General features: G+C 37.9%; 1 protein-coding gene and 1 long non-coding RNA gene across 2 annotated transcripts in view; both read right to left on the reverse strand.

The window, feature by feature from the left end:
- Positions 1-26,446: 26,446 nt before the first annotated feature.
- LOC307151022 lies at positions 26,447-42,151 on the reverse strand. The gene is made up of 3 exons (XR_013819805.1): positions 41,933-42,151; positions 28,201-28,325; positions 26,447-26,487 (listed from the first exon to the last, which is right to left on the reverse strand). It is a non-coding gene; the product is annotated as an uncharacterized lncRNA (long non-coding RNA).
- An 18,241-nt stretch (positions 42,152-60,392) lies between these two features.
- The window catches only part of iftap (intraflagellar transport associated protein), a 14,313-nt gene continuing 2,616 nt past the window's right edge, over positions 60,393-72,089 (reverse strand). The window contains exons 2-7 of the mRNA XM_079858446.1: positions 68,391-68,533; positions 68,133-68,299; positions 66,603-66,677; positions 64,984-65,038; positions 60,634-60,773; positions 60,393-60,505 (exon numbers count right to left, since the gene is read on the reverse strand). Coding sequence (XP_079714572.1) covers positions 60,404-60,505; positions 60,634-60,773; positions 64,984-65,038; positions 66,603-66,677; positions 68,133-68,299; positions 68,391-68,523 — 672 coding nt within the window. The 5' untranslated portion in view covers positions 68,524-68,533 and the 3' untranslated portion in view covers positions 60,393-60,403. The remainder of the gene's footprint in view (positions 60,506-60,633; positions 60,774-64,983; positions 65,039-66,602; positions 66,678-68,132; positions 68,300-68,390; positions 68,534-72,089) is intronic.

The following is a 72,089-nucleotide window of genomic DNA, read 5'->3' on the forward strand; positions in this document are numbered from 1 at the left end:
GCTACTCAAGACGCTCGATGACTATTGCACTGGAAGCAACACCAGGGAATGAAGAAAGCTATTTTGAAGTGTTTTTCAAAGGCAAGACGCATCACTAGAGTGTTATTTTTGTCAATGCAATCATAACACACTGTAGGGCTAAATGTTTGTGGACACTCAAACACCACAGCCATATGTGCTTGGTGAATATTTCATTTCAAAACTTTTGGTATTAACAGGGAGTGGGGTTCTGGATCCCCTTAATGATTCCAGTTCTTTAACAATCCCATTAATTATTCTCTTAGTACTTCTGAGGAAGAAATATTTGGAAAACATGAACCAAGTCCATTGCTTTCTTTAAAATGTTAAAAAAAAAAAAAAAAAAAACTCCGCCACTGTCCAATGCCATTACAAAGCTGGGAAGATCTAGGATATTATTTTAATATAACTCCAATTTTGTTAGGCTGAAAGAAGAAAGTCATATACACCTACTGTAGGCTTGAGGGTGAGTAAATGATGGGATAATTTTCCTTTTTGGGTGAACTATTCCTTTAAAGGGGTGGTTCAGGATTTTGGACATCGGACCTCATTTCCAAGTTAGCCTGGGTGTTATTTATCAGTGGAGACAGTTTTCAAAAAATTTCACCCAGTCCTCCCAGTTGCATAGTTCGCCGGTGCTAGGCTAGCGCGAGTCAACGGTAACTGCTAGCCTGCCATTAAAACAGTTTTACCCACTCCACAGTACACCAAAAGCAAATAAATTATAACGCCAGACTATCGATGTAAATGTCTGTTGAGAGAATAATGTTAGAAATCAAACTACTCTTGCATCTCAATGATCGCATTACATTTACAGGAACTAGTTTCTCAGCAGCGGCGGAATTTTACTTTGCTCCGGTTAGTAGTACTGCGCTGAAAAGTAAACACAGAACAGAAGCGCACTACAGTCGGGACGTCTAGCTAGCTAGTAGTAGTCTCGGTTGCCTAGGTAACTTAATATCACTCCGCCGCTGCTGTAGACTGTGCTAATAAACACAGGGAACAAAGTATAACTATTGCAATGCGATGAAAGGGATTTCTAACATTATTCTCTCAACAGACATTTACATCGATAGTCTGGCGTTATAATTTATTTGCTTTTGGTGTACTGTGGAGTGAGTAAAACTGTTTTAATGGCAGGCTAGCAGTTACCGTTGACTCGCGCTAGCCTAGCACCGGTGACCTATGCAACTGGAAGGACTGGGTGAAAAATTTTTGAAAACTGTCTCCACTGATAAATAACACCCAGGCTAACTTGGAAATGAGGTCCGATGTCCAAAATCCTGAACCACCCCTTTAAGTTCACCATAACACAGTAGGTTGTATACATTAATGTGTTTGATTCACTGACAAGAACCAGCTCATAATAGTCAGTTGTTCTGGAATCAGACTGCACTGGTCATGCAGCATGGTTATGAGTCATTAACAACTCATTCATAAGTTGTTCATTTGGGAATCACAAAATACCCGGATGACCTACGTACTACATTTGCCAAAATGCATGCACTACTTCTGACTTAACCTTCATTTTCCAATGTGATGAATGAACCAATGGTATTACATCTGCAACTTTTAACTTTCTAACTATTCCTTGACTCGTATTTTGATCACTGTCAAAAAAAATCATTAAAAACTGAATAAAAAAAAAAGTCAATTTGAGAAAGTGACAATGTAGTGTTCTAGAAATGTCAACTGCCACTAAGTAGTACACGGGATTCATTAGTGTAGTAGACTAGTATTCCAAACATACCCAGTGAAATGATACAGCCTAACAAATAAAGCCCACCAGCCTTGTTTCTGGGCATGCCGAGAGGAGAATTGATCTGTTGTACCATGTGTGCGGTGGCAGAGGCCTGCCATGATGGCGAGGGTTCAAACACTATCGATTCCTCAAGGGCCATGGGAATTGGCAGACCGAGCAAAAGCTGGATAAGTACTTCATGCCCCAGCAGCTAAGCTAACACTATAGTCTAGACTATCTACCTCCAAATATACCACTTGATTGTTTGGTTAAGCTGGTACCTGCGCTGAAACATTTAGAGTCTTCTGAGTTAATTCCTGAGGAATGGGCAAAGACAAACGGTAATGAAAGGGTTTATGCATCACTTTGTTTGACTGATTCGTAGAACATGTTGCATGTTAGAAAGATACACCACCGAGCAAAAGCGTAAATCTCTAATCTTCTGTAATCTTTTAACATGATAAATTTAGTGAATTAATTAAGGTAATGACTGAAATCAATAGCAGTTCATAATTACTTTCAGGGGAAAAGGCCTCAAGTGTATATGGCCTACTAATTAACTGAATTCCACAGTGGTTTGGGTGTTAAATTGCCTTTATTCTTGACTTTCTTTGAAGGAAAAAAAACTGAAATGTCAAGATCGAAGAGCTCTTGATAGATCCCATATGTGAAACAAAACAGAACGGAACCAATCTTGTTTAAGAAAAACACCATATTCATTTCAGAAATAAAAAGGGGTCTTGACAAACCAAATCTGTAGAGGTTCCTGTCCTTTCCTCTTTGAGCAGATGTTTTTATGTCCCACTGAAGTTTGAATTTAATTCTCTTTCATTGGTTAATCAAAAGGTCATTACCGGGTCATCTAACCCTTTCAGTCGTCCTTTCTTTATTGCTGTAATCTATTTGCGTCCTGCGCCCCAATCCTGCTGATCCACAAGAAACGGTCATTTCTTTTTGTGGCGTAACGTTAGTCATTTTTATAAACCTCTGAAAGGACGAGCCAGGTTTTGATCAGAGCAGAATGAGGATTGGCGTGTCGGAGGAACCATCAGTCACAATTTCATACATGTTTAAAACACGCAACATGGACGTGATGGATGTTCTTCCCCAGCAAACTCATCGGTGAACTTCCACAGCAGTCGGCAGATGAGAAAGATCCATTATCTCTTCTCGTTGAAGGTCGGCCAAACGGATGCGGCCCACATCTCGAGAAAACACCCCACGTGGTTGAGGCAGAGCAGAAAACATTTCCACTCACCTAACAGGTCTCTCCAGGAGAGCGAGATTTCTCATTTTTGCGGCTGACAGCTTCTCTGCGGTCGTAGGCGCCCCTCTTGCTCCGGGACTCTCGCGGTTAGGTGCTCCATTCCAACTCTGAAGACTTCTGCCGGTATTTTATCAAGTGCAAAAACCTGCCAAACACACAAACGGAGAAGATTCGAGGCTGCCGCAAGTTCAGCGTGCTTCGAAAGAATGATTGTGCCCTTGTCCAAAGTAAACTCAATTTCAGACTTGGACAGCCTGTGTAATGAAGCCCAGAAAGAGAGCGGTCAAGATAGAAAGCAAAGAGAAATGGAGAACACAATAAGACTCCACTGATGAGTCGAAAGTGAAGATAGAAAAGAGAAAGTGATCGAGCCTTCAAGTGAAGTACATCAGGTATTTTCTTTGACCCCGCTTGTACGGATACAACCGACACCTGGTTTAATGAAAGTAAAAGTGTCAAAGACTCTCCAATAGTTACCTATAGGCGGTCAGCGGCGACGTTGCATCCGTTTTCACAAGCTGCAGTGTACATGAACCGGTAATAAATATTTATCTCCTAATAGCATCAGTGCATTTTCAAAGGGAATGATGGATTCCCCTGTCTTTGGCCACCTTGAAAAGCCGCCTCATGAATATTTAACATGCTCCTCCAAACAATTTTCACATTTTGTCATTGTTAATAATGCATGCCATCAAACATTCCACAAGCTTTTTTTTAACCCATAGATGCATGTGTGAGATTATAAATTTAGGAAGGAACCCCCAACTATGCATTTCTTACATGCACTAAACTGAACAGAGGAACTACATTTTGCATCTAGATTACTGTACACGCATGTTTCCACCGGCAAGTCACGTAATATCACACTTTGTACATTGCACATCCATTTGCACAGCAGTTTTTAGTTTTTTGGGGGTGTTTTTGCCTCGGGACCAGGAGAGAGATGCTTTTTTGTACAAAAGCCATTTTGATGAAGCCAAGCCTCCCTCACCCAGAGCAGCTGTCCCCCAAATTACCTCTCTGGTGCGTTAGCAAGAGGTCTTTGGCAGATTCCATCATTGGCACTGACAGAAACACCATGGTAACCCAGCCAAAGGGGAAACCATGCAGAAAAATATGGAAATTGCCACTTAAAGCCGTCCATCGGCCCCCTTGTCAGCATTCGGGCCTCTGCACTCTCGTATTGTCTAGCGCTTGTATCTGTTTGTCCATCGTCCAGAAACAGCACTCAACTCCACTCCAGGCGCTTTTTGTGACATCGCAGTCAGGCACGAAGAGTGTGAAATAGCTCTGAAGTGTGTTTTGACAACCTTATTGCTGCGGTCAGAGAGATGGGGGTTCAAATGTGGGGCTGGCTAACAACTTATCTTAGCAGAGCAGACCCCCTGTTTTTCAGGAGAATAAGAAGCGGGTAACTGCTGGTAACAACGATACTTATATTTATGCCTGTGCCTATGCCTGTGATTTTAATTCGATTTTGAATTACAAGGTATTTTCTCTCTCAAAAGTTTTGCTTATTTTTGAAATCCTAAAACTCCACATTTATTTGTAAAGGGTTTCTAACAACACATATTTTCAAAACTGCTTTACAGAAAATGCATGTTTCAAATATTAATCCACTGTGAATCTTTTTTAGTGTACATGTGGGCTATACGTTAGCCCTTTTTCAGCGCTGAGAATCAATTCATATAGAACGTTCGGCCAATATTCCTGTTTCTTCAGACCTAAATGGCTGGTCACACATAAAGATACAACTGCAAAATGAAAAATATGCGGTTTGGGGTTCAATATGCAGTCGTGCTTTAAATTTCCCCAGTGTAAATTCAAAAAGACATCCACTTTCTTTAGAAATAAACAGCATAAATTCATAAATAAATGCTGCCTCATTTGGTTGAGCAAAAGCCAAAAAGCTATTCAAAATGACTTTTTTGCAACATAATGGGCAAGGGCAGACGGATGGCTGTATATGGAACAACTTCAGCTGTGTAAATGTATTTGTCAGGGGTCATATTTATGAGTATTATCAACAGTTCCATCCTAATTACCGGCATCATCACGGGCCATTGCTACCAGTGTGGTGCCCTCAAACACAATCCGTCTGTCCTGTGACACCAGGGATAATTTTGATATAGCACGTAATGAGTGAAACGGAAAAAAAAAAACGGGACCAAGAGAGGGAGGCCAGCTCGAACAGCGCAAACAGATAAACAGAGACCATAATGGCAGGAAGCCGGCTCCAAAAAAGGTCCCCTATGTTTGTATGTAATGCAATCTAATAATTAGGATCAAATTCCATTAACGGAGGCCTGTCTTCAGCAAAAATTCTGCTTCATTAGAAGGAACGAGCAGCCCGCACCCCTCCCAAACTCAAATGCGCACCCACGCGCATTTTGCCTGCATGCCCTCCGCATCATACGCAATGCACTGAAACTGTCAGGTATAAATTTCACCTTGTGCATCTCCCAGCAGCCTAATTACCATGCTAATGAACAACTAAAAGCTGCAAATTAGGATGGGAGTAGCATTGGGGCTGTACCACTCTCTGCCTCCCAGTACCACCAGGATGAAATAAGCACCGCAGCTGGAAAGTAACAGGTCATTCTATGGTAGAGGAACTGGATTTATGAGCCAAAGGATCTAAGGGCCCAACCGGTGATCAGGTTTCAGCCCAAACAAGCCACCGTTGAAAAACCTAACTCTAATTTGATTGGTCTAGTCCAGATTTATGGACTAAGACAAAGATTAATTACATCAAGGATCAAGGATCAAGGATCTAGCCAAGAATGTGTTTGTCGAAAACAGAGCATGTGGAGTCAAGACTGAAAGCATGTAAACAGAAATGTAAACAAGTTCTTATTTATCTCCAGTTTATTTACTGCTGATCTTACATCTCTCCACGGAGTTTGTGTCGAAAAATAATTAGCATTTCACGGTTTCTCACAGTCAGAGAACCAGGAAACATCAACAGAGAGGGAGGCTAATGTGTACTCTGCCAAAGACTTCCAATTTTATGTAATCAATATATCAAAACTACTTAAAATTAACCAATACTGTAGCAATTTGTGGTACAGACATGGTATCATTTGGTAAAACCATTATATGGCATCATATCATATACAATACCGTATAAAAGTTTGGGGTCGGTAAGATTTTTTTTAAATGTTTTTTAGAGAAGTCTCTAATGCTCACTAAGGCTGCATTTATATGATCAATACAGTAAAACAGTAATATTGTGAAATTGAATCATTTAAAATAACTGTTTTATCTTTTATTATTCCTGTGATGCAAAGCTGAATTTTCAGCATCATTACTTCAGTCTTCAGTGTCACATGATTCTTCAGAAATCATTCTAATATGATGATTTGTTGCTCAAGAAACATTTCTTACTATTATCAATGTTGAAAACAGTTGTGCTGTTGTTATACATTTTGAAAAACATTTATCTGAAATAGAAATCTTTTGTAACATTAAGAATGTCTTTTCTGTGACTTTTGATGCTATATATATATATATATATGTTCACAAATTTGGGGTCAGTAAGACCTATTTAAAAGAAATTACTTTTATTCAGCAAGCATCAAAAGTTACAGAAAAGACATTCATAATGTTACAAAAGATTTCTATTTCAGATAAATGTTTTTCAAAATGTATAACAACAGCACAACTGTTTTATATATATATATATATATATATATATATATATATATATATATATATATATATATATAATACTTCAATATATCAATATAACATAATACTTCAAAGAACACAATATTACCATAGTAAACCATTAAGTGTTTTTGTAGTGTTTTAATAAAAAGCATCTTTACCTGCAGTATAGTCATTCACAAGCTGCATGTACAGGTTTTGATCTTAAAGAGGTTAGTTCACCCAAAAATGAAAATGATGTCGTTAATTACTCACCCTCATGTCGTTCCAAACCTGTAACACCTTCGTTCATCTTCAGAACACAAATTAAGATATTTTTGATGAAATCCAAGAGCTTTCTGATCTTAAAGGGGTCATATAATGCCATTTTTGTACAAGCTAATATGATTCTTTAGGGTCTAAATTAAAAGTTTGTAATATACTTTAATTAAAAATTCTCATTAGTATTGTAAGAAAACACTCATTTTACCTGGTCAAAAACAGCTCTGTTTTCAGCACTCCGTTCAAGTGCATGTGTCTTTAAATGATAATGAGCTTTGCTCACCCGCCCCTCTGTTCTGTGCGTACACCGGTTGTAACACAATAACACAATAACCATAATGCGTTGTTCATTATAAACGTGGGATTATGAATTATATTGAGAACGTCGTACATAGAAAACATGCCGTAATGTACCTGAGTGTAAAAATAGCTGCATTCATCATGAAGCGTGCAAGCGATTTGCAAAGATTAATATAAAGCTTAATAAAACATTACACTCACTTCAGTTCTTCTGGAGGTGCAGCAGGAACACGAAGTTGGTAAGATCCTTTTTTTCAGGAACAGCTTTTAGCAAAACCATCTTTATACTGACCTCGTTTGTAAAGCAGTCTGGTGTGTGAAATGATTCGCGCAAACATGAAAGCATGGACGTTGATCGTGGGGAATATTCCCTTCAAAAACAAAACTCAACCACTGCGTATTCAGCGGTCCGGATTTAGGAACATCAGCATGACTGCTGTGTTCCTTATTACTGTACACCCAAGAACAGAACACCACAATCACTTAGACGCCATTCTGCTCAGTGCTCCAGCTATCAACAATGACGTGCCGGTCCGCGCGGACTATGATTGACAGCTCGCTCACGAGCGAGGGCGGGGCTGTGTTGAAACGCTACTGTCAATCAACAATCGTGGGAGGGGCGTCGATTTGGTGACGTCACAAAATCGAACAGCTTGATTTGAGTTGGGGGGAAACATAAAAGAAGATTTAAAAAAAAACACTGGATGGATTTTTAGCATTTTATGATGGTTGTGTACAGGCACTGCCAACACACATTTCAGTACAATCAACTTGTAAAAGTGCATGTACCATTATATGACCCCTTTAAAACAAAGACCTTCTTTATCAATGGAAAATGACAGGATGCATTTCCAGATTTTCTTTCAATTGATCCAAGGAAAATATCCACTTCATCCAGCGCTCCTTTTGTTCCCCTGAATTCTGAAAAATTGAGAAAACAAAAAAAAGGTATGCTAGATTCATGAAAATAGTTCTACTAGAATTTAATCTAATAAAACATATCTAATAGATCTCACAACAGCATACAATTTGTCATGGGGCACCAAAGTTTAAGACATTAATATTTAATCGGAACTTGAAATAACTCCTTTTGCTTTGGTAAAGCAATAGATTGGCAAACTTCATTGCATTAAACATTACAGAACAGATGTAATCTCACTCTAACACACACACATACACGTACATACAGCTAAGCTGCATGAATACAGCTTCCCTGGGATAAATGTCAAAACAGACATAAAATGTGAGCGGATGCAAATTCGCATCAGTCTCATTGGTCGGGTTGATCCGTTCACGATTTACAGGGTGATTCAAGCAGCGCAATGCTCACAGTGAATTACGGTGACAGAGATTCAAAGAAAACAACTGTAATCCTTGTGAAGTGTCGCACTGCATTTGTGGCGGAGCATGTGAAACAACACCGATGTTCTTTTGAAACCATTTTGTTCACAATTGAAGGTATTGCATTCTCTGTAATAAGAACAAGCCACCATGCTGTCTGCAGCAACCGAATGTTTTGTATCTTGTTTACAGCGAGGAAAAAAAGTACTTGTTTGAAATCAACAGCGGAGACATGGCCTCACTGTCACTCGAGTGCCAAGTCCCCCAGTAAATCAATTACAAGTGTATTTGCATATGTTGACGTTTCACAGGAGTGGGATGTGAGAGGGTTACAATCTACTCTCTCGGGGAACCCGTTTGTGGGGAAATAGAAAGAAGCTGTCAATGTACAGGCATGTAAGATTATGATTTGCATAGCCATGATTCGCATTAACCATGTTGCCTTAGCAGCAATTATACGCCACTATACCAGTTCAAAAACACTGACAACAAAACACATTGTCACATCTCAAAAGTGCTGTTTTCTTGCATTTTAATAGCTGTATGGGTTCATAGTAAAACAAGTTAGAGAACACACCTACATAAACTGAGAAAACTGTGAGCCTTGTGCTGCTTCTGGATCAATAAAATCCCTTTACGCCCATATCTCATTGTCATAGCAGCTCAGCCAACTGTGTAAGTCACCAAACTGTGTGATTTCATCTCAGAATTGGATTGAATCGGTTTTACACCGCCTAAATCCACGCTGGGGAGAGTATTTAAGTTTGGGCAGAACTCAGGGACTCAAATAAATGAGGTTCAGGAAGCCTTGATTTAAACTAAGAGTCCCATTGATGCTAATTACTCTCCTTAGTTATTTGCCACTGGTAAAGCCTGTGATGTGACTTAACATTCCCCATTGACAGTAAAATAAGCTGCTTCTTTCTTTTTTGTATGATTGTGACATATTCGGCCTTCCCACTCCATCAGGGCGGGAACCCAGTCACTGTTGTGCAATCGTTTGAACTTGAAGTGATAGTTCAACCAAAAATTACGATTTTGCCATAATTTACTCACTCTCATGTCGTTTCAAACCTGTATGACCTGATTACTCAAGAAAACACAAGACAATATTTAAAAAAATGTTTCAACTTTTCATCCATACAAAGAAAGTCAACAGGGTCCAACTTTTTTTTAAATATCTTCTTTCCTGTTTCACAGAATGAAGTCATACACTAAAAGGTTAAATGTGTAACAATGTGAAATGTGTAATAAAATAAATTAAAATAAAGTTTCACACTCATCTCATTTTCCATTGTTCAGACAAACAGCTCATCCCAACTTAAACTGCCAACTTCTGGGTTAGTTGAGCCGCTAAAATAGACAGAATTCTGCTTCATGCTGCTAGCGATGAAGAAATTACACACTTCACCTTTAAATAAACATCCCCTCTCTTGTTGTTGTTAGCAAGCACAAGTCTTTGTTTGGTTTATGAGATAAGTACCACCTTCTGAATAGCATGAAAAAACAGGTTTTGATCGCTGTCGGTCCACACAAAACTGTACATTTTGCCCCTTGATGCTGTTAGCAAACTAGTCTGCAAACTCTTCAAACAAGCCCCTAATGTAATTGTCCACTTTGTGGCTTAAAGCTGAATCTTGCAGTGTAAGGAAAATTGTTCAGTTTATTGCCGGTCAGGGGTCAGCGTCAGTCATATTCTGTTTGGCAGTTTGTGCTAACAGCTTTGTTGTGAAACGGCGAGAGGGCAAGCAAGAGATCAGGGCCCTCATCGCAAAATTGTTTACTCGTACCAAAAAAAAAAAAAAGATAGACTTCATGGGAAACCCTCAGGATTTCAGGGCACTCAAGCTAGAACATAGCTGTAATGTTCCAAACATTTTACTTAAAGTTAATAGGAATACCTGAGATTTCAGAAAAGCCATTTGCCAACAAAAAAAGAATTTATCAAATAATAAAGAGTACCTACATAATGTATTAAAGTGTTCTATTGTGGAAAAAAAAGCATGATTTCATAAGGGTTGTATGCCTAAAATTGAAAACCTTGAATCCACAGGAAGTACTTACTGAACGTTCAGGACAGCTATGCTAGTTTTCTTAGAATAACAGAATCAACCATGATAAATATGTTCATCAGTCTATAGTTTCCTTATAAAAAGCTCCTTTATGTTTGAGCATACCGACCCTTCAGTACGATTCTGCGAATCCAGCAACAAGAGCACAAAGACAGCTGGACTCATGATCTGGCAGATTGTGGGCCGACCGTAGCCACATGTGTTCTCAAAATTACTTCATCATCATTCATTTTCAGAGAATTGCCATATATTTCATCAGCTAATGGCTTGCTAATGTCAGCAAAATTAGAATTGAGGATGAGGGCATTTCAGGACTGCACTAATGTCTGGTTGGGGTTAATCAAAGGTTAGCATGAAGATGCTTTGGCGTTTGACACGGTAGCTATGCATTAGCTGGGCATAAAGCATGTGGCGAATCAAGCCGGGGATGACAAGAACAGCTTTGCAAGACAGATCAGCACAATTCCCTGCAAACAGGACAGGACGAGGGTTTGAACTAGCTTAGCCCAAACTACATCTGCTGGAGTAGGCTATAGTGGCTAGCAAAGGTGATAAAGCAGTTCCTCCAGGGATTGTTTAATCTATCCACCCTCTCAGCACCGTTCAATAACTGGAAGGCCCATCCGTTTGTTCGTTCATTACCAGCAGAGAGACAGGGAGGGACGGACTCCAAGATTTTTTGTTCCAAATATTGAAACAGGGCCGAAGCTACTCTCAGCTATTAAAGTCTCAATGCATAAGTGGAAGTTCAGCTCACGCTGAAAGCCAAGGCAAATGGAGTGGATACTAAGCCTGCTGAAATACAGTGAATTTGAGTTGGCTGCTAGAAGTGATTAATGGACGTGCCGTCTCGGAGAGGACGAAGGATTACTGCGCTGTCTAGTAACAAGTGATTACTTGCTACGGAGGTGAGTCTTCTTTATTTATCCTCATGTATCATCTAACACTTCTTTAATGAAGACTTGACAGGGTTGTTTCAGAGTCTGAAGGCAAAAGATGAAAGTGTTGAGGAGGAATATATCCCAGCCATGATTTTGTGCCAGCGGTCAAAGGTTAAATCGGCTAAGCAGCAGAAGTCAGACAGCGGGGCAGCTTTGTCGTTTAGGTCCAATGGCGTGAATTATGGCCAGTCACCATTGATTAAGTTTCTCTTTAAAAATACTGCACAAGGATCTGGAAGGCAGGGGCTCTCCTTCAGAAGGAAGGAGAGTGAATTCCCATTTCAGAACATGGATGTAAAATTCCCAAAATCAATCAGTAAACTTCTTGCACTTGGTTTCCAATACCCATACCTGAGAATTAGGTTTTGGGTTAGAGTTAGAGTTAAAGTCTTCAAGGTAGAACTGCATCTCTGAGTGCAAAAGAATACAATAATGGTTAGTAACAATATTAGAAGCTACATGGCTATACCTTAAAAGACAATGAGAAAAGTATCCAAATCCCGCTTGTTTTAGAGGAACAATTTGGCAAAAGCAGGCAATTCTAAAAAAGTGTGTTTGACCCTTTACTCTCAATAAATTTGGGAAGATGTGCTCTGAAACGATGTATAAACATAATCAGAGTCTGTTATTGTCTTTTGCAAACTCCACTCTGAAGAGCTTGCACATTAACACTGTTAGAAAGCATGTATTAAACAGGAATCCAAAAAAAAGCTAGCACACACTTCATCATGAGTGATACACTGTTATTCACAGTGCTGTGCTGCCCCCTACCAGGTCTGCTGGGTACTGCAACACTATAAGCTGAATGGAGAAGATAACAATGAACCATAATCCAGTGGTCCTGTTTCCCTCTGAATGCATTAAACAGCCACAATCAATTTGGGAGATACCGATGCACATCACCTAGATTGCAGCAAGCCCCCAGCTGGTGGAATAGCAAACATGTACCATTATTTATAGCATTCTGGTGAAATGCATTTGAGTTAGAGCCAGGTAAAGCACAAATGTGAATTGATCTGGGCAATCACATTGATGAATGAGGGAAGAAAAAAGCCTGGGATTTCAATGCCAAAAGCTCCTACTTCTGGTGCTGCCCTCTTTGCTATGGGTTTAAAAGACAATGCTTAGGGAGCCCCATCTGTAGGGCCACAATGCAGTTTAACTTAAGCAATTTACTGTACACAAAATCAGTCCCTATAGAAAAACCGGAGGTTAAGTGCCTTACTTCAAGGCCAAAATTGTATTAGGGTAGGATTGTGATCCCTGGAACTCCTGAGTTGCTTAGGTACATCTAACTGGGAGTGAACGTACAACCTTACTGATCTGTATCTACCAACCCTTCCTCCCGTTTCCACCACCTTCATAACTCTTCAAGAGACTGTTGCATAGCTAGACAGCCACCCATGGGCAGAATTAGATTTTTATGGGATCCAGGGCTGTTTTCTGGCCTGTCCAAATCCTAATCTTAACTCGTAAATGAGAAACTGCTTGCAGCAACTATAAATCTTACTTGAAGGAGAGAGGTTTTGAGGAGGGGGGAAAAATCTCTTGTTAAAATCTCTGGCTATCAAGACACCATACGAGTGCAGAAAATGAAAATATTCCAGTAGCACTTGGAAGCTTTATAAGGAAAACTTTATCACTTTGTTTGCACATTAAATAAGTTGATAATTGCATTCATTCGTGCTGTCTTGAATACTTCAAGTGTTCCCATGTGCAGATGACCATGAAGCAAGATTAATCGTTGAACAGTCTGATTAAAGAACCAAAGGCTTCTCCATCTCCAGGCCTCCTACACACATCCTTTTACTTTGTTCATCTTAATCTACAAAACAAAAGTGAAAGCACTTTCATTTCCTTCGACCAAAAAAACTTTTGGAAGCAATGAAGATTTTTAATTCAAACAGAACAAGGCTGCAATCTGTAAACCATGCCATGGATTACTAAAACGTCCTTTGTTTTCTCTCACACAGGAAAGCAACAGATGGACTTTCTAGTTCAGTCCATCGACTTCACAATGGAAAAAAAAGCCTGTTGTTTTCCCTCTCCACTGATGACTCGCTAAGTGAGAGGCTTTCATGCCGTCTGTGTCCCTTCTCCCTGGGTGAATGTCATTGCATTAGGACCCTTCAGAGTGGATCAATCGTACCACATGACATACATCAAGTGGACAATTAACTCTGGTCTAACATTGAGTCCCCTGAGGATGCTGGACAAAGAGGCTTACAATTAGGGTTGATCTCCAGTGAAATATGCATGGTGTGCTGCAAAATACTGATCTGAGAGCAGCTTATATAGTTAAACTTGAACCTCATTACAAAAAAATGACAAAGCTGGTTTGACATCAGTGGCAAAGGGCAGACTATGACAATTTACGAGGTAAACATGACTCTGAAAGCTGATCGCTGAGCACTATCTGTTAAAACCGATAGTGGTGCAATAATTCAATCCGCTATGACCGCACCATAGCTCCTGATGGAAGGTCCGTCATTCCTGGTTCAGAGCACAAGCCATATTTCTTCATGAACTGAAAGAGCATCAGATTATGAGTGGAAGCAAAATAGAAATCTGACATGAGAGAAGGCAGCAGAGATACGAAAGAAACAGAACAGCTTCAAATCAAAGCCCAAAGGAAAGCCAGACTAAATTCCCTTTCACATGACTTGCATCAGGCTTTCACTGTAACATGCCTGTTGAAAAAAGCAGATTCAAATATATCAGTGTTTCCCAACCCTGTTCCTGGAGGCACACCAACAGTGCACATTTCTGATGTTTCCCTTATCTAACCCATACATTTCTGGTCTTAAGAGTCTCTACTGTTGAGCTGATTAGTTGAATCAGATGTGTTTGATTAGAAATATGTAGTGTTGGTGTGCCTCCTGGAACAGGGTTTGGAAACAATGTAGACTAAGGTGTTTTGCAGGTCTTTCCTAGTTTAAGCTTGTTTAGAGGGCTTCACAAGGTGGTCTTTAGCAGGTTTAGATAATCAGACCATCTGAAAAGTATCCAAAAACGCAGGCTGAGAGACCAACTAACCATTTTAGCCTTGTTTAAGCAGTTCTTTCAGCGAGGATAGTATCATGAAAATGTGATGTTATGAGACTCCTTGCTAGCAAGAAAGCTGGAAGTGTGCACAGTAAACGGTGAAAAGATAAACAAAATCATTGTTTACCTTCAACTGCCATTTACATGAATGGAAATGCTAACTGACAACCTTTCCGTTTTGTTCCCTGTAACTTAGCGCTTCACTCCTTAGTCATGTGAAAGCGCATTTAGACTTATTATACATGAGCAGTAGCAGAAAACGCAAGAAATAAGACTGAGAATTTAGTGTTTGAGTCAAGGATAAATGTGGCACATGGTGAAATCCTCTAGGAGAATGTGATGTGGAGAGGAGGCAAAGAAAGAATAAAAGAAAAGTATGTCTTGAGAACAATGTAAAATAGATCAAGATACTCTGCGAGTCAGCCAGAGACGTACACCAACTATTTAACCTGTTCACTTCACTCAGCCACGGCAGAGTCCTTACATGACACCGTCGCTGATGCCTGGCCTGTTTGAAATCATCTTTATAGACTGGGACGCATCACCGTGGTAACGTCTGCCCGGCCACCGCTGTCACTCCTGGACAGAGGAGCCAGCGCAACTGAGAAGTGATTGCTTACACACACAGCAAACATTAATCACACACCCTCACAAACACACACACCGACAGCTCAGCAGCTGAAAGCGGTGGGGAGAAATTGGGAGGACAAGGAGAGATGGAGAGTGAGGCACAGAGAAAAAGAAGGTGCTTTAACAAAAGGGAGGGCATGAGTGCTGCAAGCAATGCTAATATCTCGTCTTTTACCGCAGCTTGGCTCAGACAAGACTCAACAGCAGAGATCTCAGAGCCCTGTCATAACAGCAGACCTAGGCCTGCACTAATGTCTTTACATTAAACACCATGTTCAACAAGGTCAGAATATGTACGAGCGGGGACAATGATTAATCACACTAAATGGATTATGGACCTCTAATTTTCATACGTCCACTGAATAGAAGCTAATTGAACGCAGTGAAGATAACATATGAAGCAAGACTGTAATAAGAATGAGCTTCCGTGCGAAGCAAATTGATTGCCATTATGAAACTATATAAATAATGGCAAAAAAAATTTGTCACTGAACGAGACTTAACTACAAATAAACAAAATAAAGTGCATGACTGAGTTCTGGCCTTGCTGTAACATTCGTAGACTTCAGATTCAGATATCTGTGTAATTGACTTTCACGGTAAAGCGATGCTTAATTAATGGGAATTCTGCTGTGCGTTTGTGGTGTTTATGGACCTTGACGAGAAGGATCGATACACAGGCACATGGAATCTGTATGAGGGGAATTGGCACTCTCCTGAGGAGTTTGGTAAGAAACATAGTCAATGCAAGTATGCAGACACGAATGATTCACATTGAATGGCAACACATTGAAAGCATTCTTGTTGTTGTTGTTGTTGTTTAACTGGAAAAAAAAAGCAGAAATGAAATATAATATATTAAATAAAAACTTGAAATATATTAAAAGTTTGCAGCCTTGGCAGCAACTAAAGTACTAAAATGAATAAAAAAGTAAATAAAACTATTTAAAAACTAATAAAAATTACAAAAGCACATAAAATGACTAAAACTTAACTGGAAACTGGAAACTATTTTTTTATTTTTTTATAAATACTATATATATATATATATATATATATAACTAAAAAAGACTAGTTAAAATTTAACTAATATTTTCATTACCGTTATACATACTTTACATCCATTCTTCACACACAAACCTCAAACTTTTTTTTTTTTTTGTAATTTCATCAGAACAAGCATCAAAATTAAAGATATATTTACGAGTAAGCTATATACAAACTTAACTATATCACTAGAGTGAATTAAATATCAATTCAATGTGACTAATTGTTAGACACAGTTGAGAAGCACAATTTTAAGGGCAAATACAAATAATTGATTTGCTTCAAAACCATCTACTTTACATGGCAACTTATTTTAATGTTAAACAGTAGTTATATGTTTTATGTCAGATCATAGTAGGTAACAGATAATCTAACATCCAATAGTTCTCGCAATTTGTTCCTCTAATGCTTTTTAAAACATGTAACAGGACAGCAATTTGTACCCTATTCATGAAACAAGGTGTCATATATACACCCACACAGACTGCTCATGGGCAAACAAACATCCTACATGCAGTAATCAAACAACACAAACAAAACTTGCACATGAGAGTTTTTGTAGAATCAAAGTGATGAAAACCTAGAGTGAAAAAGCACAACTCCAAAATTTGACTTCTGTTCCCTGACCACAGTGCCCACGTAGTCAGATTCAGTGGGCGACCGTCTCATACCCATCGAGGATGGAGAGAGAAATACATATTTAAAGCGATTTGCTGTCTGAATTCCATCATCCATCAAATTACCACGGGTATTCACGGTACAAGAAAATTGTGTGTTGACGCGTTGTTCTGCCCTGTAATCTGAGTGTGTTCCCAACCTGTCACATAAGAAATGTGAGTCACCAACAACGCTGCACACAATATAGTGCCCCTAATTACCGATGTTGCCCATTTCTTCCTGTCAGACGTGGCTGAAGAAACATCCCAACTCAGCTCACTCATACCGCTTCGTTTACATGCTGTTCTGGGACCAGCCGTAATTATCCAAAGCCTTAAACTATTACGAGACCTTCTGCAATTCTGACCGCGGATCAGATAGGAATGCGAGCCAACTCCCAGAGGGAGGCAGACTGGATCTTTTCTTTTCCTAGGGCTTAAGGTCAGTGGCGTTCTGCCTGACTGGCTCCAGGATTGGTGTGGATTTTTCATTATTCCACAGCTCCTGATGTGGAGAAGTGACAGTCTCAAGCCTGTCTCCGAGCCAATTTCTCAAGCCTACGGATGGAGCAGTGGGTCTGGTCTCGCACAGGAAAAAGGAAAATGTGTGGACCCATACACAAAAGAAATATATTTGAAATATATTTTGAGAGTATATTTTGGAATATAAGCAAATATTTGAAATTGGCCCAATAAATATATTTCACACTTAACATCATATATTTTTGTTATATTTCAGAATATATTTCAATGTATTTTTTTCTGTATGGGTCCCCAAAAGTGTCAAAAATATATGTGGCATATATTCCAAATACATTGAAATATATTCTGAAATATAACAAAAATATATGATGTTAAGTGTGAAATATATTTATTGGGCCAATTTCAAATATTTGCATATATTCCAAAATATACTCTGAAAATATATTTCAAATATATTTCTTTTGTGTATGGGGACAGAGAATGGAATGGAATGGATAGAGAGAGAGAGAGAGAGAGAGAGAGAGAGAGAGAGAGAGAGAGAGAGAGAGAGAGAGAGAGAGAGAGAGAGAGAGAGAGAGAGAGAGAGAGATGAATGTGACAATATGGCTATTACTTTGTGAAAGGTCGACTGTGATATGTGCTCATCAGGTCCCATGACCCTCTGTTGATACTGCCCAGTAGAGCAGTATCTAAGTGCTTGATGTGTGCCATTTTATTTTACTAATGGACAAAAATAAAGGGGTTGAGTGTGTGGGTCGGGTTTTGTCACTGTATCCAAATATCCCTGCAAAGCTAGCAAAATCTCAAATTACTTACATTGTGAGGAAAACATCTTAATTAAAAGACGAAATAATTAGGTCTGCCAATCAATTACATTTTTTTAAAGCAAATTAACGACATAATATGTAGTATAGTTGATTGAATTAATCATAAGTATCAATATTTAATACATTTTTTAATTGCATTATTTTGTTTATAATGAATTGCTGTAAATTAACATTCAATCAAAAATAAACAACAGCACACCAGCTCAAGACACACGACGACACTCAAAACTGTCCTGTTACTGTAGCTATCATTACAACAACAGCATATCTTGGTTCTGTGAAAACCAATATTACTCAAGTATGGTGCAGAAACCTAGACATCCATTTTTAGGCCTTCCCGCTCAGGTCTCTCCAGCGCTGGAAAGCTTTTCTACTATTAACACTGGTCCTAAAGCTCTTGCCTGATCTTAACCCTTCTTTTCCCAGTGAAATTCCTCTGACCTTATCTCTTTTGTAATGTCTCTCAGCCAGGGGCGTAGCCAGGACATTATTTCTGGGGGGGCCAGCTTGGGCCAGTCTTTTATTTGGGGTGGCACTTGATTGTCAAAAACTACTATTTTAAAACTCACTCAGAGTAGCGGTTTTCCCGCGGCTCGTCAGGCCATAAACAATGGATTGAACTTCCTTATGGACACTAATAATGTCTTATTGATAATCCATGTTATTGGGATGGGTGCTTAGATCAGTGGTTCTCAAACTTTTTACACCAAGTAGACTACCACCTCAGAAAATATTTGGCTCTCCAAGTACCACCATAATGATCAATATTAAAATACAGTAGCGTAGTAGGCCTAACTATTCAGCTACAGTTATGCACAGCTAAAAAAAACAGGCAGTTTTATTTATAATAAGAATATGTATTGTTGTCAGCCACTTTAAACATTGTAACAACACAGTTTTAACATCAACACTGCACTGTGTGCACTGTTACACAGGTAATTTTTTTTAAAATGTATAAAATGTCATCATAATTTCTCACTGTTTTGTAGCGTTTGCTGCTGCTGCCTTCACCGGCGCTTTCAAAGTTGCTGCTGTTGTGTTGTTAGCAGCACTAGTGCTTGGTTCACTCTCATCCTCTTCAGTTCTTGTATTTGAAACATTCTCCTCCTGATCCAAACTTTTCTTGCCAGATTGAAGCCACAATAGCAGTTTTGAACTTTTAATAATTTAATAATCCACCTAACATTCATTTATATTTAACCTTTTCACACACTTAGTTAAGTTTAAAAAAAAATCAGCTGCTCCCAAGCGTAAGCTTTTCAAGGCGACCGTTATAGATCGTATCACTTTGTTTCCATGGTGACGTGTCGTCACACGACCACAACCACTCAATACATACTGATGTAAATATACAAAATATTCACAAATTTGTTAGCTAAAGCATTGAATCGCCTTTATAATGATCACGTTAGTTGGGAAAAAAAAGCACAGTTTGAATTTAGCAGTTGATCACGTTCTACTCACACCGGTGAGATCGAAATTCAGTGTTTCCTCTGCGTAGGGACCTTAACATGAGACGGGGATTTTTTAGTGCAAATGACAGAAAGACACAATATGAATTGTCATTTTTAGGCGATAATTTATTTATGTAAACCATGGCATTTTAAGTGCAATATTCAATTTATTTTTCATAATTGTCTTTTTGTTTGTTTGCTGAGTGAGTTTTCAAATCTGCGTCACTCATCGGCGAAAGGTGGAAATAGAGTGTTTTAGTCTGTTATAAACAAAGCATGCACACCTACAAATAAACGCCGACACAAAGTATGACGCTCTCTTCTATACTCACTCTAACGGTATAATTATGTATCTTCCCCTGTGGCTCAGTGGTGAAATCTAAGCTTTTTAGCGCCAGAGACCCGTGTTCGAATCCCGGCTCTGGCGGCAGATGAGCTTTCTTACGTACAGAAAGCGAATCCGCCCCTCGCGCCCTCCTGTTCACTCGGCGGGGGTCGAGTATTTATTTCTGAGTATTTATTTAAACTCAGGAGGGTTTTTTTCTTTAAATTAAATTTATTTCCCCCCTCCTCAGACTGGGGGTGGGGCCGTGAGTTTGGGGGGGCCGGCAGGGGGGCCGAGCCTTGACCAGTGGTGGCCGTGGCCCCCCCTGGCCACCACGTAGCTCCGCCCCTGCTCTCAGCCATCTCTCTTTCAACAATCTTTATTCAAATCTCCCTCTCTCCTCCCCTATCATGAGTGGACATGCCCCCTCCTGCTGATTGGCTACAAGTGTGTTGAGGCGCTCTGTCCGATCCACTTTCAACAGCATTTCACAGAAATCACTTACTGTACCTTTAAAGGGTTAGTTTACCCCCCCCCCCCCAAAAAATTATCCCATTCTCAAGCCATCCTAGGTGTATGACTTTCTTCTTTCAGCACAACACAATCGGAGTTATATTAAAAAAATATCCTGGCTCTTCCGAGCATTATAATGTGAGTGAATGGTAACTTAGCCCAAAAAAAGCACATCCATTCATCACAAAAGTAATCCATATGACTCCAGGGGGTTAATAAAGGCCATCTGAAACGGAGTGATACATTTTTGAAAGAAAAAATGCTTATTTATTTATAACTTTATAAACTAGAATCACTGGCTTCCAGTAACAGCCGTACGCAAGTCTAGTTCTGGCCAAAGAGTGACCTCTGACCCGACGCATGACGTATTGACGAATGCGGAAGCGCAGATGGTAGACCAAAACTAAACACCGGTCACGAATTAGAAGTCCAAAACAAGAATTTTTAAAGAGAAGTGTTGGATGAGCTTGAGTTTGTTGCCCTATTTGTTTGAACCGCAAGAGGAGTCTACTCTCACCTAAGCTTACGCTACTCATACATCCTACGTCATGCGTCAGGTCAGAGGTCACTCTTCAGCTGGAACTTGATTTGCATACGGCCATTACCGGAAGCCAGTTGTTATAGTTTATAAAGTTATAAATATGTGTGTGTGTGTGTGTGTGTGTGTGTGTGTGTGTGTGTGTGTGTGTGTGTGTGTGTGTGTGTGTGTGTGTGTGTGGGTGGGTGGGTGGGTGGGTGGGTGGGTGGATGGATGGATGGATGGATGGATGGATGGATGGATGGATGGATGGATGGATGGATGGATGGATGGATGGATGGATGGATGGATGGATGGATGGATGGATGGATGGATGGATGGATGGATGGATGGATGGATGGATGGATGGATGGATGGATGGATGGATGGATGGATGGATGGATGGATGGATGGATGGATGGATGGATGGATGGATGGATGGATGGATGGATGGATGGATGGATGGATGGATGGATGGATGGATGGATGGATGGATGGATGGATGGATGGATGGATGGATGGATGGATGGATGGATGGATGGATGGATGGATGGATGGGTGGGTGGGTGGATGGGTGGGTGGGTGGGTGGGTGGATGGATGGGTGGGTGGGTGGGTGGGTGGTTGGATGGGTGGTTGGGTGGATGGGTGGTTGGGTGGTTGGGTGGATGGGTGGTTGGGTGGATGGGTGGGTGGGTGGGTGGGTGGGCTTTTTTGGGGCTTCAAAATCTAAGTTACCATTCACTCACATTATAAAGCTTGGAAGAGCCAGGATATTTTACTCCGATTGTGTTTGGCTGAGAGAATAAAGTCATATACATCTAGGATTGCTTGAGGGTGAGTAAATGATGGGATCATTCTAATTTTTGGATGAACTAAACGGTTCTTTATATTATTCAAATGTTCTTACCATTAAGAAAAAAATCGTTCTTTTATGAGCGGTTCGCTGAAAGGTTCTTTGAGGAACCAAAAAATGGTTCTTCTGTGGCGTGAAAACCCCCTTTCCGAACCTTTATTTTCAGGAGTTTAGTTAGATAGAAAACATCATTAGCTCAGAATATAAACAATATAAGATAATGGAAAGTCCCCATGATAGAAAAGCATTTTTGTGCGAGTTTGAATGGGGTAAGGATGAGAGTGAGAGGGGTTAAATAAATGAGAGAGAGGGAGGTTAAATAAATTAAAACAAATTTGGGACAGAGCAGATTTAACTTCTAAATATAACTGTTTATAACTATATAGCAGATATAACAGTTTCGCCATCACTTTAGTTTACACATATGGCATAAAGACACAAATAATCTAAGACGACAAGCTCTCCCTCTCTCTCTCAGGATGTGTGTGTGTGTTAGCAGGAGCTGTCTAGGGAGATTAAGTTCCTCTCAGCAGGCGTGTATTTAGTGATGTCAGCATCCCTCCACATCACACACACTTACAGAGAGTTTAAAGGAAGTGGTCAGCTGCAGAGTTGTGGGGTCTGTTATTGACCGCTCAGTCCACATACAGTCCAATCTAGTACGATTTTTCAAATGACCGGCCTCTTTTAACACCATTTTCTCACTTGTTAAGGATGAATAATATTATCCATTGCAAACCAAGACAGATAAACACAAATTCAACAACATAAATTGGTCTACAAGCTGCAAAAAAAATCATTTTTGAAATCAATATTTTTGTCTTGTTTTCCAGGAAAAAATATATAAACATCCTTAAAGAAGAATTGAGCAATATAATAAGATGACAGAAGAACTGTTTTCAAGACTGATGATAATCATATGAAGTGTTTCTTGAGCATCAAATTATCATATTAGAATGATTTCTGAAGGATCATGTGGCACTGAAGACTGGAGTAATGATGCTGAAAATGCAGCTTTGATCACAGGAATAAATTACATTTTTAAATATATGAAAATAGAAAAAAAAAAATTATTGTAATAATATTTCACAATATTACTCCTTTTACTGTATTTTTTGATCAAATAAATGCATCCTTGGTAAGACGAAAATGTTATAAAATGTGTGTGAAATGTTTTGAATTGAAATATTCGCAGCTTAAATATACAACCATGTTGAATTTCAGCCCATAAAAATGCAAGCCCTAAAAATACAATGCATTAAAATGCAAGCAGGGTTAATGCATTTTATTTTATTTTTCCAATTAGCATGTTTTGTTTGTTTTAAGCAAAAATCTAATTAAATGAAGATTTGTTACAAAAAAAACTTCAAGGCATTAAAATCCAAGATATATTTTCTTACACAGTTTAAAGTGAATGTATCTTATTTTAACCTGTTCACTAAATGAAGTTCAGATATGAAAAACAAGTTTAAAAAGTACTGATTTCTAAAAAAAAAATAATAATAATTTCTGTGAATATATTCATAGCTTCTCTCAAGCTCCTCCAGATCCTCCACAAGGACCCTCCTCTGAGTTCACGGATGATTAGCTGGCCCTGTTTTTGAAACCGGCACTTTAGGAGAGCTAAAGGGGTTCTGCTCTCCCTCACTAACTGGGTTCCGCTCTGAAAGCCCAGACTCCCCAGGATGGTGCTGGTCTCGAAGGACCAAATGCTCATCCTAGTAAGAAAAACAAAACAAACAAAGACCGCCCTCTCTTCACCTCCATTTTAATGAGCACACAACTCGGTCTGCAGGAGATTTTATACTTCTCTCTTTTTCAGGGATATATTTCAAATAAAGTCAACATTAATTTAAAATCCCCATTTACTTCACGTTTCTGGACACACAGTGCCTGATTCATCGTAGCATGTTATATTCTAAAGAAGAAAAAAATAAAACATTCTCCACACTGTGAAATGATTTTCATTTCCAGCTAATGACAACCGATGTAACTTAATGTAGTAAAGGTTATGGGAACTTGTTCAGACTGTCAGTCCAAATACGATTTCTGTGCATGAGATGACTGAAATCCGATCATATTTAGCAAAAACAGCAAAAAAAAAAAAAAAAAAAAAAATTCACATGAAATCCGATTTCTACCAGTTTGCTACATGCATATGTGGTTTAAAAATTATGGATCCACTAAAGAAACATGGGTGTGGAAAAAACAAATGAGATGAAGGAAATTTTTGTCAATGCTATGCTCTCTAGCAAAAAGCGAAACTTTGCATTCCGGCAAGAAACTAGAGAGATCTAAGATTCTTGAACGAACGCAAAGTTTCTTGGGGAACACAAAAAGTTTTGCGAGCGAACGCAAAGTTTCTCGGGGGAACGCAAAACGTTTTGCGAGCGAACGCAAAGCATCAAAGTTGAGATATGTTTAACTTCATGCAAATGAAGAGCGATTTTCGGGAGCGCCAACCAATAGGAGTGAAGTCAGTGGAGCGCACATGATCCGCCACTATATCCTGTTGTAAAGTGTCAGCAGCAAGATGGAGAAGTTAATTCGGTGGTTCTCGCCATGCTGACTCCGAGCCTGAAATAGCCGCGGTGGCAACAAGCATTTTATGTACTGATTGAAATGTTTGTTTGTAGCGACAAGAAAACTGATTCATTGTCTACAACATGGAGAAACATCTGTGAATTTCATCCACAAACATTCCTATTACAACCACTAGCGACCTCATCGCCAGCCACTGGCGACATGCAGCGATACAGATGCAGGTAGTGTAAACGCAGCTTAATTGTTACCAGGCCCCCAAAACGCTGTCGTCATGTAAATGAACGGCCAAAACGCAAAAAAAGTTTTACGTTTTTAGTTAAAAACGGTGTCATGTAAACAGCCCCTGATTCTTAGGAATCAAACCCATAGGCCTGTCGCAAATGAATAAATGTCAGTTCACAATTATTTATTCAAGACTGCAATATATTTCATTACATTACAGTTTGCTGGGCTTTAGTGCGAATGTAAAGTGGACCAAGTAAAGTAAAGTTGCACCAAAAAAACTAAATTGTTAAATTGCAATTCATGATCCAGGATAAAATCAAGTTTTCTCATTGAATATCTAGCATCTCTCCAGCATTTTTTTGTAAATTTGTAGTGCTGTCAATACAGAGAACAACGACAAAAATCGGTGTTGCCTACACCTTGTTATCCTCTTTTTAAAATTTGCACCCTGTTGACTTCAATGGGGCAAGTACTAAACCTGCTTTTAGCCTCTTAACATCCTTGATGTGTCATTACAAGTGCCCAGCCAATGTGAGTGATTCCTTCGGAGTGAACACGGGTGAATCTGACTGCAGTAGATGTGAAAGATATGAATAAAAATTATGTTTATTCAGTCAGCGCACATACCTGTATTTACATCCTGTTTTCGGTCGAAGTCCATAGTAGTCGATTGTCGAGTTCTCCACTGTTGCTTAGCTACCTATGATCACGCACGTGAACTAGACAATCGACTACTTTGGACTTCGACCGAAAACAGGAAATAAATACAGGTATAAGCGCTGGCTGAATTAACTTCATTTTTATTCATATCTTTCACATCTACTGCAGTCAGATTCACCGTGTTCACTCCGAAGGAATCACTCACATTGGCTGTGCACTTGTAATGACACATCAAGGATGTTAAGAGGCTAAAAGCAGCTTTAAAACTTGCCCCATTGAAGTCAACAGGGTGCAAATTTTAAAAAGAGTATAACACGGTGTAGGCAACACCGATTTTTGTCGTTGTTCTCTGTACTGACAGCACTCCAAATGTACAAAAAAATGAGCTCAATGTTAAAATTGACCGGAGTTCTCCTTTAACTCTAAAAACCAGTATAGATTAACACAAGCCATTTAAATGTGTCATTTAAGAGCGCGCATTTAAGGTGCTTCGCAATAAAAGATGCCAATAAAAACACCAAGAAACATGTAGACGGAACCATAACGTGACATTGTTATATTCACATTTAGCCCTGAGCTACTTTCAATTGTTTCAAAAATGTCCGGACTGATAAGATTTCAGTGGAATGAGAGTATGAGGCAAAGCATAAAGCTTTTCAGAACAGATAATCAGATTTACCGCTCGTATGTTTTTTACGCCACCCAAGATTGCATCTCTAATTCAGCATGATAGGCTACAAAAAAAAATCTGGAATATCTTCTTCAATATCTTAGAAAATGAGAGGAAATAACTTGCAATCTGATACCCAGAGGACGGAAACAAAGAAGAAGAAAAAAGAAAGATGAGATATTATCTTTAATTTTAATTATCCTGAATATTGCATTGCTTTTTCCGAATGAAGCTCGTTCACAGTTCACGGCAATGAAAGGATATGCAAGAAAGGTGTGAGGAGGAGTGGAGTGTGTTGGCTGAGGGACTTGAGTGTGTGTGTGTCTGAAGCTCGGCCTGCACAGTATGACTAGCACAGACTGTCACCTCCAGCGGAGCATTCTTACCTCTGACAGCTGTATGCCGACACCATCCACCATAACGCCCACTGAGAGAGTGCAGAACGATGGCGGAAAAGAGAGAAGAGCACAAACAGACTAAAATGAGTGGGGAGAGAGGACAGGATTTTTTTTTTTTTTTCGTTAATTTTTTTTGCATATTGAGTATTATTGAGTATATAATTAAGTATTAATGCATATAACTAAAGCATTAATATATAGTTTAAGCTTGTAAGAAAGAAATGTTTAAACAATATTTATTGCATATATGTAATATTTATACAAAATATTAACACACAAATACAGTAAAATCAGCAAAATTGTGAAATATTTTTACAATTTAAAATAGTTGTTTTCTATGCGAATATATTTTAAAGTGTAATTTATTCCTGTGCTCAAAACTGAATTTTCAGCATCATTACTCCAGTCTTCAGTGTCACATGATCCTTCAGAAATCATTCTAATGTTGATTTGATACTCAGTTATTATCAATGTTGGAAACAGTTGTGCTGCTTAATATTTTTTTGGAAACTGTGATACTTTTTTCAGGATTCATTGATGAATAAAACATTTAAAAGAACAGCGTTTATTCAAAATATAAATCATTTCTAACAATATAAATCTTTACTGCACTTTTTATCAATTTAACACATCCTTGTTGAATGAAAGTGTTAATTTCTTTCATAAAAAGAAAGAAAACTGACCCCAAACTTTTGAACTGTAGTGTATATTGTTAAAAAAAATGTCTATTTTGAATAAATGTAATTTATTTGAATACATTTTTTCTTAACTTTTTATTCGTCAAAGAATACTGAAAATCACAGGTTATAAAAAAATATTAAGCAGCACAACTGTTATATATATATATATATATATATATATATATATATATATATATATATATATATATATATATATACATTCATATATATATATATATATATATATACAGTAGTTATATAGTAGTTACTGAGTTATATATATAATACTTGTATTTATTTATTTAAATATTAAAAATTCTCTTTGCCTCTGAGGAAACAACTGAAAATCAGGCTTATCGAGATGGTCCTCAATGCAGAGCATAAAATCCGGGGGGAGGAGTTGGATAAAATCCAACTCCTCCCACCTTACATACCTAAACCTACCAGTCTCCACCCCCTGATCCCTAAACCCACCCCTAAACCTACCCATCTCCACCCCTAAACCTACCAATCTCCACCCCTTATATAAGATCCGACTCCTCCCCTCGGATCTTGTGTACTGCATTGAGGTGCTACTGGGCTTATCGCTGGATTCATTGGTATATTTTTCCTATTTCTCAGATGCTGCTATTATAGTGCATCGTTAAGTAGGACAAATACTGCTGTGTGAAAAAGATCAGAAACTTCACATAAAAGTTTAGCAAGTGGACGCCTTGATTTCAGGGGCATCACACGGGGAATAGAACAAGACGGCAATCTGTGTGGAGGTATTGCATTTGTCGGGCCACGTAAATTCCTCTGTGTGATGAATAGAACTGAGAAATTAAGGTTGCATTCAGGCAACAAACAATGCTGTAGATTTTGCCTCATGAGACGTTAGAAGAAGTCAGAGGCCATCTTAAATACCATGTATTTTAAGAATAAACATCAATTTCACGTTAGATGCCACAGGAAGACGTTGCGATTCAGTTGCTGTTTTTGGAAATGGGGGAAATGAGTAATTGGAACTGGCGTGTTGCCTCCTTGCGAGATCAAACAAAGAATTTGGGAATCAAAAGTCACCTGAGGCACCAGTGTGTGTTCTGATAAAGACCGCCCCATCCTCGTCTTTCTCCTTCAAACAGTAATTACAAACACCCTTCTGCTGGATTCGCCTGGATATGCGAGTGGTTGAAGGAACTCCATGCCTGTTTAATGTGATAAGATTATTTAATCAGTTCAATTATATATTCATATTAGGTGATTAATCATGCATTAGTATTCGCCCACAAGTACTTTCATTTTGCATGAATTGCCCACTGTGTGAAAAAAAAGTATTTTCTACTGTACCACATCTACCATAAATAAACATGAGTACTTTATGCCTCAAATCATTACGCAAACCGTAAACAATTATTTAAAGATCTCCAGCTCTGTATCTTCACTCGTCCTTCCCAGAATGCACTGCAAAGTGATTTATTAAACTGAAAGATAAGGGTCCAACAGAGCACATGGCGCTAAAAAAACTGGCAAAAATTAAATATGAAAAAGTCTAAATTAAGAATTTGGCTCCAGCTGAGGCTAATGTTCAGCGTCTGTACCCCCAGAGCCAAGCTGCAGTCAGTCTCCCTCCTGATGGTTGGCGGCTTCTGTACAACATGTTCCCAATGAGCCTTAAAAATTCGCTCTGCAGAGAGACTCAGGAACATATTGCCATTGAGAAACAGCTGTGGTGGGACTGTTTTACTGCCAGAATGCTTATAACTTGCACTGACCCCAAAAAGTATTTGGACACTTAGGCCTAAGTCACACTCAAAAATGTACGAAGGTCATAGCATCAAAAACAAATATTGCACAAGCTTTTTTCAACTGGTTTCAAAATGGTTTTTTGAAGTCAGTTCTCAGTCAGACATATTTTGCTAAATGTTATTTATATATATTAGGGCTGCAAAATATATCGAAATTATCAAAATTGCAAATGTATTAATCGAGATATGCATATCGCAACGGCTTGCAATAACTGGGGTCTTGAACAAAAGACAAAGAGAAAATCACTCACTGCTCTTGGCTGAATAACTTTTGTAGCTTTAATAATAATCAGTATATATATTTAATTCATACAGTGAAAAAGCAGTGTTTTATTTTGTACATGTGATTATTCAGTTTCTGTTGTTAAATAAACCTAATGTAGGATAACCTGAACCCCTAAACCCCGTGGTTTAAGGCCTGTTCACACCGGGACGAATTTCGCGCGCGATATTCGCCGACGTTTAACGCCTCGTGACTAAACAAAGGGTGCCAATGTGAGTGTGTACACCGGCGCGAAAAACGGCACGCGTAAAAGCGTAATTTTTTAAAAACGCCTCGGGTTCGTTTTTTTGGTTTGACTCGCCACGTCAAAAACTATCCGACCAATGAGATTGGCGCTTTTGTTCACGTGTCTGGAGCTTCTGAAGTTACAGTAAAACACAACTTGGGGGCGCTCAAACACAAAACAGTCTTGCCGAGCACACATACGTAACGGCGAAGAAGATATACACCAAGTAGCGTCGTCTACACTGCCGGGAAGAAATAAGACGAGGAAGATGCAAGGCAAGATGATTGTAGAGCTGCTGGTCTCGTTGGTGTCGGAACATAAAGAACTATATGACAAACGCAACAGCGACTACAAAAATCTTGATAAAAGAGAACTGTTATGGAGTGGTTTCTGTTTTACATTAAGCGCCATCTAATGTCAGGGAATGAATTTGCATGTTCACTCGGCTCATCGTCAGCGAAAATCGCTTGGGTGTGAACAAAAAAAACGCGTTGAAAAACGCTGGCGAATAACGCGCGCCGATATTCGTCCCGGTGTGTAGGGCCCTTTACACTGATGTTAAAGTAACACTTCTTATAATACAGTAAAACCCTGCTGTTCACTTTCAGAAGTTGTAGGGATGTTTTCTTGTCACAAAAAGAATGTGAAACATGTATGCATGTTATTTCATTTTAAATATATTTTAAAGATAATTTAAGTTTATTTTACACACTTTAAGCATTATCGTATCGCATTATTTAATGAGTTATTATCGCATATCACATTTTTCTTCAATATCATGCAGCCCTAATATATATTTATGTATATATGTATGTGTGTATATATATATATATATACATATCTACATATCAGTAGCCATGTTGCACTAAACCTGTATGATTTTCTTCTGTGAAAGACAAAATGATGGAAGCTTTCAAGATTAAAAAATTATGCAAAAGCACCAGAAAAGTATCAGTAGCCCATATGATGGAATTATTTAGTGCATATAGTCTGAAGTCATCAACTGATATGATGATGTCTGTTAACCGCTGTGATTAGATCATTGAGTCAGTGGCTGCGTCTGAAATCGCATACTCTCTTATAGGTACTAATTTTGAATAAGTAATTACTTTGCAGCCGCTATGAATGTGTGTAAAATGAATTAAGGTGTTAATGAAAGTACTACATTTGCTATGTTGTCATTATCATGTGGCTTCACTGTCATTCACAATTCCTCTTCCGTGGCCTCATGGGATAGTAAAGTGTCCATCATGTGCACATTTCAGAATCTCTGTAGGTGATTAGATGAGTAGGTGAATTTGGACATACTTCTTTTGTCACATACTGTTTTTCGTCTACTGTATCGTAGGGAAGTGTGTGTTTTCGGATGTAGCCACTGAGTTAAATTTGAGCGAGCTGAATCAGTTTGATTGATGTATGAATCATTCAGACCAGTTTTGTTCAGACAAGAAAGATTTAGACTCATCACTACTTCTCCCATGAAAGCACCAAGGACAGTCAGGAATATTTAGTAACATTTGTTCCTTTTGCAAACTTTAAGCTTCAACGGTTCAATTATCAATCAATGTAATTGTATGGGGGAAAAACAACCTGTGCATCACAATTATTATTTTTGTTCCACAGAATAAAGTTACAGAGGCTTGGAATGACATGACGGTGAGTAAAATGATTTATAATTAATCATTTTAAATAATTAATGAACTATTCTAAATAGTTTTTTGGGTCAATGCATATAAAACCCTATCGGTAAGTCTTATTACACTGCTGTTAAAGTTTCATTTCACGTTAGTCCTCTATTGGAGTTTAGTGCGGTGGAGAGCCCGGAGCTGCGGTGTTTGTCGAGGAGGGTTAAGGGGAAAGACGACTTCTAATTACATTTAGCCTCATTAGTCGGACCCTCTGACTCTGCCTCGCCATCAAGTTAATGTATGTGGCCCTTCAGGATTGGGAAGGGAAAATGGATTTGCACTGCATTAGTTGATGAAATGTATAAATTACATTATGAACCACAATGTGATCTTAATGTCACTCATTCAGCCAGAAGGAGGGCTTTTACAGCAGACTCCGCCCACGGCCGTGGTCAAGAGACTGTCCTTCTCACTGGACAAGAATGATAACTAAAGATTTTTAGTTTGAACTGAAACTTACATACATACATACTTTGTGTAACTTTTGGCCCTATAACAGTTAAAAAACAAAATTGCATGCATTTTGTGGAAGAACATTGCTTGGTGACTTGCTCTGTGTGACTGTGCAGATGAATATGGCTATCCTACTGCTCATAAAATATTCACTACTAGGCCCTGATTACACCTAACGCGTTTTTCAGGTTCGAAAACGTGAGGCACACAGCACTGCCAACTGGCCCCGATCACACAGAACTGGCAGTGCGCTGCGTTTTTTTTTTTGTTGTTGTTGTTGCTAAGCAACCACCGAGTCAGCTGTCCTGTCAGTCTAATCACAAGTGCTCTAAAAAACAAACGCGATGACGTTGGGCGCTTTTTCCGCTCGAAGTTGCTTTTTTTTTCAACTGTAAGAACACAAGGCACAGCAGGCGGTAAAACGCGTGGCGCCTGGGGCGCATAAACAGCGCGCAGAACGCTCACTGCCATAGGAAAACAATTGAAAATAGGTGCCTCTCACTGCAAAAAACAAGTTAGGTGTGATCGGGGCCTTAAAGGGATACTCCACTTTTTTTGGAAATAGGCTCATTTTACAACTCCCCCAGAGTTAAACAGTTGAGTTTTACCGTTTTCTAATCCATTCAGCCGAGTTTCTGATATTTAGAAGAATATCAGTAACCAGACAGTTTCTGGTCTCATTGACTTCCATAGTATATATTTTTTCCTACTATGGAAGTCAATGAGAATAAATATCAGAATAAGGCTCGATCCCAATTCACCCCTTGGCCCTACCCCTCCCCCTCCGTTTTGCGCGTTCCCGTGAAGGGGTAGGGCTGTCTCGATTCTCTTTTGGTTGGAGGGGTAGGGGTAAGGGGAAGGGCCAAATAGCCCTTGAAACGAAGATTTTTCGGGACCACACTTCAAACGAAGGGCTATGAGAAATGTACCTGCATACACCAGCTACAGAGGCAACATGACTGCCAATAATAATTTTCTTTATGTCACATTCAATCTAGTGTTTACGGTCATGTTCTTCAAAGAAACGGTTGCAAAAAAATCGTTAAAGTTCGTTAACAATATGACGCGTGTAAAAAGCAAAAGTTTGAAGCGAAGTGGACGCGCGAATGAGGCGAATTCGCGTCCGCCGCGATAAACGCCTATTCGCGCCGCAAGACCTCCAGACGCGCGTCAACGCGTCTTAACATTGAAATCACTCGCGCCAGACGTTCTATTCGCGTTTGGTGTGAACGCAGCATTAGGCGTCGAAGATATAGTCTTCTCCGTTGTTTTCTGCAAACTTCAGAAGAAAAATGCAAAAAAATAGCTGTAACTCACGCAAGACTACAGCTGACGACGGCATCTTGGAAGTTTGTGATAAACATTGGCGCATCTCCTGTGACGTAGGCGCTAGCAACGATGTATAATGACATGAAACGGTGTAGTAGTGGTGTCCCATTTCTTAGGGGAATATTTTCACCCCTACGCCTTGAAACTCTGTTTCAAGGGGCAAGGGTAAGGGGTAGGCGAAGGGTTAGGGGTAGGCAAAGGGGTATAAAATAGAATTGTGATTGAGCCTTAATATCAATAGTCTAAATATCAGAAACTCGGCTGAATGGATTCGAAAACGGTAAAACTCAACTGTTTAACTCTGGGGGAGTTGTAAAATGAGCCTATTTCCAAAAAAAGTGGAGCATCCCTTTAAGAGATATAACCAGATTAGATCTCAAAAGGAGAAGTATCTCAAGCTGACTAGCTGAAGACGTTACCATAGCTATACCCATTAAAAGACACAGTACTTCCTTGAAAATAAATTCCAGCACAGCGCTGAAAAAGCCATAATGAAATGAGCCTTCACAATGTAACGCTTCACAATAAACTCTGATAGAGAGCTACAAATGGAAATTTATCTGTTCAGTAATATGCCTGACTCAACTGTCGAGTAAAAAAAACGTCATCTCTGCATCGCTTTTACAGCATTTCAAATCCCTTAGTTCTCGCCATTTCTGAAAAGCCAAGTCAATGTTGGTTCTTGTTTTATTACGAGCTCTGTCGCGCTCTCTTTTTTCCAGCAGAGTCTCCTCTGATCTGCTTTTTTTTTTAAACGGGTGATTCTGCGGAGGTTTGAGGTTTAGCTGCGTTTTGACAACTAACCTATGCCACTCCCACACCATCCACAAAGTAGCCGGAGCAACTGTTCTCTATTTACGGATATGACGAGATACACACAGGTGGGTGAGGCATGTACACAATTCCCCACAAAAACCATCCTGACAGGTCTAAAATTAAAATATGTTAATAAAAATAAAAAAGTTACATACATTCAATGATATAATACTACAATATTTATATATAATTAAATATATTTTGATAATTATAATAATATCTGATAATTTGATGTGTACATAAATCATATTAAACTAAATATATAATTAGTCATAAAAGTTCAATATACTGTATATTAAAAAGTGCCCAATATACAGAAGATTTCTTGTTTAAATAAATGCTGTTCTTTTATACTTTCTATTCATCAAAGTATCCTGAAAAATGGTTACAAAAAAAATATTTTCGACATTGATAATAACAATAAATGTTTCTTGATCATCAAATCAGCATATTCGAATGATTTCTGAAGGATCATGTGACACTGAAGACTGGAGTAATGATGCTGAAAATTCAGCTTTGCATCACAGGAATAAATTACATTTTAAAATATATGCAAATAGAAAACAATTATTTTAAATTGTAATAATATTTCACAATATTTTAATGTTATTATTACTGCATATTAATCAAATAAATTCAACTTTGGTGTGTTTTCAAAAAAAAGTTAAAAAAGCTCTACCAATCCCAAAACTTTTGAATGGTACTGTATAAATTTGAACTTAAAATTGAATACAACACCAGAAAGGAGACAGGCAGACAGATTATATAACACATTTTCTTTGAGCAACCCATAAATTATAGTAAAGTCATACAGTCATAGACATAGTCATTAATGATGGATTGTCAATGACGGCAAATTTGGAGTGTTTTGACAAGAAAGGCATGGAAAACAACTATTTAAAGATCTTTCAAACCATCAAGACCACTCTGGCTTCATGTTATGGAGTCAAAACCCACTCAGAGACAGAGAGCATTCAACCCACACAGGTCTGCAAATCGCAGGACCTACATGTCATTGGTGACAGTGTCAAGGTGAAAACCAGGGGTATAAATGAGGAAAAACATTCATCTTGCTCTCTCTCCACCCCTTTGACTTTTTCAAGATGTCTTTGGCTTGTTTACATGATTCAAGTCAATATGAGATTTCTCAGTGAAGAGATGTCTGGCCTTTTAAGTGATGCATTTAACTTTGGATTTTTAACTGTTTGCATTTTAGTCCATCTGTACTTTAATACAGATACACAAATATCCAACCCACTTAAATTAAAGGGGTGGTATAATGCTCTTTTCACAAGATGTAAAATAAGTATCTGATGTCACCAGTGTGTGTATGTGAAGTTTCAGCTCAAAATACCCCACAGATATTGAGGATGAGCAAAAACACACCGTTTTTGTGTCTGTTCCTTTAAATACAAATGAGCTGCTGCTCGTGGCACAGAGGGCGGAGCTTCAACAGCTTGTGTCCTTTTACCTCACACAGACATGCATTGAAAATTTCAAAAACTTTTAGCCTTTAATGTTCAAACCGGAGACAGAAAGATGGAGAGACTCAAGAAGAAGAGAAAACGTAGACAACATTTCTGAATGGTTAGTTGATCATTTTATGTTATCTTCTAGTCATTGATTAGCATATTCTGTCATGATAATCTATAAATCGCGGGGGCGGGGTTTATGTAAATTTTAGGGTTCATGATGTCACTAACCCGGGAGGAATGTCATGGTTTATGTAAATTTTAGGGTTCATGATGTCACTAACCCGGGAGGAATGTCATGTAGTCCCAACCAGTCGTTTGTTGTAGTCCTTTAAAAGTAATTTCTTTAAAAGAAAGTATCTCCCTTTGCTTTGAACTTTGAGCGTCGTAACTTTGCAGATGTTGTTTATGATCAAACAGCAACATTACACACTAACTAAAGTTAGAAAAGTGAAATCATAATCAACCACCCCTTTAAAATAATCAAATGTATTTAATAAAAAAAATGTGTGGTATCATCAGTTTATGATAAACCACCATTAACTTTAATTTGAAATTTGGAAATTTGAAAGCTATAGTGTAGCATAGACTAGACCATTTTAAAGGATGGATGCATGAGACTGCCACTATTTGTAACCAAATGCACTCTTAAATAAATATGCCATTTGTGATTCGTATTTGAGATTACAAAAATAATAATAGAAAACCCTCCCAAAACAATGACAACAAAATTGTATATTGTTCTCACCCGAGCTCAGCAGAGCACATATGAGGATGAAGACGTTGACATGCATCACGTAATTGGCTGATGGTCTGGGAAAATTAAGGTTTAGACGAAGACGCCGCAACTGCACACGGTGAAACGCCCGCCGACCCGCAAACACATCACAATTCCAGCAAACAAGCACAAGCCATCTCAGAGAATGACAGATTACCAAAAACACACACTGCTGACAGGCAAATACCGTAAACTCACTCACATGATGAATAGCGTACACGGTATCAGATTATTGCAATGAGTAATTTAATCAGCTATCGAGTCAAAACAACCCACCTCCAGTTACAGTATTTACACACAGAAGGTGAAAATGAAAAGAACATGCTTGATTTCTAGAAATAAAATTAATTTGGGGTTCACTATTTCCCCTTTTTCATTGCAATTTCTCTCAGTAAGACCAAATACAGGTTTTAAAGGCAGTCAACAAATGCAGTCTTACCTGACTGTGACATTTTGTGGTCAAATAGTTTTATAAGAGCAATGACCACTGACCCAACTGACCCAGACAACAAATTTTCTAGTTGTTCAAATTACGTCTCGCAGACCCAGACTTTTGAAATAGAGAACAGCATTTATTCCAATTAGCAGCTTATTTGTATGTTATTCAGTAGGTGACATTTGGGTTCTGAAATATACAAGAATAGACACACACACACACACACACACACACACACACACACACACACACACACACACAAAATAATTATAATGTCATACCAGTCTCTATACACTTTTTCCATTTTCTATTTCCAGTCGTCTTTTCCAAAATTAGCCTAATAATAAAGACATTACTTTTCCTTTTTTACTCTTCTTCCCTTAAAGGGATAGTTCACCCCGTTTGGTCGACATTCTTCAAAACATCTTCTTTCGTGTTTAGCAGAAGAAAGAAATTCATACCGGTTTGAGGGTGAAATAAATGATGACAGAAATTTCATTTGGGGTGAACCATCCCTTTAAAACTGACTTTAGCAGTGTAATTTATTTTATATTCCAAACCCTTTGAGATTGTGCTGAACCGAATGCTCTCTCAGCATGGGCACCCTCAGTGTCAGATAGCCTTTCGTCATTGTTGTTACACTGCGGTTAAGTGAAAAGAGCTGCGACGCTCCAAAATTACAGCTCTGTCCCTCTCACTCGCTTTCTCTTTCAACGCGGCAACATTCACCGCTTTTTCTAACAGCGGGAAATGCGAGCATCTTTTGTTGAAGGCCTTTGTCTTTTCAGAGCATGTTATCAGCATACGACACTTTTCAGACACCACAAAATAGGTATTTAATGGGAGTCCTGTCCAAAGACAAGACCTAGGACAATACATTTGAAATTGTGTGCTGAAATTCATTCGAGAGCATTTTTCATGAAAACAAGGGAGATATTTTGTTTACAAAGACTTATTCAAAATAGGAGTTAATAGTTAAATGGATCACTTAAATTAGTGACATTCATCATTTTGTCATCTTGTGTGTCCCTTTTAATGTAATGTAAAGGAATAGTTGACAGAAAATTCAGAATCTGCCATTATCATTATCTACCTCATGTCATTCCAAATCAGTAGCCTATGACTTTTTCTTGACAAGAAAAAAAAAAAAAAATAGATCAACAGACCAAAAAATATAAACTGTCAGATATCATTTGTAGGGATTTGCCAATACAGATTAGCTAATAATTTTACTATATAAACTATAACTGGCTGATATGCCATTTTATCTAAATTAATGAAAAATAAATAAAATGTTTAATAATTAAAATGCTACAAGTGAATTTATGCATCACAACTTCCTAATGTACATTATAAAAAATGCATATTCATTTTGAGATTTGCTAAATATTGCTTTTAAACGTTTTTTAAAGATTAACTTTAAGTGAGCATTAAATAAAGGCAAAGGTAATCTAAATTTAAAAAATAGAGTAAATTACCATATCCAATAAAACCCCGAAAAAATTACAAATCTGTAAAATATTTCAATACACTACCATTTAAAAGTTTGGGGGGGGGGGGGGGGGGGGTTATGTGAAAATTTCATTTATTTACAAAAGACACATTAAATAGCAATCAAAAGTGACACTTAAGACTTAGATTGTTGCAACAATAAAACAAATCAAATAAATGCTGTTCTTTTGAACTTTCTATTCATCATAGAATCCTGGAAAAAATTATGAAGCAGCATAACTGTTATCAACATTGATAATAAAAAAAATTGCTTCTTGAGCACCAAATCAGCTTATTAAAATGATTTCTGAAGGATCATGTGACACAGAAGATTCACTTTTGCCTTGATAAGAATAAATTACATTTTAAAATATATTCAAATAGAAAACAGTTCCTCTGAATTGTAATAACATTTCACAATATTACTGTTTTACTGTATTTGTGATCAATTAGCCTAAATGCAGCGTTGAGGAGCAAGAGACTTCTTCCAAAGACATGTTTAAAAAATCTAACCGAACCCAAACTTTTGAACATAGTGGCTGGCAAATATGACACCAAACCCCATTGTTTGCTTGAAAGAAATTAAAATTTTAGAGATTTGAGAGTTGCATGCGTGGTTTTAACATTCTGACAAAGCTCTTCTTTTGTATATGTTCCACAGCAACAATTTACATTTTTGGTCGAACTGTTTCTTTAAACAAGTCGTGTTGTACTAGTCACATCACCACTGAGCTGCTACATCTAGTAAATGCAAAACAGTGACTCATTCCAATTTCACAGCGAAGTGCCACCGCACACGGCGAAAGGACATTCTCATTCTCTCGAGGATGGTGCAAATGTAGGAAAAAAAAAAAAAAAAGTTTCATTTATCAACGAAAGCAATCGGGCCAAGTACAGTCACACTCGTGGGTTGGATGCTATTGTTGGTGTTTACATCTTAAAAACAAAAGAACAAGTCACCTCTCATATTTCATTTCTTTTGAACCGCTCCATTTCGCAGCACTCATAACAAAAAAAGTCAAACACAAATCCGCAGGAAGCTTATAAAGAAAACTTGCCTGCTTTGATCCATTTTAGGAAGCAAGATGTCACCTTAGTACCATCTTCACCCCTAAGCATTTATCAAAACTTTATCGAAATGTCAAATGGGCTTCAGAGATTTAAGAAAAACAAATATAGCCCTTTCAGAAAGCAGATTCTTGTTCCCGATGCTGTATTTAAGCCACGTTCTGAAACAAAACAGCATCGGTGGCCTAGTTATATCGCTTTGCATTCAGCCCTCAGCTCAAAATTCAATGGTTTCGGGTCTCTGCGGGATAACGTCTCTATGTTAGCTTTAAATGAAAAAAAAAAAAAGAAGATGTATGCCATAAGTCCCGTGGAGGAAAGTAGGAAGTGTTTGATAAGGTTGTGCCTTTTTAAAACTATCTCTCGCTTCACTGTCAATAGTGCGGCTGTCTTTAAAAATTGAATGATAAATCCTGGCTTCTTAAAAATGATGATCCCCTCACGACAGCTTTGAAAATAAAACACATTATTCAGTATTCTTCCTATTACAATATTAGGCAAACTTTCCCCTGTCACGGGTCCGGCCAGCAGGGTTGCGTTCAGAATCAATACATCTTCTTTGTACTCATTGTCTTGAAGTGCTGGATGAGTGACAGATGTTATCCTCGGATGCCAAGCACAGAGGTCTCTCAAGCAAGCCATACAATCGGAACAGCTGCCAGAAGCCCTTTCCATCCCGTTCTAAACAGAGCAAAGGCTGTTGGAAAGGAAGTTTGGCAATAACAACCGGGCCGCCACAACGTCCTTCGGTTTCAAAAGCAGCCGCTCCGAGTACTCTGCCATTAGCGGCTGACAGGATAAATGCACAGAAATGCTGCTGTGCATTCGCTTTGTGTCTCACAGTAGCAGAAAGAAAACAAAAAGAGTGAAGTGTTTTATAGCCTACCTACATTTAAGCCATATTACAGGCATCATGCGCTTTATATTGACATGTGGACATGTTTCAGGCCCATTTAGACCCAGGTGAAGTGCTTTTTTAGCAATGACACTGACATACAGTATATGACATGCAACAACGTTCAGTGGGAAGAACTGAAATTTTCATTTTTGTTTATATGTTTTCATGACAGTTCACCAAAGACAAATCACTAGATTTGTTAAAGATTTGGGCTAGTGACTGACATGTCACAAGTAAAAAGAAAATAATAATTATTACTAAATTTAGTTTCACTCTAAAAGCCCTTTACAAATGGTCACTGAAGAAACATTTACATTGGCAAACAAAGATGGACGTGCTATGGATTCATTAACATAAACAGAATTTAAACATAGACCGAATATGGGCTACAAAAAGCATCTCTAAAATGCTTTTAAAATGGTAGAACACAGAAGTCTTAAAATTGCCTTTCAAAAAAGTAGCCATTGATCATTGATAATACCAGTAATTGGGTCATTCTACAGAAACGTCCACTTTTGGTATGGCAAGATGTCTTAAAATTGATTTCTTTTTCTAACATTTAAACTTACACCACATTATTAGATTACCCTTTGACTTTATGAATACGCATAAATGACAGCTTAATGATTTTTTATATTTTTTGTACATTTATTTAAAGACCGCACGTACCATTTTTTTGTCACTGGTGTTACCTTACTCCTTTGGCAATATTAAAGGTTTTTATGAAATATTATTTCACATTTTTTTTCCAGCACATGTAGACAGAGTTAGCGAAAAATAATAATAATGCAACAAATAAGGAGATTATGTTTTATTTATTTTAATCAGGTTTGTTAAAAGTGTGCTTGAATGAGGTTAGTTCATCTGCGCTACCATCTATTTGCTATAACAATGAAAATATTTGAAAACCAGTTAAAATCAAGTAATGATGCAATCCTTTAAATCTTAACTTTTGAGTGTAGCAGAATTAAATGGATGTAACATTATTACTATGTCACATGTGACATTGCATTAATGTGACAGAAAAAAAGACAGTAACACCAGTGACACAATAAAGTTTATCTATAAATGGAAGTCACTGGTGTTACTGGTGTTACTGGTGTTACCCATAAGAAAGGTGACACCAGTGACAGTAACAACAGTGACAATTTTCATGAAAAAATTATTTTACAAAATGGCTGCTGCAAGGTAACAAACCACATGTTGTCAATCATGGTATACTAACTAAATTAAGTAGTTTAATCCATTTGTATTCTAGTTTTTTTTTTACAATTAGCCTACCTAACAGTAAAGTAGGTCATACCAGTGACTTCAACTAAAAGCTTCATATGAAATCATGAGATAAATGAGAAGATTTCTGATAATTGAAAAGAGACAGTGGATTTACCATGGGCTTTTCTTCATAGATATTCAGGAAATTGGAAGAAGGAAGTCAAGTGATGTCATCAGTGTGATTTTTATTTCAAAATAAGAGATTTTTGTTTAACGGTAACACCAGTGACACAACTCCAGGGGACCACTACTTTCATTATAAATTTTATAATATTTATTCTGCATTTTTTTTTTATATATATATCATTTACATAATATATTTGATAGTTATGTATACATTATTGTATTTTAAATGGTGTAAAAATCTGTTATTGACCCCGAAATAAAGCATTTTCCCTCTATACATGACTGTGGGGACGGGCACTTCTGTGGTGCTTGAAATTCTATATAATTAATAAAAATCAAATATTGCCACATTGATGGCTCAAGAAGGTGTAATTGTTCAAATAACATATTGTTTTATTTTAAAATGTAAAGAAATTGTAACCCTAACGTGTTTTTTAAGTGTAATATTTCTGTAAAGGCTAGGGACAGAAAAATGGACATTTTCATAGAATGACCCAATTATATCAATAGCAACTTATCAGACATTGTGGTGAATAATTACTAGTCATTTTTGCACGGCATGTATAAAAAAATTATAATAATAAAATAAAAAATAAAACCATGCAGTGCTTAAGAACTTTTGGTAATTTGCGTACTAATTTGATAGAGTTTTTGGCGAAAAATGTCTTTACCTGCAAGTAGTGTAGAGTCGTTGTTGAGTAGCTGCGCGAGCGGGTGTTGTTGAAATGAAAGATCTTCTACATCCCTGTCAAACTTATTTTCAGGTTTTGTTTCAAATGATTGTCGATTAACATTCACTTAATACAGCGATCCTTTTCTCCCTTCCGTTTTGAAGTAAGTTTTACTGTTTTATTGGTAGAGAAACACTGCTTCAAACGATTCAGTGCGTGACTGAGTTGATAAAATGACTCAGATTAGCGAGCCGATTCAGACAGTCTTAGCCATTTTGGTTTCAACTGAAAGGAATCGACTCAGAAGATTTATTCACTCACGAATCGTCCACCGCTAGTTCAGATTCCAAACAACTGACTGGGAAAAAACGAACACGCCACTTTACTGTCGAAATATAGTGAGTGAGGTGAAAATCTTTCGATACCTCGTCAGGCAAGGATTTATCAGTAAAATTGTGGCACGAGCCACATTTTATTCGACACATTTTAAAATTGGTGCGTTAAATCGCCGCCCGCCAGGAGATGGCGCTCTATGGAAGTCTCTATTTGGGAAGTAACCAAAGATGACACAAGGGGTGGTTTCTTTCAAACATTGTAACATTAAAGAATTTCTTTTCATCTTTAATTGTACTAATATAAGACACTTTAGATTCAAGTGTCAGATAAACTACAATTATATTTGAGTATGCATGTAATCTGAGCAGCCTTTAGAAGCTATAACTTCAATAAAAGATCACATTCCATGTCAAGGCATGAAAGCTAAGACTTTTGACAAAAGTATTACATATAACCTGAACAAAGTCACTCAGTTATTGCTCTAGGCGAGGATGAAAGCATGCAGGGGTTTTAGGCCAAAATGGGAGAGAGGAAAGTTTCTTAAAGAACAAAGTGTACTACAAAGTGGCCTCACATAAGGAAAAGTATAGGAAAATGTTAAATTAAAATGTCCATATATTCCATCACACTTCTTTGGGTGTTATTTCAAGATTAAGGGCAGAATCTCAAGGAGATGTACGATGCCATTTCCTGACTCTGTTCCTCAGTGCGCCGTGATATTACGGAAAACAAATAGGCTTGGAGAGCAGAAAGGAGGGGAGGGGTGCCGCTTTGTTCGTGCGTATGTGTGAAGAACGCATCCCTTCCTCTCCCATGAAGGTTGCAGAGCAACAAGATTAAAGGATTGTCAGTCAGCACTCCTAAATGCGAGAGTCTTCCTCCTGAAACAAGAGAGGGGAGAGATTGCAAAGGGCGGATGGAGAGAGGTGTGAGAGAGAAGTGCAGCGAGTGGAGATATTGTGGAGGAGATAGAGGAGTAATTTGGGTGAGATGGACGGAATGATGATATGTGAATAAAGGGGTGACGGACACTAAAGAGACGGCGAGAGCGAAGGATGGGGGAGAGAAATCGCAATTGTGCAGCATTTGACACCTCTGCAGAAAACACCTTGCCAGCCTGTCAATCACAGGGGCTCTGTTGATTGATTTTCTCCTGTTCTCAATCAGGTTCTTAAGAGGGTCCTTCTTCTTCTCTTTCTTTGTTTGCCTGACAGCTTTTCTTCCCCATCTCTTTACCACTCAGGCCCTCGCCCAATCCAAAATATCACCTTATCCTTTGGCACGTATCAATCAGAGCCATAAATTGGATACTTGGTTGAAAAAAACATGGTTAACTTAAATATATATATATATATATATATATATATATATATATATATATATATATATATAAAACAAAATTATATATCTTTAAATTGTCTTTATGTTAGAACTTTTCACATCGAATATTGATACACTGTAAAAAAAATTATATGATCAATAAGTTTTAACAACATATGTTTTTACATTCCTTTAACTCATCAATATAAGTTAAGCAATTTTTAACTTTTTTATAAGTTATATATTCTCGTGTTTTTAAATCAGTTTAAAGTAATTTAAGTTGAAATGACAAGCATACAAGTTGATTGTACTTAAAAACTTGAGGCAGCAACTTTTTACAGTGGGAAATAATTGTGATGAATGCATTATTATTATGCAATTCATTAAATCATCATTCATTACAACATTTTTGTACAATGATGCCACTTAAAGTAAACTAGGTGTGTGTTTTTTTAATACAGTTGTTAGAGCTACACTTGATATAAAGTGATCCCTTTAACTGTGGTAGATTTAGTTCAAGTTAATTTTATTTATAAAGCACATTTAAAAACAGCCACAAGACTGACCAGAGTGCTGTACAAAAACCCTTAAAATCCAAATATAAGCACTTAAAGGCAGAGTACTGACACAAATCCACAATAAAAAACACCAGTTAGTAATCCAGGGAGAACAGATACGTTTTTAAAAGAGACTTTTAAAAGGTGGCAATCTAATCTCTAAAGGCAGGTTATTCCATAGCCGTGGCCCAATTAATAATGAATAATTCAATTATTATGCAATTAATTAAATCAAAATTCTCGACAATGATGTAACAAGCCGGTAAGCTAGGTGATTTTTTTTCACACAGTTGTTATGTAGAGCTACACACAACATAAAGTGATTCTTTAACTGTGGTAGATTTAGTTAGCTAATTTTATTTATAAAGCACATTTAAATTTAAAGTAATGCTTATGCCAATTAATATAGTTCAATAGCCTGTTTATGGGTGACAAGCAACATAACAATTTAAGACTATATGAAGTAATTATATATATATATATGAAAATGTCATTCAAAATGTGCTATAAATAATAAAAACTATTAAGGCAAATACAGTAAGACAAAAGAACAAAAAAAAAAATGGGGATTGAGAAACATTGGTAACCTTTTCATCTTTGGCTTAAAGGTTAATAAGCAGCACACAAAACCAAAAACTTCCCTTCTGCCTCATTTACAGAAAAGACAGGACACCTGCAGGTGTGTGTAACTTCTTTCTCTCTCACACACACACACACACTCACACGCACACACACACACACACACACACACACGTTGTGTTTTAGTGTTTTATTGGGACTTTCCTGTCATGATTCTGCCTTCTAGTCTTTGATTTTCCCTGGTCTTGAGGCAGGATCATGACAGACCCATGTTTTATGTTCACACACATGGCCTTTTGCTGGGCCATGTGCTTGTGTTGTCTCGTTCCTCGCCCCGCCCCCTTGTTATCCTCTTTAGTCATCATTGCTTTACCCTTGTCACCTGTTTCCCTCATTAGTTTCTCCCTATTTAATCCCCTTGTGTTTGCGGTCCTGTGCCGGTTCATTGTGTGAAACAATCTGTGAGTAACCTGTTGAAAGTCTTGTCTAGAAAGAAGAGTTTGATCCTGTCTTAGCTGTTAGTTTATTGTCTAGTTTTTTGTCTGAGTCTTAGTCTAGTCTTGTCAGTCTAAAATAGTCTATTTTGTCTTGTTTTGCCCCCTCGTGGGTTTTGTTTTCTGTTTTTGTCATTAATAAACCTTGTGTGAAGTATTTACTGTCTGCGATTGGGTTCATCTCCGCATCACCATAACACTTCCATAGACATCATTATTTTTATACTGTACAAACTATATATTTTATCCCCTACCCCAAACCTATACCCGTCACAGAAAACGTTTGGCATTTTACAGTTTCAAAAAAACATCACTTAGTATGATTTATAAGCTGTTTTTCTTATGGGGACCAAAAATGTTGGATATTGCCATCTAACGTATAGGGTTTACCTGAAACACACACACACATTATCAATACAAAGCCATTAATCAATTTCCCTGTTTTGTCCGTTTTCCGTTAAGTTCCAATTGATTTTATTGTATTGGGCACCAAAATATCTCTCAGAATGCTACAGTCAACATTTACACAAACTAAAAGAATAAAGTTTCTTTTTATATATCAGGGTGAATCTCAGAAAACATGTCAAGAAAACTCCATGGTCATATTTCACCTCAAAATCAGTCTCAGACACTTCTTTATGGGAATATACAGTTCTTGCTTTCCTTTTTCACCTGCAAGTTTGCAGTTTGCAATATATATATATATATAGTAGTTTGTGTATTTTTATATATTTATATATATATATATATATATATATATATATATATATATATATAAATATATATAGTTTATGTATATACACTCACCTAAAGGATGATTAGGAACACCATACTAATACTGTGTTTGACCCCCTTTCGCCTTCAGAACTGCCTTAATTCTACGTGGCATTGATTCAACAAGGTGCTGAAAGCATTCTTTAGAAATGTTGGCCCATATTGATAGCATCTTGCAGTTGATGGAGATTTGTGGGATGCACATCCAGGGCACGAAGCTCCCGTTCCACCACATCCCAAAGATTCTCTATTGGGTTGAGATCTGGTGACTGTGGGGGCCATTTTAGTACAGTGAACTCATTGTCATGTTCAAGAAACCAATTTGAAATGATTTGAGCTTTGTGACATGGTGCATTATCCTGCTGGAAGTAGCCATCAGAGGATGGGTACATGGTGGTCATAAAGGGATGGACATGGTCAGAAACAATGCTCAGGTAGGCCGTGGCATTTAAACGATGCCCAATTGGCACTAAGGGGCCTAAAGTGTGCCAAGAAAACATCCCCCACACCATTACACCACCACCACCAGCCTGCACAGTGGTAACAAGGCATGATGGATCCATGTTCTCATTCTGTTTACGCCAAATTCTGACTCTAGAATTTGGCGTACCACTCATCTCCACTACAAATAGGAAAAAGAGGCTACAGTTTGCACGAGCTCACCAAAATTGGACAGTTGAAGACTGGAAAAATGTTGCCTGGTCTGATGAGTCTCGATTTCTGTTGAGCTCGTGCAAACTGTAGCCTCTTTTTCCTATTTGTAGTGGAGATGAGTGGTACCCGGTGGGGTCTTCTGCTGTTGTAGCCCATCCGCCTCAAGGTTGTACGTGTTGTGGCTTCACAAATGCTTTGCTGCATACCTCGGTTGTAACGAGTGGTTATTTCAGTCAAAGTTGCTCTTCTATCAGCTTGAATCAGTCGGCCCATTCTCCTCTGACCTCTAGCATCAACAAGGCATTTTCGCCCACAGGACTGCCGCATACTGGATGTTTTTCCCTTTTCACACCATTCTTTGTAAACCCTAGAAATGGTTGTGCGTGAAAATCCCAGTAACTGAGCAGATTGTGAAATACTCAGACCGGCCCGTCTGGCACCAACAACCATGCCACGCTCAAAATTGCTTAAATCACCTTTCTTTCCCATTCTGACATTCAGTTTGGAGTTCAGGAGATTGTCTTGACCAGGACCACACCCCTAAATGCATTGAAGCAACTGCCATGTGATTGGTTGATTAGATAATTGCATTAATGAGAAATTGAACAGGTGTTCCTAATAATCCTTTAGGTGAGTGTGTATATATATATATATATATATATATATATATATATATATACATACTTCAGTAGTTTATACATTATATATATTAAATGTATAAACTACTGAACACAGAAACATGTACAGCAAGCTCTGAGGTTGTCACATAATTTATGTTTCTATGGAAGCCAGCGGTGTAATTCCAAATTCACACACATTAAAAATGTGTTTAAATGCTGATGCGCCATGGAAACAGGAATGAGAGGAATAATTCAATGACTATAAATAATAAATAATATTAATGATGATGTAAAATTAATAATTATGTAATATTCTCCAATGTTTCTTTACTAAATAAATACATTACATTGAATGCTGTTGCTTACAAATACATCTTTTAAAAATAAACGTTTCTATATTACTTGTAATGAAAACATGTTTAAAACAAAAATAGAAGAAAAGTAAATATTGTGGTCTCCAACTTTTGGACCCCACTGTAAGTATGCTATATGCTAATGAAGCTAAATTGAAAACCTGATACACAGAAACCGACGTAGAGCAAGAGAGAGATTGAGGATAAGTGTCTCTGGCTCCCCACACACATACAGATCTGTGTTCGCATGATAAATTAAGATATGAAAAATGGAATATTTCATTTTCCACCTCAATCCCCTTTCTGAGGAATGTAAGCGGCTGTTCGGGGCCGGAGGGGATTTGTCATGTGATATGCGGAGGAATCGATGGACGAGGGACTTGAGGACTGTACATTTACTTAACAAGATGAGGACCATCTCAGCCTCCGCACTATCAGATACCGTGTGGGAGAACGAGAGACACAGCCAGCTAATTGAGGAAGGAAAGAGAAAAGAAGAAGCTGAATAAATGATACGCACATAGAGGAGAGTATGTTGCGATTCTCTCTTTCTCTTTCTCTCAGCTTGACGCACTTTCGCACCAGCCCATTTAAAACCTCTCAACTGTCAATCACCTCGTCCAATCATTCAGTCGCCATGGCGAGGGCAGGAATCAATCACCTAGGCGTCCTCTCGGCCGGGATCTCAATCGTGCAGTCTGTGAGCCTGGCATTTACCAACAGATATTACATACACGTATAAAATATATGACACAGATTAGATATGTGATTACAGAGTCGGTCCCACCTTGCCGGGACCAGAACAGCGAGATCTAATCGAAGGGCCGGGCTGAACACGGCCTGTATTGAGTTAGGAGGAGGGGACTACTGAAGCAGGGAAATGAAAAAGAACCTAGTCTCATTTCCTGTGCACTATCCGGCAACCTCCGACTCACCGTTAGGGGCCTGAGAGCTTATATATTATGCAGGTGATACATATCGCTAAGGATGCAATTTTAAATACAACTCAAAATCTCTGCCCTTTTCTGTCATGAGGTCTGTAACAAACTATGTTGTTTAATAATTGTGACACCCTGGTAATTGTGCGACCCTGAAAAGGCGAGAGCCTTAGCATCTGCTTGAGACGTGCGAGCTGCATATATTGTTGAGAAGAGAATTAAATAATACAGGTGTGTATATATATATATGAAGAGTTCAGATGCAAAAGCCTCTAAGTGCCATCTGAAATTTTCTTCTAGAATGATCATTTTTATCAAGCTCGTATATTTAAGTTCAGTAATTTTACTTAAATGACAATTAATAGGTAATTTCCATTGCCATTTAAGTGAAATTACTGAACTTAAATATACAAAAATGATCATAGAAGAAAATTTCAGATGGCACTTAGAGGCTTTTGCATCTGAACTCTTCATATATATATATATATATATATATATAGTACTGCAAGTTGCTGTTGTGACGTCACAATCGTCTTGCACTGTGGTCTATGGAGCTGCTATAGTGTACTCATGAGTAGACTCGCTCCCTCTGTCAAAATCAAGGAGGGTATGTCCAAATAAATTTCCCTCGTCCACTTGACGGAATTGAGAAATCTGTTCAAAATGGTGGCTTAGGGAAATTCGCAAGTGTATGTATGCAGCCTAACTAGCAAGATCTTAACCCCTTGGCCTTGGTTGAATTTTTAATAATGAAAATGTGTGTGAAATGTTTTGAACTGAAATATTCACAGCTTAAATATATAACCATGTTGAATTTCAGCCCATAAAATGCAAGCATGGTTAATGCAGTGCATATTTTTTTCAAGTAGTGCAGTTCAACAAGCTTTATTGTTTCAAAAACATTTGGCATTATTTTACTTCCATACTGCGATCTTCTGGCGAGATGCTGGAATTCATTCGGCGTGACCGTTACAATGCATTATGGGTATTCTCTAGCCATTGAGTTGTACACTCGTTATTACGGTGCATTATGGGATTGAATTAGTGCACTCGGTAACATCCACTATGGTTTCGGATACCACTTCAAATGGCTGTCCCTTCAAATAGTGCCCTATTTAAGGGTATAGGGGCGATTTCGGACACAGCCTGAGAGAGATACATGTTCCACATATCTTTTCATATGATCTTGAAAAATTCAAGTTAAATGTTGCTTTTAAGTTATAGTTAGTTTGTGATTTGTTTACTTTTTTAACACTTACAGACAAGGACAGGAAGCTATTTAGCACTAGTTCAACAAGAACAAAGGATGAGCATCAATGTAATTTATGCTATAAATAGACACATTTTATCATCCTGCTGCTGCTATTTGTCTTGCTTTTCTTTGTCAACAGTACACAAAATGCAAAAAAAAATAAACTGGTACAGTCAACCTCAACAATTACAGGATCCATTTTCTCCTTAAAACTGCGGTGAACCAAAGACAGTCTCAAAAACACGGTTTGAAATCGCTGGTGTTTCTGACGTCACAAACTACCTTGTAACCAATCAGGTCAACGTGTGATCGTCAACGAGTGGATCTCTGAGCTTGTGTGAGTGAGTGGAGGTGGGGCTAATTTGCATAGGACCATGTATACTAAATGAGGCAAGAGTGTTGAGTTACATTCAAGTTATTTTAAGGCATGAAGACATTTTTTACAAGGAAAATTTTGGTGAACAAAGATGAGTTTTAAGGGATAAAATTATTGACTACAGGGGGACTTTAAGTAAACTAAAATATCTCTATCTAGGTCACTCTTATGACGATGGCTGCGTCTGAAATCGAATACTCTCTTGAGTAGGTACTACTTATTTAAATAAGTAATTACTTCATAACAGTTAAAAAAGTATGTTCCATATAGTATGAATGTGTGTAGTATGAATGTAATCCAGACACAATACATTCGCCTTGTTGTCATTATCATGTGACCACTAGCGTCAGTTACGTCGCTTCACTGTCATTGACAAATCCTCTCCCGTGGCATCATGAGATAGTAAAGCACACTTCAGGATCTCACCAGAAGTAGGTCACCAGGGTACCTTTTGCTTACTGTGAATTCAGAATTCAGAATACTTCTTTTGTCACATACTGTTTTTCGCCAACTATATAGTAGGGAAGTATGCGATTTCGGATGCAGCCCGAGTCTTCATTTTATGCGAGTTAACATGATTTGAAACACTTTTGTCAAAAGTACTACTTATTTCTTTAGATGTAAAACCTGCAAAAACTAAAACATTAAATACATCGCAGATGCTATAAACCCTTCAGTCCATATTTTATTGGTCTTACTTGGTCATAAAAGTAACGTTTGTTCAAAACGGGTCAATAAACCAATGAAAATTCAAAAAGACCTTTGTGTTTTCTCTTTAGAGTAGAGATGCGAGTCCCGTAGTCGCTGAGTAAATGCCACCGAGACTATCTCTTGACAGGATTTATTTTGATGTGCTTTTGCATGGTTCTTCAAGATTACAATGTCTGTTTTTACCCCACACTCAAAGGTTTGCCCAATGTCATCCCTTGACTATGTGACTGGGAGGAAGTGGCGAAAAGGAGGGAGAGAGTTTTGGAAGTTCGCCATATGCTGCGTGACGCATTTCCCCGGCTTGCACGGACTGATCCAGCACCAAATCCCAGCTCACGGAGGTGCTGAGCCCCCATGTCGCTCCCTCTCCAACTGTGGAGGGCAGCCGCGTGAAGGCGGCCAGGCCAACGCCGCCTAACTGGGCCTTGGCAAGGTGACTGCCAACCCTGAGGGGAATGAGAGAGAATTTACATAAACTGCTTTGGAGATCATCAGACCTTCCCCTCCTCTATCTTCCGTCCCTCTTTTGCTCATTCTCTCTCTCTCTCTCCCCTGCGGCATGATGCTTTATTATCAAAGGCTTTTATTGCGCCATGATTTCACCTGTTGTAAATCAATGCAACCTGAGTGGCGGACACAGGAGTGGAGACGCATATGGCGGAATACAATCGAATAACACACAGACAGTGTTAACTCCTGTTTTCCTCCACTGTAAAACCTGATGAAAGGAAACTGGCATAAATCTCAGCACCGCCATTCCATTAATCCAAGCTCTCCCACAGGAATCCATCAAGGGCTTTGGCACCAAGAGCCATTACTGCAATAATGCAGTGAGGAGAAGATGAAAAAAATAGAATACTCAAAGGCTGTACTGTTAATTTAGTCACTGTTCTTCCAAGACCCTCAATATCGCCGTTCAGGAGTGCACTCAACCTTGAGCCGGGCGAGTTTTGTGTTCCCTGACGTTCCTGGCAGATTATTTATTCATGGAGGCAGATTGGCAAAGGCGTGTAAGTCATGACAGTACACAATCCCTGTGCACTGATACTTTTCAAGATTCTTTTTAGTCTTATGGTAGTACAAGGCACATTGCTCTTGTTTGCACTAGTAGAGTGCTGGAAAATTACATACTTGTAGGCAAGCTAATATGGAAGTTAGAATCACCCTGGTTCCCTTGACAACAGCCAATAGGATTTTTCCATTAATTTTGGGGTAAGCAGAAAATGAACTGTGGCCAAAAAAAGTTTTTGTTTTCTTAACCCATGGTAATCCTCACAAATTAACACAACTATAAACTATAATATTGGCTGGGATACAATTGGTACTAAAAAAGCTTAAGTTAGGGACCGTTTACACAACACCGTTTTCAACTAAAAACTTTTTATGCGTTTTGGCCGTTCATTAAACTTTTGAAAAGGGGATTCAAAGTCTACGTTTTTGAAAACTATACCATTATTGTCTCAGTGTAAACTACAAAAACGCAAATTTTTCTTTACAAAGTGACATCGCCATCTGGCCTGGCAGCATTAACAGCGTTTTTGGTCATTTTCACGGATCCGTGTGAACGGAGATCGCTTTGACAACGTTGACGTCTGTACACGAAAAACACAAAGGAAAAACTTTTTTAGTTTTCGTGTAAACATACCCTTAGGATATAAATAAACTACAGTATGGTTGCACTATTTCAGACAACTCTTTCAGTAGTTATTTAAAATCTTCAATTTCTAAAGTTTGAGTTAGAATACTTTGCAAATGCACATGCATAAACACAAAAAGGCTGTAAAAGCAGACTAGTGAGTAAATTAGTTTTCCTGTTCGGTGTAATCCCGTTGAATTTTTATTTGCAAAATTATTAAATTACAGTCTTGATAGCCCAAAAAATGCAGTTAGCTAACCTACAAGCTATACTAAAAACGTAGCTAACTACATTGCTCGCTGTTTGCATAAATATCAGAACAATTTACGGCAGACTGTCCTTTGCAACCCATATGTTATGGAGTGAAACAGGATATTCAACAAGAAAAATCTGATTTGAACCTGATTTTATCCATCTGGAATTGACTGGATAGTAAACAGTGTGCCTAAAAGGTCAATTTTGGGCTCATATTGTCTTTAAAACATAACTAATCACTATTTATATTGCAAAACAGCATCAAAATGAATCGATCTTGCCAATGCTACTTGATAGAGCACTGCACAACAACGTAACTAAATGCATTTACAGCAATAGGTCATCCAAAACATCCACAACATAATTTGAATATTCAGTTTGGAGTGAACTATTCCTCTAGGTTAGTAGCTTCGGTGCTTTTAATTTCTAACTCTCCAACACTGGCATACACATGTACGGATAACCAGCACCCTTCGGTATGTAAGTAATTAGCATCTAAATGTGATTTCATTCGGCGCATGGATGCAAATGGCGTCCATTCCATACCCAGCAGGCTCCACATCCCTCAGCTCTGTAGAAGAATAAGGCAGAAATGGAGGGGAATTGAACCTTTGGTGTCTGCATCTGTCTGAATTAATGTTTCAGCTGTACTACTGGGCTGCCCACTAGCCGGCCGCATTATCGGAGGGAATATTCAGACGAATAAGCTCCTGCCAGCAGATTTTCCTGAGGTGTACGCCGTATGTTCTGCAATTGTATGATTCATCAAGGGCACTGAATGCTAGTCAAGGCCCCAGAGGAAGCATTTATACGTTACATGGATTTGTTGGGCGGCACAAAGTTTAAAACCCTCTGTAAGGACCTGATTAGCCCTGGATGGTTGATTTTCAACAGCTTAGCCAAACTAAGACTAGAAAAGACGCATTTAACAGTGGTTTTCTGTGATTACAGTTAAGGCCGTTTTACATGCTACGCAATAACCGCAATTTGTTCATTGTCAATAGAACATTGTGTACATCTTAAAATGGAATAGCATGCACAACTTCTGGTGCCAAACACTGAAAAATACAAATATATTTTCATGCCTGAAACATGCCATTCACAACCAATCAAATTATGGTTAGCTTTTATGTGGTCAAAGAACAACATGGAGGAGGTTTCATCCCAGCAAACAAAAATAATGTTAGAAGAATCTTTTGCTAACATTCCCACGTTAAAACATTTTTCAAACATTATTAACGTTACATTTGAATGTTCTCTGATGATTCTGAAATAAGTAGTAACATTCATAAATGCTAGAAGAACATCCAACTTCAATGCCTTCAACTTAAACCTGGCCAGAATGTCAGCCAAAGTTATAAGAACGGAACTGTTATTTTCATTTGTGGCTAGCTTGTTTAAGTCACTTTTTAAATGAAAAGCCACAGATTTTATGAGAAAACCATTTTATTTAGTTAATTTTGATAGTTTCAATATCTATCACTTTTAACATGGAATACAATTTATAGGCAACCTACAGTAATCACCTCACTCAGAAAGTCAGCATTTTTTGGTTAGTTAGCACGTAGCTGAAGAAGCTAGTTAGCATCCTTCTGAACCAGTAGTGGACTTAGCTGTTTAGATTCTAGAAGAATCAGTATTAGGCATTGTGTCTGTGAGGAAAATGTTAGGTCAAGGGGTTAAAGTTGCTAGATGTCAGATTTTAAGCCCTATATTTTCAGGTCCTGCACTAGCTGAGCAACTGCCATTGAGATGAATGGGAATGCTAACAGTTAGCTTTCTCTTGGTGCTATCACTTTATTTTTAACATAAGAGCGGTAGTAGTCATTTTTAACTTGAATGTGCAAGGCTTCCGGTGTCAGTCACTTCCAGTTATTTTAGCTGTATAAAACAGGGTTATGCAACTTGATTTTGTAAACTGGTATCTGTTGTCATAATATTTCGATTTATTGATGTTAATCATAAACGCTCTTGTTTGTAGCGTTTTACCGTTTACTCCAGTTTGTTGTTATTTAGCCGCTAGTCTCGCGTAGGCGTAGCCAGCAGACGTTCTGGACTCTATAGCAGCTTTCATTGGCCAATGACTGCCCAGAGGCCCTCTAACTGACATGTAAAGCAACCAATCACAGTTCGTTTTGTTCAGCGTCATGTATAGGGGTGTGAAAATGTAACACTGACGTCTCGACAAAATCCAACGTTTAGTTGATCCTGATAAGCGCTCATTGTCACAGTTGTTAACATGATGGCTTTCTTCTTCCATGAGGGGGTTTGGCATCACAAAAGCTTTGTTTCCAGGCGGACCGTTAAAGAACGTTACACACGCGTCTCCCGGACATCCTGTAGAATTAAACCAATCAGATTACGACTTTGAAACTCCTGAACTTTCCAGTTTTTTGTGCCTTATGCTTCAAACGTTCAGCCAATGGTCCGTGGGTGTGACATCTGAGGCTGAGACTATTTAACAGCTAATTTAAAGGAAGTCTTGTACATTCATAGTAAATAGTTTACTTTCGCATTGAATAATAAGGTGTGTAGGTACTATAGACCTTCTTGGAAACTATAGCAGGCTGCTTTTATTTATTTTATTTTTTTATTTATTCAGAAAGTTTTAATTATAATTCAGTGGTCATTTTAAGTGTAGAAAGTGAGCCTTGTGTGTTCTCTTTATGTAGATTTATGTAAATATGCTATGTGTGTTTGTGGATGTGGGTTACTTGGTTGGGCTCAGCTCTGCAGATGATGCTCCTGGAAGACAGACAAGAACAGTCTTGAGGCCAACTAGCAACACAACAGTGACACCCTCAGGAGAGAAACACTGAAAGAATATAGCCCACATCTCACTCAGAAAACACACATGGCTGCTAATAACTCAAGAGGATGCTGAACGACAGCTTTAATCAGGGGCAGAGCACAGGCACTCAGAAATAACAGTTAAAAGAAAGAAAATGCAGAGTGCAGAAAGGCTCGCTTGGTCCGATAGGCTCAAGCTATTTAGAAATGATTGGCATGTTCAATTAAAGCAACAGTTACTGGACGCTGGTTGTGATACTGACCGAGCAAGTTAGTAAATTAGCATATGCTCAATGATTCGAGAAATTCAATCAGTGAGGGGTCGTGGAAATTAAAGTCACATTTGGTTCTTCTCAACTTTGTTAAAAATAAAATTGCTTTAAAGACAATGTGGAAATAAAATTGGTCTATTTACTATCTTAAGAAATGTCCCTGATTCCTGTCCCTGCACACTTCATCAATGCACATTATTCTTTAGAAAAAAAAAACTTTCTTTCTGCACAACTAAAACATGATTTAAAAAAATCATTTTAGAGAGATTTCACAAAAAAAAGACATGTTTTATTTATTACAATATATATTTAATAAATATATTTCATATACATTAAAATACATAAGATTTTATATAATGATCTAATAGAAATTTACAATTCCCTAATATTCTCTGGTTTTCTATGACTGTGGGAATATTCTAATAATATGAAACTCTGACACATAGGTCAACCATTGTTCGATAAGGCACAGTTAGCACTGGCTAAAGTTAAGTTGCCTCATCCCAAAGAAAGTTTATTTTTTCCTTCGCCTCATTCCCTTATTATGCGTGGATGAGCGTGTCCTTGATAAATCCTTAATTTAATTAATGGATAATCAAAACTTAAACAGCCTATTAATGAGCTATTAGGGATATGATTGGGTTTTGCATTTCTGAGGATGTAGAACAAAATGGTGAATCTGGCAGCCAGCCTGGAGCAGAGCAACAGTTTAAAGAAACTGGTTTCTTAACTTTTTATCACCTGGGAGAGACTGTTGGTGCCCCACAAAACCCTTTTTTTTCTCGTTCTCACGCACCTGTCTCATATTGCGGGGGAAGGAACGGGGTTGCCCTCTTTATCTCTCCTGCAATCTCTCTGGTTTCTCTAACTGAAAGAGTTGAGGTTGTGACAGCGGGAACCCCACCTGGCAAACAGGAGCATCCACCTGGTACTGTAGGCCACTCGAGTCGAACCTGGAAAAGGTCTCGCACACACACACACACATCAGAAATCTTTCTGAAACAAATCATGAACAGATCCAAAGCTGCAGGCATGGTTTGAGCCGAGATAAAGTGTTGCCGTTGCAGTGGTCTGCGATCTTCCACATGCTCGTTTTCATTGCTCAACTATTGCTTAGCAACAAGGCCAAGTCATAGAAACTGCTTTAAGCTGATTTCACAAATCAAGGAACATGAAGACAAAGTGTGCAATAAACACTTATTTTACAGTGTCAGTGTATAAAAGCATTTATTTGATTACATATTGTTCAAGACCGAAGCAGAGGCATGGGCGTTTATGGTCTTTAAAGGGAAATTATTTACTCGACCTCATTGTTCAATGCTGTTATTTTTCTGTGGAACACAAAAGAAGTTTTCTTCCATAAAACAAAGAGGCCAATTCACACTGCAACCGACAGACGCCAACAGTCAGTACGTCACTTCTCAGACATTCCATGACCCGACAAACGCCATGTCAGCATGTTTGAACTGAGAACATTGGAGCCGACCAACGCCAACAAAACACAGACAGGGGTAACACTGATCCGACAAAGTGTCTGTTGCCGTCTGTCGGTGCAGGTTGAATTGGCCTAAAGCAGGGGTGCCCAATCCTGCTCCTGGCGATCGACTGTCCTGCACAGTTCATCTCCAACCCTAATCAAACACACCTGAAGCAACCAATTAAGGTCTTCAGAGCACGTCAGGATCACTTGAAAATTAAAGGCAGGTGTGTTTGATTAGGGTTGGAGATGAACTGTGCAGGACAGTCGATCGCCAGGAGCAGGATTGGGCACCCCTGGCCTAAAGGGTTAATTGCTTAGTTTGCAGTTTTTTTACCAGTTTATTTACAATGTCTTAATCTCGAACTCACGTTAATGAGAGCACCACAGCGCATGCGTTTTGTGTTGACGCGAGAGCAGACGATGCATGAACAGGCGTTGGAGATTAATATTTTGTTATAATTTTGGGGGGGTTTTGCACAAAGCACTTGCATCGCTTCATTAAATTGAGGTTAAACCACTGGAGTCTCATGGATTACTGTCTTTATACCTTTTTGGGGCTTGAAAATGGTAGTTGCGTAGCTGTTAATGGAGGGACAGAAAGCTTTCAGATTTCATCAAAAAGATCTTTATTTGAGTTCTGAAAATGAACGAATGCCTAACATATGTTGGAATGACTTCAGGGTGAGTAATTAATGACAGAACTTCAATTTTTGGGTGAACTATCCCTTTAAGACAACAAATATGGTACCTGGGCTGCTAATTGTAACATCAAATGTAATTGATTCTCACTTGTTTTGTGACCAAAAACATCATGTCAAACCTGCAACATATTTGAATCGAGAATAAGTGTCATGGATGAATTGCTTTGAGGGCAAATAATAGCAAATAAATCACGCAATGCGAGAGCACTTGGAATATAGCGCACAAGTCATATGGACAACTTTTAGGGTGTTTCACAGAAACAAATAGCATCTTATAGGTTTGGAACTATATGAGGATGTATATTTTAACAATCATGTTAACTTTTAAAATCAGATAAGCTCTTTGCAGTGCTCTGAAAAGGTATTGATGTCTACCAATTACTTGCCATGACAGAAGCAGACATTACAAATGCTTGGCTGAAGAGACAGGGGACACTTTAAATATGCACACTTTAGCTCTGTTCCAAAACCTAAGGCTAGTCAACTAACTGCATAAACAGCAAGTGATATCTTAACAGTCACAGAACCTCATAAGTGAATGATGTGCAACGCTCTATAGGCAGCAACTCACAAATAGTGTTTTGGACAACAGACTTGACTGATTTCAGTGAAGTTTGATCAAAGTCCCTTTCAGGCAAGTCATTTCACTCGGCGGCCATCTTTGAAATGCCCCTTGGGCAGCTATTTCAGTCATGCCAGTGCAGCTCCTCTCTTTGAATGGAGAAACATCAAATTCTCCAAGCTTATGATAACATTTCATATTTCCATATTGGCTCTTTTATTTAGAAGGCAGGACTTATTCCTCCATATTACATATACTTTCTCCCATGCATCCGAGAGCTTAAAAGGATGGATGCAAGGAAGGAAGGCATCATGGCTCGTTCGAATCCAATGTTAGTTTCACTTCCTGTCTCCTGAGATGCCTTCAACTGACAGATTTTTGACAGCATATCCTTTGCTGCCTTTGATATCTCACAATCCTGTGCTTTCCATTCTGTGACAGTTTAGTTAAAAAACAAAATGGCATCTGAAAGTTGCGGTTGGTGGTCAGTTTGTGCATAAATGTAAATTTTGACCAACATTCTCCACTTTTTTAAGTCATTTCTAGTGAGCATGTTGCTAAGCTAACAATGCAACACTCTAATAACTATAATTACAAAAATAATTGGGTAAGACAGTCAAGTTTTACTATTTGTCAATGTACATTATCATTAAAAAAATGAAGTAATATAATATAGCCTAACATTTCTAAACTTGGACTCAACGCTACAGATGAATAAAATAATTTTAGAGAGGCAGCACTTAAAAATAAATATTTTAGAGCTGCTTATTTTTCAATTAATTATTACTTATACTTACTTATAGCCTAAGTAATATGTAATGTGTATATATACACACACACACACACACACCTATATTGTGAGATTTCCTGCTGTATACATACATATATCTTTTATATGTCATTTAAATGCTTAAAAACGCTCCCTCTGTAGGAGTTCAGGTTTGGGAAAAATAAAATTTCTCCCTTGATGTTTTAGCACAGGTAAACAACAGTTAAGTGTTGAAGAGTACTATTTTTTGTTTCTTCAGAAACACTGGGTAAAAGGTTACAAAGAAAAGGAACTTTTGAAAGTAGGGGAAATGAAGGGGTGGTGAAAATGAGAGGAAACATGCTGGGAAACAGCAAGACAATTCTTTTACGGTACGTACGGACATTCTCTGAAATGTCTAAAACGATCAAGTCAAGAAAAGAAAGGGACAGATTCTTTTCATAGACATGTTGTGGGCTTTTATTCACGTTATGAGGTTTGTACGGAGAACAGAAAGAAAGTCCCTGAGCGTTTTATTCAAGTGAATAAAACGCAGTTAGACAGAGCGAGCAATTAATTACTTTTCCAAGTACATCAGAAAAAGAATTACACCACAGGTCGCCTATTTGAGCTGTTGAGTCAGAAAATGAAAGCGTCTGAGCTTAGCTAGTTGTAAAATAATAACAATAATAATCATAATGACTACAAAACGAATACACATCATTTGGTTTGTTTATGCAAAGTGCTTTTAAAGTGAAAATGCACATTAAATTGACTTTTTAAAAACATGCTCCTGGTCTTTTTATGAAGGATTCATCAAAGCAATTTTGTCTTCACTCAGAAGCAAGTCACTTTATGGAAGAAAAAGTTTCAGGTTCTAGCTGGACATCTAATTGCAGCTGATATAATTCAAACTAACAGTTTCCTGAATAGTACAGTTTCTGAAAACGGCAAAACAGCTGATCCATCGTTCTTTGGCGAAATGAAAAGATTTCTGATCGCCTCGACGAGGACTTTACTCTGCAAAATGAGAGATGTTAGAAGCATTTACAGCTCAAGATGGTCAGCCGTTCTGTTCCTGGATCACGTATTTGTGAGACAGCACAACGTTGTCGTAATCAAAGTCCTCATCCAGATGGAAAGGAACAACCTCCTCACTTTCATCCTGGAATAAACATTTTACAGGTTAATTCTGAATTTTACAGAGTCTCTGAGAAATGCAACAGAAAAGTGCATCTCAGTCTCTGAGATACTGCCTGAGCTTGACTGCTCTCAGAGAGTTTGAGTGTGTACCTGATTCTCAGCGGCACTGGGTGTGTGTGTCATCTGGTCTGTGAAAGTCGAGGAGATCTCCAGCAGTGTGTGGTGACAGAGCGATGAAGAAGAGACAGCTATCAGATCTTCTTCAATCTCACCTGGCAGTGCACATGTACCTGACAACACACAACAAGACACGCATGAATAATCAGTTTCTTTTACGCAAAGCCGTCCATCAGCAGTCATTTACAATCAGTGTCTTCTTTTACAGAGAAACTTCTGTCATTATTTACTCACTCTCATGTTGTTCGAAATTCTTTCATTCTTTCTTCCCGTGGAACACAGAAGAAAATATTTTGAAGAATGTTTGTGCCGCCGGCGATTACCATATAATGAAAGTGGATTGTGACTGATATTGTCAAGCTCCAATAAAGAAAAACAATATGACTTACTCACTATGATATTATGAGTCTTCTAAAGCAATTCGGTACATTTTTGAGAGAAAAAAGAAAATTCCAGTCATTATTTGCTAAATATCATCCCCTCCCTTTTATGCAAAGTGAAATTTGCACAAAAACATAAAATAGACTTTTGGTGTAGACACAAGAAACTTTCACGTTAATGGTTTATTGTGCGCACATGACATTTTGAAAAAAACAAAATGACATTCAACAAAAAAAAATACATTTTGAAAAAAAGTCTCTGCATAGGGGAAGATTTATTTATTTTTTGATAAGATTTTTGGTAAATAAATGAAATGTCGTAAAAATGTTTTTCGCACACATCAAAGTTTCTTGTGCAAATGTGAAAGTAGAAAAAAATATTTTAAATATACGCAGAAAAACGTTCATGTTTGAGGTATCTCGTGTGCACAAGAAAGTCTGAAATTTACATTTTAAAAAAGTGTCACCGTTGGGGAAGATTTTTTATTTAGACAAGGAGATTTTAGGCAAATAACAAATTAAATGTCGTAAAAAAAATTTTTTGCACACATCAAAGTTTCTTGTGCAAATGTAAAAGTAGAAAACGTTTGAAAAACTTTCATGTCAGAGGTATCTTGTGCGCACATGAAAGTCTGAAATTTAAATTTAGAAAAAAGTCTCATGGGGAAGAATTTTTTGTTTTAAAATTTACAAAAGAATTTAAGTTTTGAAAAAAAAACATCACAAACAGTGAAGTTTCTTTTGCAAATGTAAAATTGTACATGCACACAAAAAACTTTTTCATGAAGTTTTCATGCATGTGTAGATAAAATTGTTTGAAAAAGTTGTCACGTGCAGTTTAAAAGTTTTCTTGCGCACAAATAAATGTTTTACTCAGCAAATGTCTACAACAGATGTGACAAAACTGACGTCAAACATAACTAATTAAACTCAACTTGTGACTGATTCATAAGAGTTTGCATGTGATGATTTGAACGCAAACACAAATTAGATTTTTAGTTTATTATTGTGCTTTTTTGTCCATTTTAGAGCCTTCTGGAAAAGACATTCAGCAAAAAAAAATTATGTTCTAACGAAAAAAATAAAGTGTTAAGAGTCTGGAACAACATTAGGATGAGTACATTTTGATTGAACTTACACTTTATGTTAAAAAGGAAGGATTAATGTGCCAACAAGCAGTTTTATGTCCTGCATCTCTGGATTTGTGCAGTAGCTTATGTGTGAGTGAGAAAGACATAAGGCCTGGCAAGAGCTCGATTGATGCTGATGTTAATTAAACAGCTAATTACTGGCACAGTGAAAGTCATAGTTTCAGCTGCTGGGTGAGGACCAGGCGTCTGGGGTGTAGCATGCATTTCTGTGTGTTTGTTTGAGTGTATACAACACCATGTGTGTGTGTGTTTTGTGGACTGCACACCTCTAAAGAAACCCCACTCACCCACGGCTTTCAGAACAAGGTGGTCTCAAAAACAAGACCATTAACCAGCTCACTAAGGAAACACAGAAAGAAGCTTCACGCAGCTAATGAATCTGAAGGCTGTTGCTGTGATGCCATGTTGTGAACCTCCCTGACCAGCATGCGGAGGCGTGTTTCATTAAAACCGTAGGTACCCTGTAGCTCTTTTTGAGCTTTGATCCGCTTTGACCAGAACCGCCTTCCCCTCAACCCATTTTAAGATTCATCTGGCGTCACTGAACCCTGAAGTGAAGACCATTATTACTGTTTACCTGTACTGTACGTTTCTAGAGTTCACATCAAGGTTATTAGAGTTTTGAAAAATTCACTGTTTCCTTTCTTCTTTAATTTTGCAGTTGGGTTTAGTTACTTTTAATGGGGAATAAATCGTTTTTTATTTTGTTACTATTTTTTGTTTTTATGTATGCATTATATAGATTCACATTTCATCCCTTGTAACGCCACAAATTGTTCTCGTTGCGCATTTCTAAGCAACACACAGAAACAGAAACGCAATAACTATAAATTATGCATAATTAGATGCGACTAACCCTAAACCAAACCCTAACTAACATATAGTAAGTACATGTAGTTAATTAATATTACTCAGTACTTGAATGCATAATTACCCTGCACCTTAAAATAAAGTGTAACCCAACACACTATAGTTAACTTTTATTCTTAAAGTCCCCATGAAATCAAAATTGACCCTATTTACTTTGTTAGCGCATATTTTTAGTCTTGTGGTGAACAATTAATCCATGCAAATAAATATAAAAAAAATAAAAAAATGTATAGGGCTGTCAAAAGATTAATCGCGATTAATCGCATCCAAAATAAAAGTTTGTGTTTACATAATATATGTGTGTGTACTGTGTATAATTATTTTGTATATATAAATACACACACATGCATGTATATATTTAAGAAATATTTGCATACATATACTGTATATATATTTATATAGTTTATATTATATATAAATATAATTTTTTTATATATATAAATAACACATTTTTCTTAAATATATACATGCATGTGTGTTTATTTATATATACAAATTTAATTATACACAGTACACACACATATATTATTAAAAACAAACTTTTATTTTGGATGCGATTAATCGCGATTAATCTTTTGACAGCCCTAATTTTTTACCATGGTAATCTTTAATCAAAATCTGAAAAGTTACTTCCGGTCTGGAATGGCGTCTTTTTCTGATGAAGTAGGTTTGACGGCTTGGTTTGAAAACGCTTAACCACTCCCCTCAAACCGTTAGTCTGCTATGAGCGAGAGATTGAGAGGAGGAGCGCTGAGTAAAACCCTGCCCTCTGTTCAATATTCCGTTACACTTGGAAATACGTCATAACACTGGAGAAAAGTCGTTTGCAACTTCCGGTTCACGGGGACTTTAAATGAATGAGTGTTTTTGACGGAATCCATTTGTTTGAGTGAATGGTTCAATGATTCTCTCATAAAGATGTCACTTTTTTTGTTCCTGAATGAAACAGCATTTTTGAACAAATCAATTTGGTCGACTGAATGATTCACTTATAAAGACAGTCACTTGTTTTGATCCTGAATAAATCAGCAGCTTTAAACAAAATTATTCAGTCAGTGTATTCATGATTCAAATGATTTACTCATAAAAGACACTGAATTCATCATGAAAATATGAAACTGAAATAATTTTCTCTGTAATTCTATTTAGTTTTCATTCAGCTGTATTGCACTTTTATAGTTTCAATTATACATTTTTTGCCAATTGCCATTTTTATGTTGGTTACCAATTTTACCATTTTAATACCATTTTAGTTCAGTTAGCAAACTTGCAGCAATAAAATGTCTGGAAAGTATTAATCTTATTCAACTATTTTATTTATTTTTGTATTAAACTGGTCATTGGAGTTTAAATGAGCCTCTCTGGCACTCAAGAAAAGAGCGACTCATTACAAGCCTGCACAGCGAGCACTAAGCCTCGCCAAGCGAGCGCTTGCCCCCGGCTCTAATGATGAGGGAGCGGTTTAGAATTTGCATGCATTGAATATGTGTAATAAATGGTAATATATTTAAATCAAGCTGTATGACAGCTCTAATTACAAAACATAGCATGCACATGATATCCACTAAACCCTATTAAAGGTAAAGTGAGACCATGCAATCCTTACATATGCACAAGAAAAGAATATTTATGCGAGCATGCCGCACTTAAAATACATCCATACAGGTGATGCCAACATGTCGATGTATATTATGTGAATATTATGTGAATTTGTGATGAATCCAATTCCATTTGAAGCTGTTGTGAAATATGAAAAAGATGGCAAGAATTCACACCGATGTGCTTTACATAAGAAAAAAAAAGTGTAAAAACGTAAATAAAGACTCCAAATGTGCATCTAGGCCACTGTAATCTAGTTAATCTAAACTGACTCGGTGTAAAGTGACATGTCTTTAAATGATGTTTTTTCGAGAAATAAACACCTGCAGCGTCAACATTTTCCTCTTCGTCCTCCGAATCTCCCAGATAATTATCAAACTGCCAAGGAAAGAAAAAAGACAAAACAGTAATTAAATATACATTTTTACAGACAGTTATTTTAGAATTGATTATTAGCTTCACACAAACGGGTGCTCTTCACACAGAAAAGTTCATTCACAACTAACTTAGAGTTTGACATTTACATTTTGCTAAGCTAACATCACATTACTCTAATAAGCATAAACATATAGGCCTAGCACACACCTATTAGGTAAAATAGTCAATTTTTATTAAACTGTTTTGGCTAACAATTGTTTCCAATAAAGTTTGATAGTAGCATGTTGCAGCTAACCTGTTAACACTGAACTATGACAACAGTTCAGTGTTAAGAGGTTAGCTTAGCATACGTTGATGATCTTAAAAAGGCACTGTACAGATAAATAATATGTAATACTCCTTTTATTTTAGATTAAAGTCTTGATTCACTTGATTCCAACAAGAGTTTAAAGTTAACATTAGCTTAGCATACTCTAATGATCTTAAAAATGCATAGCACAGACGTAAAAATTGAATTCTTGACTATTTCCAACACTTTAACGTTATCGTTAGCTTAGCATACTCTGAGTTTAAAAATGCATAACACACAAATGTCTTTTTTTATTAGACTGAAGTCTTGAGTTTAAAGTTAGTGTTGGCATAGGTTAAAATGTGTAACACACAAACGTTAAAGGAGAACTCCGGTCAATTTTAACATTGAGCTCATTTTTTTGTACATTTGGAGTGCTGTCAATACAGAGAACAACGACAAAAATCGGTGTTGCCTACACCGTGTTATCCTCTTTTTAAAATTTGCACCCTGTTGACTTCAATAGATGTGAAAGAGATGAATAAAAGTGATGTTTATCATGCGCGTGAACTCGACAATCGATTACTATGGACTTTGACCGAAAACAGGATGTAAATACAGGTATGTGCGCTGGCTAAATAAACATCATTTTTATTCATCTCTTTCACATCTACTGCAGTCAGATTCACTCGTGTTCACTCTGAAGGAATCACTCACATGACCTGTGCACTTGTAATGACACATCAAGGATGTTAAGAGGCTAAAAGCAGGTTTAAAACTTGCCCCATTGAAGTCAACAGGGTGCAAATTTTAAAAAGAGGATAACACGGTGTAGGCAACACCGATTTTTGTCGTTGTTCTCTGTATTGACAGCACTCCAAATGTACAAAAAAATGAGCTCAATGTTAAAATTGACCGGAGTTCTCCTTTAAGTAAAATAGTTATTTTTTATTAGATTGAACTTTTGACTTTATTACAATAATTTAATGGACGTGTTAGCTTATAATAATCGAATGAGCTTATATACACACAAACATTAAGTAAAATAGTTCTGAATGAAATAACAGCCTGTTTATAGGCATCTTGCATGAATTTTCACTAAAAACATATTGAATGCTGAGATTGCATTCTCTGTGGAAGATATATGCAATGCTGCCTTAGAATATATGCAAAATAAGTTTTCTTCAAAGGCAGAATTATGTTGCTTTCAACCTTAAAATACTGTCTCGGTAAGTAGCTTGTTAGGTTTTGGTTTTGAATGTCCTGACCGTTTACCTTCACAGGTCTGTCTGGAGCAGAGCTTGATGGGCCGCCCAGTCTTCCTCCAACACAGCCGCCATCCAACAGCACCTATACAAGCACACAAACTCATAAACTTACTATCTCATTTCCTTTAATGATGCTCTGAAATGACAGCAGCTATGAGAATTGGTGTGATTACAATCAAAACAACATTATAATCAATACAGCTCTTTTTCTCTCATTGTGGCGGAGAGCTAAATAATGCAGAGGCTTCTTTTTTTAGCATTGACTGGCCTGGGATGTTGGCTGATGTGCTTTGCGTTATTGACAGTAACTGGTGCTGTGGCTCGCCAGAGCCCCACTGAGATCAATACGCAAGCCAGGCGGGAGTCTTAAGCACCGTTCACACACACACACACACACACACACACACACACACACACACACACACACACACACACACACACACACACATACCGATAAGCAAAACACACATTGCAATGAACCCATTCAATACACTGAGAGGAGAATTCCAAAAGCCTTGAGGAAGAAATACACCAAAAAGAGGGAAAATAAAGAAAAATGGCCAATGGCTTGCCCACAGCTACAATGCTAACTTGGTTGCTAAAAGGTTTTAAGCTATAATTGCTATAATAATTTCTGAGTGAAATTAAACATGTTGATATGTGGTTGCTAGGTAGTTGCATTCAGAAGAAAAATGAGCGTGCTTACCAGTACAAAAATCACCACCATAACGCAAGGCTGTAATGCATGGTGGCCAGAGCATTGCTATTGCTAAGAGGTTCTAATTGGATTTAAATATTTCTATGTGGTTGCTATGTTGTTGCTAGGCTGTAAAAATATGAGTGGCGTTGTTAAGTTGCTAAGTTGTTAAGCATGGTTGCCAGAGCGTTGCTATATGATTGCTAATAGATTCTGCTTGATTGCTAATAGATTGTGAATTTTATCCTGTTGATGTGTCATTGTTAGGCCATTGCATTCTGATAAAAATATGACTGGCGCTCATAGGTTGTTTTGCATGGTTGCCAGAGCGTTGCTATACGGTCACTGTGTGAATTTGAATGTGCTGATATGTAATTGCATTCTAAGGAAAATGTGAATAGTACCCTGTTCAGTCTTTATGAAGCCCTTCCTTCCAAAAAGTGTAATGTGCTCTGATTGGTGATTGGTCAACCACTTTTAGAGCGTGTTTCTGAAAAGTCACGCCCCTTACCATAACCGCGAGTTTCAACACACTACTAGCGCAACTCAACTAGGCCTTTTTTTTGAGTATGCCTTGGGCTGGACATTTTTAATTAGAATATTGTGACGCGTTCGTTCCCAGAAGAAAACGTAAGGTTACAATCGAGGCGTTTCAGGGAGTGCAGAAACAGTGCTGGACAGTGAAGGACCTGTATGTGTGTGTGTGTGTGTGTGTGTGTGTGTTAAAGCAGAAGACTTAATTATTTTTTTAAACTTTGACTGAAGAGAAGGAGAGGTCTGCCTGAACCTCTCCCAGTAAAGACTGACGGTTCAAGCGGTTTGAATCTATAAGGCTGTGACCTCTTCCTGATCAGCAGTCGGTGAGCAGCCATTCGCCTGTCCCATCCTTCGGTATACGCTCTCCTCCATCTCTGTCACTCCATCCTCTCTTTGTCGCTCTCGGCTGCTGTCCATCTCTCTGTCTCCATGTCCTCTAGGAGCAGTCAAACGCATATCCCTCACGTTCTCTGCAATGGGAAACGACAGTGAAGACCACAGGCGAAGGATTTACGGATGTATCCGAGGAAAGAAGATGTATGTGGCGTTCAGTATGCTCACCTGGGGTCAGGTTCGTGAAGGTGGACAGGAACTGCTCATACGTTTGCTCCGGGGAGTTGCAGAACTGCTCCAGAGCTTCAGTCATGGCTTGGTCATGGTTGTCCACAATTGAGCCATTAACTAAACCTGGCATCCTGTCAAACCTATCCACATTGAGAAGAGATACAGAAAGAAACAGAGAAAGAGATATTAAAAGAGATATTTGTTTACACCATGGAAACTTTGAAGAAAACCAGAGAGCCTGAACCAAGCCAAATGAAAAGGAAGTATTGGTATATAAACCTGAAAAAAAGAATGATGAAGGGATTCTGCTAGGCTGCACTTTTTTACAGGTCACTTATCATCGGCGATATGCATTATAGCTGCATTAGCCCTGATTGGAATAAAATTATCATTTTGAAGTTCAGCTTAATTACAATCAATGACGGCTGGGGAGGGGGGCGGGCAGAGATTGCCGTGACATTAAAATATAATGAAGAATGGCGTGATAATCGTCAGAAACTACGAGCTGTCGCCGTGTCATTCATCACGAACACGCCCCAGGGAGAGCCTTCTTCAGGTGGCACAACATTAGCAGGGACAGAAACAGGTGCTACACTAGAGTCTAATTACTCTCCTCTATCAATAATACAGCACAAGTCCTTGCAGGGCTTCAGGCGTCAGCTGCACTGCTGGTCCACCTCTTCCTTCTCTCTTGGAATACAGCTTGTGCCAGCGCAAATCCCAAAATGTTGGCGTTAAAAAACTACCGTCAGGATTTACTAAAGACACGCAGTGAAAAATTAGCCGTGGGCACAGTTATTGCATATGCATTTGTAGGAGTTTCTCTTTCAGGTGCAAAATTCATGGGAGAGTATTTAAATGAATCACGCAAGGTGATTTACTCAAGTTTGCGCTCGTCAATTTACTGGTGTTTTCGCCATTATTTAACTGCCAAAAAAATCACGTCTTAAACCAGACGCTAACTGGTAGATTGCGTTGGTTATTATGGAACTGATCTGACAGTGTGTGTGTTCTTTTATTTTATCAGAACTTTCCACTCCCATCGGCACGGTTTTGGAATTGTGCTCTCACGCTAATTTGCCGTTTAGTAAATCTGGCCCATAGACTACATGTATGGAATACCCAGATTTGCTAAAAAAGTGCAGTATAGGAAGTTTGCGAAGTCCTGTACTGCATTTAATTAGACCTTCCATTTCAGTCATATCAGCTTAATTTTATATCCACCTAAAAAAAGGTTAAAATGCGGATCCTTTAATGCATACTGTTTTTAAAGAATAATACAGTATACCAATGTTGTTTTTGGTAACTAAATTGTTTATGTTTATTGAAATAAAGCTGAAATATAAAAAGGCCTATTAGATGAAATTTTTTTTTTTTTAAAACATACAAAACAAAAATCAGAAAGGTTGCATTCGCAACAAATTAGAAATTAGCCAATTAGAATTGAGCCATCTCCTGGAAATTAGTTTTTGCAGGGTTGAATGTCTGATATCAAATCATTGCATTCGGACCAAATTCAATGATTGGACGAACATTTTGTGGTCCTACGCCTTCCGCAGACGATATATATATATATATATATATATATATATATATATATAAAAACATATAAATTAGGGCTGTCAAACGATTAATCGTGATTAATTGCATCCAAAATAAAAGTTTGTGTTTACATAATATATATGTGTGTATGAAGTATAATTATTTTCTATATATAAATACACACACATGCATATATATTTAAGAAAAATGTGTTATTTATATATTAAATATTTATATATAATATAAATTATATATAATATAAATATATATACACAGTATATACATGCAAATATTTCTTAAATATATACATGCATGTGTGTGTATTTATATATAGAAAATAATTATACACCGTACACACACATATATTATGTAAAAACAAACTTTTATTTTGGATGCGATTAATCGCGATTAATCGTTTGACAGCCCTAATATAAATACATTTAGACCACTTTACTTAGTGATTGCTATCAGGATGTGAAGAGACTTTCAACCAGCATAACAAACAATGTTTCTGGAACAAATCACCTACCCTGCTTTTAATGATTTGAACAAATTGATTCTTTAAAATGAATCACCAAACACAAGAAACTACATGCTATATTATAATCAATGAAGTAGTCTGAAAGTGATATCTCCGTTCATTAAAATGCAAGCATTGTAGTTTTGTTGTGTTGTGTTGTGTTGCGTTTCAGTCTCCCTTCCGTCTCTTTGTGACAGAGCTGGCAAACAACAGCATTTATTTGCCTGCGCCGTATGCAAATCCGCGACAGGACTCAAAAGGTTTTTTTTTACAGCATCTGTAAGTGTGAACACCGGCATGTAAGTGCACTTGAGCGGGAGGATAAAGCTCTCCTATGCGCTTGGAGACACCGGAGGAATTCTTTCTGTGTGTGTTGCGCCTCAGGGGAGTCGCTCATCCTCCTCTTCATGGCCCTGCTCTTCAGACACAGGTGCTCTGCTGTTTGTGTTTTTCACTGTTCTTCCAGGCACTCGTGGTTACGGGTCTTTGTTTTTGCACTCTCGCACACACACACACACACACACACACATTTCTCGGCCTCCAAAACAAACACGCAACTGCACGAGGGCTCTGAAACACAAAAACATTATGCTAATGAGACCGGCACAGCTGTTCCCTTCTTCTCCCTCTCTCTCTCTTTCTTTCAACACCAGTCGCCTAATTTCTTTCATTCCTTTAAAGACCCGCCAAGCAGAAACAGTTAATGCAAATATAAGCCTGCGGGAAATAAGGAGTATTTTTACAAATATCCGAGCTACCCCTCCTGCCAAAATGTGATGTGTGACTCACGCATTCTGTATTTGGAGTAATGAGAGTGAATCATTCTGCTCCTCACTGAACCTGATTGCACACAGACCACTCAGATACACAGAGGAGACCATTTTAACAGCACATAGAGACGGGCTACACTGTCACAGATGCGATTATGAAGAGTGTGATTTTGGTGTCGAATGCAGGTCATAAAAGAAGCCGAAATCTGCGTGATGGCAAGGTGCAACGTGACACAATCTCAGCCAATAAAAGATATTTTGAGACTTTACAATTCGAGTGCTCTAATTTGCATTAATTCATGCTTAACTAATGCACAGATAATCACATGTTCATGTATGACGCATGATGAACTAAACCACTCATTAATGATTACTGCATCCGCAACTAATAAAGAGTCTAAATGATTGATAGATTAAGTAATATATGAATTGCTATTGACTAAATGCGTCATCATGTAATAATTCCTTAACACAGGGGTCTTCAATGTTTATCAGGACAAGGACCCCTTAACTTAGTATTAAAGGTAGGGTAGGCAATTTGTTTTATAAACACTTTTTGTTATACTGGTTTAAACTCTCTTCACATCCTGATAGCAATCAATAACAGAAGTGTGCTAAATATTAAAACGTACATATATCTTCTGTGGAAGTCTCAGGATCAAAAAGTGTTCATCCAATCAGTGCATTCGGTCCTGAACCAAAACAAGCTTATGCAGAGTTCTCACCATGTCCAAACCGTAATTACGTTCTACCCTGAGTTGATCACGTCCTCAAACTCAGATTTATGCGTTTCTATGTGAACACTAGGGCTGTCAAACGATTAATCGCATCCAAAATAAAAGTTTGTGTTTACATAATATATGT

This window comes from Squalius cephalus (genome assembly GCF_949319135.1).
Source record: "Squalius cephalus genome assembly, chromosome: 23".
Lineage (NCBI taxonomy): Eukaryota > Metazoa > Chordata > Actinopteri > Cypriniformes > Leuciscidae > Squalius > Squalius cephalus.